Source organism: Manis javanica, chromosome 7 (genome assembly GCF_040802235.1).
Source record: "Manis javanica isolate MJ-LG chromosome 7, MJ_LKY, whole genome shotgun sequence".
NCBI lineage: Eukaryota > Metazoa > Chordata > Mammalia > Pholidota > Manidae > Manis > Manis javanica.
The window spans coordinates 97,063,909-97,135,997 of NC_133162.1; the positions used below are offsets into that span (position 1 = coordinate 97,063,909).

Below are 72,089 nucleotides of genomic sequence, written 5' to 3' on the forward strand. Positions count from 1 at the left end.
ATTACCATTTGTTAAAAGACTTTTCCATGAAAAAAATTTAGCTATGGAAATGAGACCTTCAGTGTCTTAGTTGCAGCCACCCATTACTTTCCCAAAGATCTGTCCCCCTTCTCTTCCTACATGACTCCTCCCAAACCCCAACCCCTGGCATCCTAGGGCAGAGAGGGGCAGGTCTGCCCAAAGGTGAAGCAGCAGCGGTGCCTGTAGAGGGCTGTCTGGAGGGCCAAGGCAGCCAGCAGAGTGTGGAGGTGGATCTCAAGGGAAGTGAGTGCAGACCAGAGAACAGCTAGGTATTCATTCATCATTCATTCATTCATTCAACCGATACATGTAGGAAGCCACTGTGTGCAGGACCAAGTCAGGGCCAGGGAGGGAGAGCTTGGCCAAATCCTTGGGGAGGGGGAAAGGTTGCTCTGTTGAAGGAGAGAAGGAGGAGCCCCATCTCTTAAAGTCCTCTGACTTACTTCAGATGCACATGTATTTGTCAGGCGCCCACCGTCTGCCTGGTCCTGGGCTGGAGCTTTGCCCAGGGAGTGATGAAGTCAGACTGGAATTGTAGAAAACCCCTTGGCTGTAGCAGACACAGAGATCAGAAGAGGCAAGAAGTGAGGCAGGCAGCAAGCTGGAAACCAGCTCAGGGGAAAATGGACAGAGATCTGCGAGGCCAGTGGTTGCTGGGAAGGGGCAAAGGATCTGAGGATGACTTCGAGGCAGAACTGAACACTGGGGCACTGGAGTGAACCCCTTTATTTCCCTTCTGAGACACTGCAAGGCTGAGAGCACCTTGCAGAAAAAGAGGGAATCTGATGGGAAAACAATGGTCCTAGATTGGGACCGTGGAGTTAAGGGCACTTGGAGGGCACCAAGGGGATGGTGAAGCTACAGTGGTGGGCGAGGTCACATCAACAGAAACAGCACAGCCTCTAAAACATCTTCATGCCCACTTTCCTGAGGAATGAGAGGATGCACACTTAGCCTGCTTCTCTCTCCTCTCTCCCTTTTCTTCCTTCTTCATCTGCTTTGGAGGTGAGTTTGAGAGGAAGCAGATGGAGTTAGGGGTAAGCATCCTCAGCTCCCACTTGGGCATCATCCCTGCTAGGGAGCATGAGGGTAGTGAAGAAAGAAGAGTTCTTAAGGGGCAGGCAGAGAGAATGAAGTGGAGAAGGAGGGCTGAGGGAGAGTCAGGCAGACAGGTGGAATAAGGCCCCCAAAAAGGCTGAGAAAATGAGAGAATGTTTCAAAAAGTACATAGAACATTTTGAATTGAAAAAACATTTTCTTTTCAAAGAAGGCAATGGTCAACAATGTCAAATACCTCCTCTATCTATCTGTCTACCTACCTATCTATCAACCCAACCATCCTTCCTTCCATCCATCCATCCATCCATCCATCCATCCATCCATCCATCCATCCATCCATCCATCTACCCAACTATCCAACCAACGAATCAGTAAATACTTAAGTCCTGCCTGCCAAGCATAAGACATCTGCAGGCAATGCTGTTAAAGCACCTTACACTCTAGTGAGGTGAAAACTGAAACTAGCTATAAAATATTTAAATCACTGCTTAACCCTGAAGCCACAAAGGAAAAGATTGATAAATTTGACTACACAAAAAGTTAAAAGCTTTGGTAGAGAGGAAAAAAATCTTCAGGACAAAGTGTAAAGGTATTTGCAATGCAAATGACAGACAAAAGACTCATTTCCTTAATTTACATAGAAAGAATCATTGAGAAAAAGACTCCAAATGAGTAGATGTGAACAGGAAGTTCTTGAAAATGAGAACTAATATGAAAGTATTCTCAACCTGACTCATAATTAAAGGGATATAATTCAAAACAGCAATAAGACTTCAATGATCACATCTCAGATTGGAAAATACTAAAATGCACATTACCATCCAGTACTGTCCAGGTGTAGGGAAATAGGTTCCTCATACTTCTGGTGGCAGTCAACTGGTACAACTTGTTTGTAAGCTAATTTAGGACTATGTCAGCATTTAAAATACCCAGCATTTGACCCAGCATTTCCTCTAGGAGGAATGAGTTCCACTGGTGTCCCTGCTGAGGTGCACCAAGGCATACCAGGAGGGGATGTTCATTCACAGTAGCACTGTGCAAAGATTGCAAACTACCTAATATCCATTAGCTGGGGACTGGACAGATGAGTTATGGTACGTTTGTACTGTGGAAAGTCATGCAGCTCAGTAGAGAGAACAGTGTGTCTAGCCTTACGCCTCTAAGGTGATAAAAAGCATATATGGTGTATACAAATTATACAGAATTTTTTTTTTGGAAGGATACATGTGAAACTAACAACTATTTCTGTCTTAAGACACTATATGAATGGTTGTCCCATCAGGCTAGATAAGAAATGCAGGAGCAGGTCTTTTGGTGGAAATCGTGAGTAGAGGGCTTGGGATGACGAGCTGGGCCTTGGAATCAGACACCTTGGGTTTGGACCCCATTTCTGTTCCTCACCAGCTGTGTGGCCTGGAATAAGCCAGTCATCTTCTCTGAACCTTGTTTTTTTTTAAATATATAGTACCTTCAAGTTACTGGTACAGATTAGAGATGCTTTATTGCAGGGGCCTGGCACATAGTCGGTGCTCAAAAAAAGGGGAAATTCAGAAAGTAATGATAGGGGAGCACAGAGTACTGACTCCCTCACCTCCATCCAGTCTCTCCGATGCCCTTCACCTGGGTGTTCATGCTGCCACCCCTCGCGCATCATGCCCCAGGGGAAGTGCTGCTCTCTGTCTCCAGTACTGCATTGCGACCTCTTGGCAGTCCTGGGTTATGGCTCTCATTTGTGAATACCTGATACCTGGCATGGTGCCTGGCACAGGGAAGCTGCTTGTTAAGCCTTTTCCTGGTGAGTGTATCCACATGGTTTCCTGCCTAGGGAGGCCTGAGGGGTCTGCAGGCTTTTATGCCTCTGGCCTGAGCTGTATGTCTGAGATCCCATTGATCTGACCCAGGAAGGTCTCCATATGGATGTGGATGGGGAGGTGTCTTACCTGAGGGTTTCAGCCCCGGGCAAGCTCACTATGGATTCAGTGAGACCAAGAAACAGCAATGGAACATTCCTGGGGTAAAAGGCTTGGAGCCTTTTACCTGACTTCTTTATTCTCCCAGTGACAGTTTGAGCACTAGTATCATGTTTACATCCAACAGTCTGCAGGTCTGTGATCCTCCATTTCCTCCTCTACCCAGAGCACTGGGAAGGGCTCTTTATATAGTGACTCAGTCAATGATAGCTCATTGCCTATGGGTGTGGAAGCAGTAGCCTAGCAGTAGGCCAATTACATCATCAAGTAGTTTAGGGTCAGATGAGGATCCTGGCCATAGGAACATCCGTTTTCCCCAGAGGAGGGTTCTTTGGGCAAACTGAGGTAAGCTGTGGCCCCCTCAGCCTGCTTGCCTGGTGGGGATTCCACCATCAGCCCTACACTGGGAGAGGCAAGTCTATTCATCCAGGAGATAAAGAGACATCAGGTGCTAAGCTGGAGAACATCTGTAAACCCTGTACCAGAGGAGGAGGCTCATTTTTAATTAATTGCAGCCTCTTTTATCCATGACAGCAGGGGCTACATTCAGCCTCAAGGAATCACTTTAATTGCCGCTGAGAACTCTCCATACTTTGGGTGCCCTAGGAGGGCCGTGTCAGCAGGCACTGGCAGCCCCAATGGCTCCCTCCTGTCTACCCCAGTTGGACAGCTCCTCCAGAGGTCTCACAGGTCCAAGTCAGCCTCCACCCCCTTGCTTGCCCTGCTCTTGAATTCTGTGTTTTGGTGAAAAGCACAATGACCCTCCTAGACATCCAAGCCAGGAATCAACCTGTAGGCCACCCTCTGCTATGAGAACCCTGTGCCCCACTTGTCGCTGCCCTTGTCTTCTCTTAGCTGGGCTGCTGTGTCCATCTCCTCACTGGTCTTGTCTGCTGAATGTCCAGCCCACACCTGCTCACCAAGTGCCCTCTTTTTGGGGTGTCTGCCCTCAACCTTCCCTCCCCCAGCTGGCCTCAGTCATCCGGCTCAGGTGGGACCCTGTGAGAAGCCTACCTGACCTCCATCACCCCAACAGGTTCATCCTCCTCCTCTGGGTCCCTGGACCCCATATTAGGCCATCTAGTGCCTGTTGATGGTTCTGTATCCCCAGCTGGACTAAGAGCTCCTTGAGGTCTGGCTGGTACAGATCATGTCCTCGCCATGCCCAGCACCTGCTGCATGTCTGGGCAGGGTTTGCTGGAATGTGATTAAGTGCAAAGTACTCACAGAGGGAAGAGCCTGAGGAGAGAAACAGCTTCCAGCAATGGAAAGGTGGGCTATCAAATGCTGAGGGCATCTCCTGATGCCAGAGATTGTGAGACATAACCAGCAGCTGTGGCCCACCAGGACCATGGGGAGCACCTACCTGTGATGGCATTTGCTGCCCTGCTCCCTGCCATCTCAGACCACCTGGTCACCCTCAGGCAGGCCTGGGGTGGGGGCACTTCTCAGGAGCTCTGGTCCTCTGGTGCCAAGACCCAGTTCACAGGTAGCACAACCCTGACATAGTTTGAATGAAGGCCTCCTCGTGACTTTTCTGTCTTCCTGGCCAGCCCTTGGATGAAGCCCCTAGTTGTGGAATCTTCCATAAACAAACCACTGGAGATGGTGGGGACTTTGGAATCACCTGGTCCTACCCCTCCTTATCCAGACAGGGAAATAGCTGCTGGAGGAGAAGGATCTGGTTGTAGGCTACAAGCCAGTATTTGAGTGAATAGGGAGTAGAACTCAGGTCCCCTGACTACTTGGTGCTATAGAACTGTCAGTCTCCCTCAGGCTCTTCAGAAGCTCCCCAGTCAAGCTTGCTGGTGTAGTCACTTCCTCTTGCCCCAGTTCTTTGCTCTGGAGTGTGGGCATGGGAGCTGAAGGGCAGGTACAAGGGAAGAACATGGGCTTCTGGGTCAGCCTTGGGTTTGGACCATTAGCTCTGCTGCATACTAGCTTTCTGTGTGGCCCTGGGCAAATAATCTGAGCTCTCTGAGCTTCAGTTGTCTTCTCAGTAAGATAAGAACCACTGTATCTCATGGAATTGGTCTGAGGAAATGATGTATATAAAGAGCCTCAGACAGTGCCAATTCACAATCGCTGCTTAACAAATGGGAGTTTCTCTGCCTCAGAGGGTGAACCGTGCACCTGCCCTGGGGCCGGGCGGCGCTTGGTTGGTAGTCTTCAAGCGACCCGCAGCCTCCTGAGGTGGAGACGCTGGCAAAGCGGCGCAGCTACCACAGCCGGCGCCGGGTGGGCTGAGCACGGCCTGCAGCGCCCCCGCGTGCCCGCAATAAGAAGACGACCTCAGAGCCACAGTGGGGTCTGCAGGTAAATGCGCACGCCGCCTAGTGTCACGAAGGGAAGGCAGGGTCCAGCAGCACGCGCCCAGGGGGAGGCAGTCAGGTTATTTTTGTGGAGGTGGGATGCCTGAAACCCACCGTCCCGCAGACTATTTCTCAATTGCAGCCCTGTCACCCCCTGCAATGGTCAATCAACTGCCCAGTGCTTACCAACTTCTCTCTGTGCATACCAACCCCCATCGCGCACCTGCTCTGTTCTGACTCCTACCAAAATGTGCAGAGGGCCAGGTAGCAGGTTCCATCAGCTTATGAGAGGACTGCGATCAGAAAAATCCAGAAAATAATGCTGTTTTAACAGTCACATTTCTTGTTTAATCTCTTGTATGATTTTGAATGATTTTTGTATGATTTTAGTGGAAAGACACCTTAACACTGTTTGTATGTGTTCATTAAGATGTTACTATATAGATTTGGGGAGCGGCTGTGAGGAAAGGCATCCTAGTCTGGCTCTGGGCCAGGAGGGGTTTCAGAGCAGATACCCTGAAGGCCTCACATCCTGGGCCAGCCTGTGCTGAGACTGTGTTCACTTGGGGTGTCCCCAATGGACCTAACCTCAGGGGACAGGAACTGGGTCTTTAATCTTTGTATCAGCCTCTCCTGTCACGGCCCCTTGATCACAGAGGTGCAGGTCAATGTCTTTATGATTTCCAGGGAAATGCAGGATGGGAACTGGGAAAAGAAAGCAGAAGCTGGCCCAGGTTTAAGTACAGCAACGGGGCTCATTAGAAGCATCCCTAAACTCTCCTGGTAGAACATTGAAGCTTTGATAGCAATCTATGTATTAGAGCCCCCAGATGTGCTGGCCCTCAGGAAATGGGACTTGATGGATGATGAGTGGAGGCATAAGGTGGTGAGCCACTGGGATGAAGACCAGAGAGAGAAATCTTGAAAGTCTTCTTCAACAGAGTGTGGAGGACCACTCACCTCTGTCAGACATAGGTGGGTTCAAATCCAGCATCTGCCTTGGACAAGCTGTGTGCCTCTGTATAGCAGTGCCAGCAATCACTTTCTCGCAGGGTGTTCTGAAGATTAAATGAGAGAATGTGTGCCTGGCTCAGGGTAAGCCCTCCATAGATGGCTGCCTAACTAGTGCTAACAGTTCCAATAAAGTGGCAGAGCAGTCCTCCCCGCCCGAGACGGATCCTTCTCCCTTGTCACCCGCAGACCCTATTCCTTCCGCCACCACTCAGCTGCTGACCTTGGTTTGTGCCCTTTGGAGAAGAGAAGTAATCAAATGAGAACTTCCCTGTTCCTCACCTTCCCACTACCATGTCCACTGGCTTCTGCATCTTTATCCATGGTTTTGCCTTCCTTCCTGCTACCATGAAAGAGCTAGTTCTGCTCCCATCAATTGCTCAGAACCCCTTGCCTTTTAGTCTTTGGAAGGACTCAGCTCCTGAAATTATGTCCTTTCTCTTGAATTATTAGTCTCTCTCTACTGGGTCATTCCCATCATCATACAAACAGGACTTATTATATCTTGTTATAAAATATAAAGTCCTCTCCTTCCTTCCCATCTCCCTTTGGCTGCAGCCCATATCTCTTTGCAGCCTGCACAGCACAGGTGCTCCCCGGGACCCAGACCTCCTGTCCTCCATGGGTCCTGTGTGCCAGGACACCCAGGGACACACAGGAGCACTGAGACTGCAAGTCTGAGCTCAGGAGAGGGAAGATTCTAGGCTCTTTCTTTGATGCTGAGCATTGACTTGTTTACTTCTTTTCTGCTTACAAATATATACTCATGGTAGACAACCTCCATGTCATGGAAAAAATATAAAAAATTAAAAAAATCAACAATGGAATAAATCTAAAGTAAAGTAAAATCAATTGTAATCCTATCACCAAAGACAGATATTTTGGTGTATTTTCTTCCAATTTTCTTATAACATTAAACCTAAGCATATGCATTAAAAATTCATTTATTAAATACGTATTTATTATATATAGTGAATATATAAATATTTTAACTAATATGTAACATGTTTATTTATCTCTTAATAAGATATATTAACAACAATAAATAATAAAAACATTAAATATTTATGTATAACTAATATATATATTATCATTGTTATTACATATTACTATGTTAATATATTATTATATTTAATAATATTACTAATGTATAAATATAGTATGATAGAATAAATATTTTGATATGTTAATATAAATATATTAATTAGTATATAGTGTAAGTATACTGTTTTATTATATAATACTATTAACATATTTATATTAATTATACATAAATAAATATATATATTTAATAAAGTATAGCGAGAGTGTAGCAAGACAGACACAGTTCCTGCCTGCAGAGCAGAGAGGTGATGAACGGCTTTCCCAAACTGTGCTGAATGCTGGCTGACCTCAGGTGTGTAAGTCTGGAAGATATGGGGTGGGAGGAAGGGGACATGGATGACCATGGCTGTTCTGAGGGACTGAATGAAACTCCTCAGGCTTGGAGAGTAAACTGGGACCAGGTGGCAAGTGGCAGTTCAAAAGCTGAGAAGACAGCAGGGGCCGGATGCCAGCAGGCCCCTTATACCAAAGGCAAGGGTTTCTGCTTACCCTTTTGTGCTGTCTTCCCCAGGAGACAAGTTCTGGAGGGAACACTGGTAGGCAGTGCAAGCCTGCCCCACAGCAAGAAGCCAGTTCAGCTGGACCTGCAGCCTGAAACAGCTGCCTGGTTGAGCCCAGTCAAGGTCAGCCAGTCTCCAGTGGACCTGCCCCTACAGCAATGAATGAGCATAAATGAGTGTAACATACCAGATCTTCGTGTGGTCTGTTATGCAGCAATAACTAAGGAATACAGTGGGCATTTCTGATTAGTCTCTTTTTCTATTTCAAAAAGCTCAAGTCACAGCTTGCCAAATTCCACTTGCCCCCTGAACCCCCAAATCCATCTGTTTCTATTCACAGTGAGAGACAGTGTTTCTTTCTGTCCTCTGACCAATACCAACTTCTAAAATTGCCAATTAGACATGGATATAAATTGTGCATTTTTTGCATTTCTTTTCCTATAAGTGAAGATGAACTTTTAGAAAAATATTGTTTGTGGTCTATGGTCGCTCCTGTGATTTGAGGTTTATATTCCTGGGACTTGATCTTATTCACCTCTGATTATCCGGCTCCAAAGAGGAACTGAAGAGTGTTTGAATGATTGAATTCCTTTCTTTCTGATCCCCTCCACAGCTCCACAGAACAACTGCATCAAGTAAGTGTCATGTACTGTTTTAAAAATGCAGATTCCTATGTTGCAACAATAAGCATTTTCTGAGTCTATGGTGCAAGTGAAAAAGTATGCAGAACTAGGAGGCCTGGAGATGAGTCCTGATGACCAAAGGAAAGTCATTTTATATCTTTTAGTCTCAATTTTTCCATCTATAAAATGGAGATAATAATGGACCATTCCACTCACTGTTGCTGTGAAGACTAAATATGATCATGGATAACCAATACAAAAGTATGACACATCTAGTATGGTGCATAGCACACAGTAGCACAGAGCACTCAAAAATCTTAGATTCTGCACTGGTTTTTCCTTCCTTACATGGATGGGCTATAGGGATTGAGAGACAGGGAAGATTTCCCTGTAGTGAGAGCAATCAGGAAAAGCTTCCTAAAGGAAGCACAATTTTAACTGGGCCTTAAAGGATGAAACAGTATCTGGAGTGGTGGATGGAAGAAGTGAAGATATTCTGGGTGTGGAGACATGATTAGAAGGAGGCTTGGAGTCTGAAGCTGTTCTAATAAATGCTGCTGTTATGCAGTCCCCAGTATGTATCAAGGGCATAGCAGTTAATCTACATAAGGTAGTATTTTATTTTTATTATCACCATCATCATGCCCACTTTTCAGATGGACAAGCAGAAACTCAGGTTATGTGACTTCCCCAAAGCCACACAATTGGTCATTGGTGCTATATCAGATTGAAGTGATTTCTGATATCAAATCCCACCCTCTTTTAAGCTAATGATCTCTAGCAGCCATGGACACGCTTCTGCATCTCTGGGCTCTGGAGACACCTTGCCAATCAGTGGTGGGAGCCCTGCAGCCTCCCGCCGCAGGGCTGCACCTTCAGGCTCCTCCTCCACTTCCCGTCCAGGCCCTGCACTTCCGGGACCGCACCGGCCAGGACGTGAGTGGGGCGGCTGGGACCAGAGCCTGGCCATTACTGCCCAGCACGCAACGCCTCCCAGGGGCAGTCTTTGCTCTGCATCTCCCTACAGAGTTGGTGCCTGGTCTGAGGCTCCCCTACCCAGTCCTGCTCCCTGCACCGTTTATCCTTCACCGTTATCCTTATCTCCAGCTCCCAACTCTGTCGCAGTGTTTGCCCCCCAGAGGGCCCACAGCACCACATCCTAGTCCATTCTGCAACTCCGAGCACAGATGCGAGGGCCTGAGAAGGGCCATCTACCTGGTGCAGAGTGCTCAGTGGGGCAACTTGTTGGGGGGGCGCGTGGGGCAAGGCGTGATCGATGAAGGGTTTTAAGGATCCTAATAACTAGCGCTGAGCAAGGCACCACGGTAAATGCTTTCTTTTTACTTATCATTTCAACGAATCCTCACAAGAACGCTGAGAGGAAGGAACTATTACTGTCTCAATTTTTCAGGCAAGGAAACCAGGGTCCAGAGAGTTTCAATGACTTGATTGTCCAGATAAAGGCCTGTTATGCAGCAGCACTAGGATTCTCACCCAGGCTTCTGGCTCTAGGATCTTTGTTCTCAGCTGCATCTTCACAGCTGAATGCTGGGAAACTCTCTGGCCTTGTCCTGCTAGGCAGGACAGTGATAGAGTCTTGTGCACAGAAGGTCCTTTGAGCGTCCTGCTGTCGCTGTCCCACCCAGCCAATCTGCTCAGCTCCGGCATCTGTCCTGCAGGTCACAGCATCTCCAGGAAGGGGAAGCATGAGGGAGCAGGATTGTTTCAAGAGGATGACTATGTCATCCAGAGATCAGGAGATCGTGCCCACCATTCAGGGTCCCAGAGGGGCCCTGGATCTACCATTCTCTGGTTTTGAGAATGCTGCCATGCTAATTTTACCAGTTCCTCTTTCACTCCTCTGATCAGCCACAGAGCCAGCATGCCACACTCTGGCCATGTGCTGTGACCCCTATGGCTCTGAAGGGGAAGTTCCCTCAGTTTAGCTCAGCTTGAGAGCTTATCAGAGGAATCCCCGGCAGAGGTGCAAGCAGAGCTAATTCTCTTTTCTTAATTATTCTGGTATCAGACAGACCTAGGTTCGAATCCCCCTCTGTCTCTTACTACCTGTCTCTTCAGTCAAGTTAATGCTATCAGGTAGTTATTACTGTATAAAAAACCACTCCACTCATGTAGTTGTAGATTAATGATACAAAAAAAAAAATCACCCCAACCCCTAGTTACTTTAAGCCACAACCATCTATGAGGTTCATGAGTTTATGGATTGGTTGTGCAAGTAAGTAGTTCTTTGGATGTGGGTCAGTCCTGCCCAATCTCAGCTGGGCTCACTAATCTGACTGTGGCCAGCTGTAGGTGGGCTGACAGAGGGTGGCCTCCAGTGGGGCACCTGGGCCCTGCTGCATATGCTCACTGATCTTCCAGCAGGCTGGCCTGGACTTGTTTCCATAATATGGCTGGAATTCCAAGAGAGAGAGTGAAAGATCAACAGATCTGGCTTCTGAAGATAAGAGCTGCAGAGTCACATTGCAGAGACCATGAAGATAAGGGTGGTGAACTGGAGCCAGCACACCATATCATTTAACCTGTCTGATCCTCAGTTTGCTCATTTATAAGTTGGGAATAATGTGACTTGTATTATGTGATACTTGGGTGTTCTGTGTCCTTCCAGGGGATGGCCAGTCAGGGGCTGCCATGAGAAGGGGCACAGGAGAGATGCGGGAAAGCAAAGTTCATTATACTCATAGGTCCTGTAGAGACAGAGTCAGTGCAGGCTGAGAGGGGTTTATAAGGAGAGAATACCAAGGGAGCTGGCTGAGTGCAACCCCATGGGCAAAGGCCTTAACTGGGGGTCAGGTTGGGGTACACAAGCAAAAGGTAAAAGAAGATTTAATTGATGTGTCTTTGTGTCACTAGGTCATGGTCATGGAGGGCGTGTAGTAAGGGGAACTTGTGTCAGAGGCTCACCTCATCACACTGGTGTACCTGGTCACCTGGACTGGAGGCTCACAGCCTGTTTGTGGGGATGTTGAGGCAGCAGGAAGATCTGAACTTCTAAAATTTACAATACATATAGTGAAACTTGGTCCCATGATTTTGTTTTGAAAGCTAATCTTAAAAAATCTAACAGGCCTGGGACTAGATTTGCCTTTGGAGAAAACCATTCCCTCGTATCAGGGAGAGTGTTTGAATGGGAGGGCTTCAGTCCCAATAATCAGAGGATGATGCATAATAAGGATGCACCTCCTGTCTGAGCAGAGACTATGAGGCAATGCTGGAACAGAGAAGCGAGCTGCTTTGCTTAGTTTAGCATTCCCACATTCCTTTATTTGTTCATGGATTCATTCATTTATTCAGGGAGTCAATCATAAAACATGTATCAAGAGCCTGTTATGTAAGAGATTTTTTAGAAGAGAAACTTCATGAGCAAAGCCCTGGAGGTAATAGGAAAGGGAACATCAAGGTGGCTGGAGGATTGTGTGAGATGTATCTTCAGGGACTCTTGTAAGCCATGTGATGAGTTTGGCCCATGGCCTAAAGGAATACAGAGCCATTGAAGGCTTTAAGCAGGGAATGGCTTGGTTAGCTTTGTCATTTCTAAAGCTCTCTCAGGCTACTGTGTGGCAAATGAACAGGTGGTTGGTGGCATGTAGTGGAGGAAAGAGACTAACTAGGTGATGTTCCAAGCATCTATGCCATTGGTGCTAATGGCCTGGCCCACCATGACGGCAGAGATAGAACTGGATGGACTGGAGAGACATTTGGGAGCTAGAATTAGTGAGACTTGCTGCATGGTGAGAGAGAGGAAAGGGAAAGGAAGGACTGGTGTTTGACATTTGGTTTCTGTTTTGGACACTGGATGGAAGGACCCACTGGCTGAGATGGAGAACACAGGAGGGACAGAAAATGAATCAAGCTTTAGCTGCCTGACCTTTGAGGAACCCATGCGGAGGCAGCTGGTAAACAGATATAATCAGAGCTCTGGAGAGAGGTGTACTTTCAAAGTACAGGTTGGAGAGTCAAGCTAAGAGATGAGAACCAAAGCCCAGAAAGGGAAGTGTTGGGTGTGGCCAAGCCGCAGTAGCATCTCTGAGCTTCCTTGCTGTCGGGGAGGGATGGTCCATCCTCTCTGCAAAGATTTTGACTATTTTGTTCCTATAAACAGTTGTTTGTTCCTGGGGTAGTGTGTGTGTGAGAGAGAGAGAGACAGAGAGACAGAGAGACAGAGACAGAGAGAAAGACAAAGAGAGAGAAAGAGAAAGCACATGGTTTTGGCCAGCACATCCTTAAGGATGGTGGAAGTGGTGCCTAGACAGGAACTGATCCCACACTGCATCATTCTTGAAGGACTCAATTCCTGAGACAGGAAATGCAGATTGGGGGAGCTGGGCCTGTGACTGCCAGGGAGGACCTCCAGCTCTATTTCTGTCTCCTCATTTCCTTTTCCCCCATCCACCAATGAGGGGCTGTCACCACAAGCGCAGCTCAGACCTCCCTCACTTAAAGCACTATGATCAAGTCAGCCAGGCTTGGCTTTCAATAAGCTACAAGGAAAAAATTAGAAAATTGTTTCTTCTTTCAACTCTATTTTCATGGCTGTCATGTTCTAAAGAGGCTCAGGAAATCAGCTTTGAGCTTCCAATGTGAGAGATGTTTCAGACAGTATCTGTCCTTTCCTTCCCTTGGGCAAAAAACCTTGGAAGATAAGAAACAGACAACAAAATTAGAGAGATAAAGAGGTGCTGATAAGGCACATGAGTTACATATTTGCAAAAATCATATCCGAGAACCCCTGATATGATTTAAAATGTTTTCTTTCCTCCCTGACCCACCACTTCTCCACCCCAGTATGCCAAAAAAGGTAAATGATTATATAGAGTTTTCTGCCAAATTAAAACAGCCAGCTTCCAAGTGCCCTTCCCACACCCCTTCCCCACGAAGGTCCACAGCTCTTCTGTCCCCTGGCATCTCTGACCCTGGTGCAACGACTGTGCAGCTGCAGCTTCAGAAAGTGCATATTGGGTTCTGGGTGCTCGTTGAGGACTTGAGGGAGGAAGTGCTGAGGTCCTGGTGGAAGTTAAGCAGCAGCTGCTGCATCTCCCATCTCCCAGCCCTTCCACTGTTCCTCCTAGGTTCTAACTTTGGCTCTACCATTTACAAGTGATCCTGGGCAATTTTCCTAATGTCCTGAGACTGATCTCCTCACAGGTGGAGTGTGAATGATGATACCTGAAAGTCACATTACACATGCATCTCACCCTCCCAGGTTCAGCATTCATGAAAACTATCTACAAAGCCTGAAGAGAGAGAGGAAGCATGTGATGCATGCAGAGAGTGTATAACCTAGGAAAACCATGAAAAGAAGCCAAGTTGCTCAGAGCAAGGGCTTTAACTTCTTGGTTTAATTCAGTTGGTCAATCAGTAATAGTGATTGCAGCCATAGCCAGTGACCTTGCCACATAGCACTTTGAGCTTTATTAGTGATGGCATGACAGAGGCTGCTCACCCCCTCCCAGGGAACACCTCAGAGAATGCTGGCCTTCCCCCAAGTGGGCTGAGTGTCTTTGCCTGCAGACACCTTGGAAGCAGAGTGTTAAAGAGCTGTGCAAGGTCAGCTGCAGTCCACACCAGCATCCTCATTGTGGTTGCAGTTGTGAGAGCCCCAGTTACTCTTATTGCAGGTGAACAGGGTGTCCTCTGTCCCTTGACATGCGACATCATCCAGCCAGATATTCCCGGTGCCTAGATACAGAGACAGCAAGGAGGGAGAGAAGAGTAGGGGTTCAGGTCAAAACAGAGCAGCCCATCTGTCTGGCTTCCTACTGGGGGCCTTTCCTAGGGGTAACCTGCCACTTCTCTCCTTTCCACTCAGGCCCAAGGTGCTGACACTGGGCTGCTCTCCATGAATGATTCTGCTCTCTACCCTTTGATAACAAAAGTCTTATCCAAGTATTTATGCTTAATCGATTCACTTCTTAAAATCTCCTTCTCTCTTTCCTATTAATTCACTACAGCCATATCCATCTTCTTCAAATACCTTTTTAACTAGGCCAGTCCTAGGCTCTAAAGCATCATACATTCTTCTACCCTACTCCCTCCTGATATAACTGAGAGGAGATCAAGAGCTCAGAGGAAAACAATTGGATTACAGGCGATCCCTGATTTATGACAGTTTGATATGATTTTACTTTATGATGGTGAGAAAGCAATACACATTCAGTAGAAACTGTACTTCGAATTTTGAGTTCTGATCTTTTCCTAGGGTAATGATATGCAGTCCAATCCTTTCTCATGCTGCTGGGCAGCAGCAGTGAGCCACAGCTCCCAGTCAGCTGCATGGTCACAAGGTCAATGACATACACGCTCACAACCGTCTGCACCCCTACAACAGTTCTGTTTTTCACTTACAGTGCAGGATTCAATCAAATACATGAGCTATTCAATACTTTATAATAAAATAGGCTTTGTGTTAGATGATTTTGCCAACTGTAGGCTACTGTAAGTTTTCTGAGCATGTTTAGGGTGGGCTGGGCTAAGCTGTGGTGCTCAGTAGGTATGTGTACTACATGCATTTTCAACTTATGATGGGTTTATACAGATGTAACCCCAGGAGGATCTGTATTTGATTACAGTAATTTACAGTATAGTGTGACAAACTATGTAGGCTTAATCTATACAAGGAAAATGCCTATTTTAAAGGTGTTTTAGAATCCACTGAGCTCAGATTAAGAAGTAGATATGCACTTTGGGGTGGAGTAAGAACAGAGAGCATTAGAGGATGGGAGCAGTAGCAAGGTGCTTATCATCCCTGCCAGCTCAGCTATTACAGCCAAAAGGTTGTCTCAGCCTGGGGATGTAACTTCTTCGTTGAAAGTTGGAACCTTTTGCTGAAAGACACAGGCTGAGTCTTTAGCTGCCCAGGGCATCTTCCAGAATTGATTTCAGAAGCTCCCACTCTGTTTTGTTTTCTCTTCCCTTCATACCTTCTCCTTAAAGATGATCACAGCCCAGTCGTTTGGTTTCCAGATAGCTGGAATGAACGCCTATCTGCCTGTCCTGCCAGGTCTGAGCAGACATTGACCCAAGCCAGGCCATCCAGAACCCCAACCAAGTCTTTGCTGTCACTGTTGGGGAAGAGAGGCCACCTTTCTCCTGGTCATCTTCCCCCACACTGGAAGGATGTCAGCTTGAGGCCCTGAGCTGCAGACACTCTCCAGTTGCTTGAACCCATCATTTTCTTTTCATTCAAATCACGCTGAGTCACTTGCAACCAAAGGGTGCCAATACCCCAAGGGAGAGAAAGCCCATGTCGGGGCACCTCAAGGCGAGAGGCTCCCAGTGCGGACTTACCAGCTCCCACGCCGGTAAGGGCTCTTCCTGCAGAGTAACCCAGCATGCGGCAGAAGACCGTGGCATCCAGACTGTCCCACCCATCATCGCAAATGGTGCCCCAGGCACCATTATAGTAAATTTCAGCCCGGCCTCGGTTCCTGGTGCCAATAATCCTGACAGATGCAAAGCCTGAGCCTGGGTGGAAGCACACACAGGTGAGGTGAGGAAAGCACCCCAGGGCTTGTGTGAATGCAACCACTGCTTCTCCATGTTTGAAAGTTCTATAGTTAGGCAAAAGAAACCCGCCTGCTTGGCTGTCCCCAAAGCCAGGAGGGTCCCACATTCTGGCGCCAACACAACCCAGAGCAGCCTCTGTGCACGTGGGCCTGCAGGCACTGGGCCACGGGGAGGGGACTTGTGGGCTGAGCTTGCAAATCTGGCTGACCACATCTTGCGTTGTGTTATAGAGAGAAAAAACAGAAAAGTTGAGAGAAAAAGGAAGAAAGGGAAGAAGGAGAGGGGGGAGAAGAGGAGAGAAGGAAGGAGGGAGGCAGGCAGGCAGCAGTGTGGCTGTGTTCCTGGCAGGCTCCTTCAAGGGAGGGACCTAAGAGTTCTTCCCCCAGATGAGGAATTTCTGTGAAAACCAAAGCCTCCCCTGACACCATGCACACCCTTTTTATGTATAGCATTGACTCTAAAGAGACTAGAAATAGCAATTACCTTTTTGACCTTTTTCTCCCTTTATTCCTTGTGGCCCAGGAGATCCTGTCATGAGGAGTAAAACCACACAGTTTGAAGGAAGCCAAGCCAGGATCCCCTCACCCTCCTTTGCCAGCAGTGAGGAAGAGGGCAAGGGAGTGGGGAGGAGGCCACATTATCTCCTCCAGCCTTGCTGGTGACCTGGGGGCTAGGTGTGCCATGGGCACCAATGGTCGAGCAGCAGAAATGGGCCTAAGCTATAACAGAATTTAGCTATATTAGCCAGAGACTCTTAACAGGTAGAGACATGGAATCAGAGGCATCTTCTTCATTGGAAAGACACAGTTGGTCATAGAAACTGGAGTGGCAGGGGACATGCTGGGCAGGTGGAGGCACATGTTCTGCATCTGCCCATCTGAATGCCCAACTGTGCCTGTTCATTCTGTATGCTCCATGCCAAGGGCAATCCCAGCTCAGTACTTGTCCATTGAACCAGCATACCTCTACCCTTCTACTTCTGGAAACTCCCAAACCCCTTACAACAGGGCCTCCCCTCAGAACCCATAAATCAGAAGCAAAGCCCTTACCTTTCACTCCTAGTTCTCCCTTTTGGCCGCCTGGTCCAGGGGCACCCTTGGGGCCTGCCAGGCCTGGGCTCCCCTTTTCTCCTTTCATGCCTGCAGGGCCTGGAGAGGAGAGAGACCACCTCCCTCAGATGCTTTGCTCTGCTGTCCTAAGGGGACCAAGCACCTTGGTGTCTAATGAATGAGTTGTCCTTAACTCACACTTCCCCCATGAATGGCTATTTAGTCTGTGTCCTTGGTCCAGCTGTAGATGGAGGGGTGTGAAACTGATCTCCCAACTCCCCTGTGGCTGGCTGAGAACCTGCAGGTGAAAATGGCTGACAGAATCCCAGCATTTGTTGGTCTTCATTGGACAACATAATTGTGTAGAAGCTCTAGCCACACTGGGAGAACATGATAGAACTCGCGAAGAGTTCCTAGAACTTTCTAGGCCTCCATTTCTCCTTTAGGAAGTTAAAATCGGGATAGAATATCCAGCTCGTGAGGAAGAAAGATTGCTGGAGGAATTTGTCTGAGAATTCGCTTTAGCACTCATTAAGGTAGGGCTCTTGAGGAGACTAGAAACACTAAAACTGCCAGGCAGTGTGACCAGCTACAGACAAGGGCTTAGTAAGCCAAGGATGATAATAACAGTCTAGTAAACAGAAAAACATAGAAATAAAAAATAAGAAAACAAAACAAAAAAAGAACTTAAAAAAATAGTCTAGTGAGAAACTGCAGGGAGAAGAGGGGGCGGGGCATGGGGAGCCAGTGTGAGATGGAGGTGGACCAGAGCCGACGCGGTGAAGCAGACAGAGGCCTAGGAGCCGGCCTGGGACTCGGAGGGGAAGGCTGCCCAGCTCCAGGGCCTGAGCCACCACCTGACCTCCAGCTGTCCTGGCATTTTTCACACTCCAGCACCCTCAGCCCCTGTCCCTCGCTCCACACCTCATCAGTCACTGAGTCTTTGTCATCGCCCAGGTTTTCCAGGGGCAGAATTTGAGTCTTATGTGACAGAGCCCTAGAGTATTAGCCTCAAATGGCTTGGACCCAGGCCACCTTGGGGGAAAGGTTACAGCACCACGTTCAAAGTCACCCCAACCAGCCCTCGGAGCACAAGCCTTTCTGCTCAGCATTCTGAGAAATTAAAATGAAGCTGGCCCTTTACCTGGAATTCCTGATTCTCCTTTTGTTCCTTTCTGTCCTTGAAGTCCTAAGATCAAAATACAAGAGAGGGGAGAAGATAATAAAACCTTAGATATTATACGCTTTTAATCTTAGACAACCTCTACCTTTTGTCTGATTAATTCAGATGGAAAGATACATTGGTTCTTCACAATTGTTTAAAGCCTCTTTACCAGAGCATAAAAGGAGACAGCCTGCAGATAAATGGGGACACATTGGGGTGAAATTGGATGAGTATCAGATGAGTCTGGGTTAGATAGGCAGACAGACCCTAGATTCACAGGCTGGCCTTTTTTGTTCAGGAATAATCTTTAGACTTGGTGCCTAAATCCAATTCCATTCCTTCCTGGTACCTTTTACTGCAAAAGAATTGAGAGATGTTTTGAAAATAAAGTTATCTTTATTTCCAAAAGACTGGAGGGGACTCAGTGGCTACCAAGAGCTTCAGGGACCCTCACCCAGAGCAGGTGTTCCATATAGCATTTGTTGGTTTATTTCACTGTGGCCTTAGTGTACCTAAAGATTCATGTGGCTATAGGGTCTCCTGTCCAGAAAATGGAAAAATAATCTGCAATCATTGGTGATGATCCTAATTGTAGTTCTAATGTGAAACAACTTCCCTGCCCCCCTCCCTCCCTTCCTGCCTGCCTGACTCCCTTTCACCCACTCATCCCTTTGCTCACTTTCACAGAAGGCCCACTGTCCCCAGCATCATGCTGGGTCCTTGTGGGATAATAATGTATTAGTTTAGCAACATCATGGTCTCTCGATTTTAAGTGCCAGCACTGATTTTTTTTTGCAGAGAGACAAGATTCTCTAAGACATTTATGCAAACCTGGGGAAATGAAAGGTCATTATTGACAGTGAAGTAATAGTTACTGGAGGTGACAATGAGGATGCAAACAGCTGTTTATCTGCAGCTGTGCTCATTACCATGCCCTTGACTGGGGTCCCTCCCTACCACAGGCTCAGCCCTAACCAAAGGCTCACCCCTCAGTGATCACCAGAACCACAGGGAGCTCAGTCACCCTCACTGCCAGGGGTAAGTTGGCCCCTGAGGAAGTTCCTATCTTCCCCTTCAATTCCTGACTTTCCTCAGCACCTGCTGTGTTCTGGTCAATGGAGAGCAGGTGAGGGGCCTGGTGGGCCTCTTCAGGACCCCTTCTTGGAATAACAAGCAAGGGGAGGCCTGGATCCCCAGCCTTTCAGATGACTTGCCTAAGGGTGGGCACTGTCTGGGAGCAGGGTCAGAGGTCCCAGTGTCTCTTGGTACCAAGAGATGCAGGAAGCACTGTGAGGGTCTAAGGGGGCAGCTAGCTCAGCCTCTCATTTTAGGGATGGGGACAGGACTGAGGCTCAGAGAGTTTCTTGTAAGTGCTGGAGGTGCCTTTAAGATCAGATGTTGGCTGGCAGGCCCAGCCCACCAGGCCATTAGTGCATGCTCTGGTTCCTCTATTTAGAATGCCTTACTCCTTTGGCTTCCCTGGAGAACGTGGATCAAGCCTGTGAAACCTGCTAACATGGCAGGTGTGTCTGATTGTGAAGCCTTCTGTGGCCTCACCCATGGCTGGCACACTTCCTTGCAAGGCAGCGAAGTGGTTACAGTCAGACAGCCTTGCATCCACCTTTGTGACCCGGGACGAGGTGTCCTCCTCCCTGGGCCTCACTCTTCTCCTCTGAGTCTCCTGAGTCAGCCATGAGTCTGCATCTGATACTGAACCTCACACCTGGCATTTGTTCAATACATGGTGCCACAAAGACTCCATGAACCCCGTTTGCATGTGTCTGTCTTTCCCCATCCTGTCTCCACTCCCAGAGTGCCTCAGACACTGGGGCTGAAGCCCTTGCCTGAGCTCCAGGTTTGCTGCCCAGCAAGCCCTGTAAATGTTTTCTGTTGACCTGAGGCTGCCGAAGGTGACAGACATTTTCTCTTTGCTTACCTGTTTCTGAATTGTATGTGTCAAGGTTAGGGAGGAGAAGCCACATTTGGAAACATGTCTTTGGTTCTTATTGGATAGAAAAATGGTCCATATCTGGACTCTTGGTCCTCTCTGTCTGCCTCCTGAAAGGTGTCACATTGCAGAAATTCCTATTCTAATAGCCTATCCCTGCAAGCAAGGCTCAGGGACCCCAGACATTGTGACTTTTCCTTACTTCCCCCTCCCAAGGAAGTGTGTCTTTTCAGCTATCTCCAAAGCAATGAATGACCTACACCCTGTACAGAGAGGAACCACAGGGAAGCCCCTAATCACTAGGTCAATGGTCCCCTGGGCCTTACACTCCCTGTTTCATTTCTCACACCTTCCTTGACAGCCCCTCATACCCTGAGCACTCAACATCTGCTGCTGCCTACACTGTGCCAGGCTCCTGGCCGGGGGCTTTACATTCATCTCCTTGTTCCTTCTCCCAGCTGCCTCACAAGGTAGTGCCATCTCCCTCTTTACATAGGAGGGAGTCTGCACTCGGAGATGCTGGAGGTTTAGCCAAGTCACACAGGGAGCAAGTAGTGAATTTGGGGTTGTGGCCTGTGTTGAGCCTCCCACTGGGCTCTGTAGCTGCCATGTCCCCGGCATGCCAGCTCATGCCCTCTTGGAGTTTACTGGGACCAACCGCCTGGTTCCAAAGACACTTGCAGCCTGTCCTGGGCCAGTCCTTGCCCCTAAAAGAGTAGTCAAACTAGTGTGTACAGCAGCGGCCCTGGCACACAGCTTGTGCAAAAGCAGTTTGCAGGCTCGCCCCAGAAGTTGTTGCTCCACTGGTTCTGGGATAGATCTGAGACTCTACAGCTGAGTGCTGGTTTTGACTTCAAAACTTCCCTCTTCAAGGAGAGGAAATTGGCATTGAGCTTTGTGTGATTTCTCTCCAAGCCTGCCTGGACTCTAAGAGGGTGGTTGCCAAGCGGCTGTGCATTGACTAATTGACTGAGGGACTGGTAATTCACTATAAACCCAGGCAGCATCCTGACTGAATCAGGGAGAGGAAGAAATGGCTGAAAAATAAGATCTAGAAGAACACGTTGTAAAGCTAAATGGGTAAGTGGATGAATGTCGGACCTTTCCGTTTGATCACAAGCAAATGGGGTTTCCTTGGGTATCACAGACTTATCCAGCTGGGAGGGCCCAAAATACTTATTTGGAAGGTGTTTATCTAGAGAAAGGATTTTCTCCCAAGAAAATCATTTAGTTAGAAAGCTTGCCTTCCTATTGCTTATTGTTCAGCTGGTGTTCTGCCTAAAATCTTAGAATGTTCTTGCTCCAGGGTGAAATTCCCTATTTCAAACCCAGAGTGTTGTCAAGCTAGCAGGGACCTAGCTATTACTCTAGACTACTCCTCACATTGCACAGAGCAAGGAAACCAAGGCCCACGGAGGCTAAGTACTGACCCACTGTCATCTAGCTAGTCGGTGGCAAGCCTAAATTGAGACTGGGTCTCCCAACTGATTTAATATAGAAATTTTCAGTATATTAAACAACTTCCTTAAATACCATCCTAATTTATAGGCTAAGTGCAGCTTGGCAAATTTAGGATTGATTTAATGACTGACAAACTGAACCATGTGGCAAGAAGTAAAATAATGGATAGGAGACCAAAAAACTCTATAAGTGATAATTTAGTAATATGATTTGGTAAAATTTAATAAATTTTTGGACTAACTCAGTACTTAGATACGGGGAATAGAATTAACAGAAATTATCTTCATGATATAGGACTTTATTGTTGTTACAGAATATTCTTTGTTGCTTATCTTTAAAATATAATGTCTTAAAATATAGATGAGAAAACAGACTTCAAGTTATTTGCACTTTGGCTTTGCCTCAAGAACAAAATAAAAGGACATACAAAACTCAGATTCTTGTTATATTTTAGACATGAAGGCATTTGAGATGCAGGATTTCTGATTGGGTTGGTGTTCTGGAATTTAAGTGCTTTGGCTGCTTCTAACATTATTTCATGAGGTGGGAATGGAGGAAACAGAAATACCATGGTTCCAAGTTGAAATGAGTCCTTCCTCATTTTCAAACAAACATGACTTTTCAAAATGGCCATGGAATTTAAAGCTGAATTAGTTTTGTTGTGATTTTATTTTTGTTTTTGCAAAATCAAATGATTTTGCAGTCATTTGAAATATCTAAGGTTAGAAAAAACTGAATTTGGGTGATTTGATAAAACCCTGTTTTGTGAATGGTGAAGGAAATTACAACTGAAGAAAGTTCTGAGTGATAATGCCCTTCTTAATAAACTGTGAAGTTTATCTTACCAACAGAAGGAGAAGTTTCCCCTTCACTATCTTTAATCTGAGATGGAATCTCTCCTTCAAGAGGTGTGAACAAGGGGAAACATTCCACTGGAATTGGTGGTTAGTGACTGTTCCCGACAGCAGGAAGGTTTATTCTATCTACTGTGGAGTGGCGGTGGGGGCGCATGAGGGAGGAGAAAGGCAACTCTGATTTCTCTTGAGTCCTACACTCTGTTATTCTATACAACAAAATCTGGAAAAACACAACTTTGGAATCAGGCTTTGGAATTAGCTCTCAGATTACGTGTATATTAACTGTGAGATCCTGATGGAAAGGTCTGCTCTCTGGGAGACCCTGCTGCCGCAGACGTAAGACACAGATGGTGAAACTCAGGTGTGTGGGTAGGTGAACTATGATCCTGGGAGTAAACTCCCAGTCACAGTGACTGACCCAGAGGCATCATTAATAATAAACAGACCTCTTACTTCTTTTCATAACTAATAAATAACAGTGAGATCTAGCTGTTACTCAGGTCAAGCCAGTGCACTGAAATTTCACTGTTTTCATCCAAGGCAGGTAGATAGTGTTTTGAGAGATTAATGATTTTATTTACAAAGTGGAAAATTCATCAATTTGAAAAACTGTCTTGATGTAATCAAAATTAGGCAGATACTATAGTACCTCTAGTTTGGGGAATACCGATGTCCTGGCATTGAAAAGTATGCCTTATCTTCTATGATGAGAAGGTCTGGCTACTGCTCACCATTCACCCCTCCTTCTCCCACTTCAGAAATCTAAGTTCTCCAAAAGTTCATTAACCTAGGACTTAAGAATGATATATAGACCTGGCTATAATAAGCCACATTATATTTCTATGGGAATTCCCTTCTGAGATGTCCATGTGGACCATCAGCTATTTGATCAAGACAAACATTTGGATTTGTGCGGGAAACATGCAATTTTACATCATTTGTAATGATTACAAGCTCCAAACTGAAAATGTAATTCATCATGTTTGCTTGGTCAGCTGGAATTAAGGAATAACCCTTAGAATTTGCTGGTTGGTGTTCATCACTAGGCCTGACGGATGGAGATCCCTGCAGAGGTGCTCAGCAACATCCAAGGGCTGGAGGGTGGAGTTGAAATGATTACTAGACTGTGGGCCAAAGGTCTTGGCGCTAAAATGGGGTCTTGGGTAAATAACGAAGAGCCATAATAGGGCCTGAGAGCTTCGTGTTTCCTTCTAAGAGTGGAAGAAGCTACTGCAGTTTCTGCTGTGATCCTTCTGGGCCTGGGATTGAGGGAGAAGGTATCACTTATCAGAGCGCCCTGATAGGGGTAGGGGGCTCTCTCTGGTTGTCTGGGGAGGAAGACAGCATGATAGAGTATGATGGATTAAGGACTTAAGCTTTGGGTCAGCCAAGCCTGGATTGCAACCTTGGCTATGTCTCTTACTGGTTACTTGGCTTTGGGCAAGTGACTGTGAAATTGCACTAACAAGAATGCTGATGCCATTGGTTATCACAAAAATGTTCATTGTCAGGAGCTGCTCTTATGATACAAACTCTGGCAGGAGGCATGTAGGACCAGATTCCTAACCCCCTGAGAGTGGGAGACAAGCCTGGGGGCTTGGGGAGTGGGCACAGTGCCCCTTGTAGGTAAAATCATGGTTTACTCCCATATCCTTGCTTAGTCAAGAACCATTAGTCTGGCAATGGTGGGGGGCAGATCACTTAGGGGAGATCCCCTGTTTATAACTGAGGGATGAAAGTCAGCATCTCTAAGAAGCCAAGCAGAAAACTCAAGGTCAAGACAGTCTCAGGTCCCAAAGTGAGACTCCCTAAGATCTGGGACCAAGGAAGATGGAAATATAAAATTAGAAGGAGCCAGATAACAAGTCAGGGACATCTGAACACCACACCAAGATGGGGCTTTTCCAGAAGGGAAGAACTTCCTGTTGGCCTTCAGGTAGCATCTACATGGCATCAGGCAGCAGATCTCCTGCCCACCCTGACACATGATCCATGAAAAAGGAACCAGCCCTAAGCTGGGTGGAAGGGGAGGGTAGCAAATGTTAGGGATGATGGTGCCATGGCTCCCAGCCACCTTAAGGAAAGCCCCAAAGGTGCAAGGGCCAGAGTCCAAGGCACACCAGGAGGTGACCCCACTCATCCCTCTGGCCAGAACTCCTCACCTGCCTCCATGTCCCAACCTTAGATCCTGGGGACACCAGCCTATAGAGAAACCCCTCACTCCTCCTTGACTTCACTAGCTCTAGGCTCCTCTTCCCTTCCTCCACATGGCCAAGCTCCACTCATCCTCCAAGATTCAACTCAAGTTCTACATAACCCCTGCCTGCACTGGTCTGCCTTCTGCCACCCCCCGCCAGACTGGGGCTACTGTGAACCTAAAGCATTTAACAGACTTAAGACACATTTGTTTAAGGAATTTATCAATCAATCAATCAGTCAATCTGTTAACCCCTTGACCAATGAGAACTGAGAAGACCTGTCCTGGTATGGATCAGTATATGGCCTGGGGATGAGGGCATCCAGTTTGTCAACACAGCATGATCTTCTGCTCTGGCAGAGGAGGGCACTGTGGCAGGTTGTCCACAGACACCCTAGGCAGATGTCCAGCCCTTCCTCACAACCCTGCACTGCTATAGCCCCTCTGGGCCAGAACCTAGCTTCTGAATGGCATGTGACAGTTCTTTATGCCAAAGCCCACATCAGAGTGTGCTTGACACAGTCTGTCTGCCTGTCTCTTGCACCAACCTGTCTGTCTGAGGGCAGGAACAGGTCTTATGCATCGTGCGGGCCCAACACCCAACACATGGCCCAGATTTTCTAAACTACTGTAGGTGCCCAGATTAATTTAGTGACTGGTTAAAATTAGAATTGTGGCTTATAAAGTATATCACATTGGTTTCATGGTTTAAAACCTTGAATAAGCTGGTACAATGGTTTATAAAGTAAACTAAGTTGACATGACAGTTTGTAACCTAGACTAAGTTGGATGATGGTTTATACACTAGTCTCTATGAATTCAGTTACTGTGGGTCATTCCTCCCAGTGTGAGTCCCACTGAGAGAATGTGTTAGGGGTTTCTCAAAACCTCCTGCCAGAAGACAGAGCCCTAGCCCTTGGGGCTCCACAGCAGGTCTTCAGGAGAGGAGGAAACTATGCACACAGCTGGAAAGCAAGCCAAGAGGTGATGTGGGCGAGGAGTACTACTCTCCTCTGTATGTTGGAGGTTGGATCATAGCACTGGAGGCCTTCCAGGAATCCTAGTAGAGAAGGACAGCCCAGCATCTTAAGTTAAAAAGGTCCTGGCAGAGGAAAATATCCTCCTTAATTAGAATGTCTCAGGGTCCAGAGCATAGGAGATCCTCTGCCTCCTTCTGATGGGCCCACTGAGAGGCAGTGCACCCCATCTATCCCTGACATCCAGCAACCCACCCACATACCCACACCCTCTGTTACCTGTGTCCCCCTTGCTTCCTTTTACACCATTGGCTCCTGGACTCCCGGGGCTCCCTGGTGGTCCTGTGCAACAGATGCCCCATGGGCCATGAGGGTCGGTCTGTGTGGATCTTCAGACATAACTCCCCATGCCCACCATGGGACCGAGGATCTCACCTGTTAGTCCAATAGAACCAGTGCTGCCAGGCTCACCCTTGGCACCTGGGGGTCCTGTCGCACCTGGAGGGCCTGGAAGACCCTTCACTCCAAGTTGTCCTGAAAGTTAAGTCATGACTGCAAGGCTAGAGGAGGTTGGCAGAGGGCCTGGCTGCCCACCCTCTCAACACATCTTTGTTCTCAGCAATGAGACGTGTACCTCTTAACATTTATATGTTCCCTGGGCAGCTATAAACATCTGTCTTTAGAAGCCATGAACTTGTCCTTTTAGTGGCAGGAAAATTACAATTTCTGTAATTTACTAATATTTTCCACTCATGCTGCAGAGTTTGGGGCTTATGGACTTACTAGGAGCTCTGGATGTTCAGCTCCACCATCCCCCTGGGCAACAGAGGGGGGTGATGCTCTAAAGAAGAATATCAACTAATCTTGCTGCTCTGTTCCTCTTAGGAGAAGCCAGGTTTTAGGAAACCCGGATAGTCTAGGTTAATACCACAATGAAATAAAAGACAGGGGAGCCATGTCCTGCCCAGGGACAGTGGTAGCAGGATGTTACCTTGATTTCCACAGTTCTTACCTTGATCACCTTTGATTCCAGGATTTCCAGCCACACCTAAAATGAGGAAAGACTTTTAGGGCTTTTTTCCCCCCTTTAGCTCAGCATACCAGGAAAAAAGGGAACACATAGAGGCGTGGACCTGACTACACAACCTCTTACCTGGGGAGCCTGGATCCCCTGAGTCGCCTTTACTCCCCTGGGCTCCAGGGTGTCCCATGGCCCCTGTGTCTCCTTTGGTGCCCTTCTCCCCCTTGCTTCCTGAAAATCCAAGGGGTCGTGGTTATGTATGGGAGGAGGGCAAACCTGGCCACCAGATCCCACTCTGACACTTCCCATCCCACCCGAATTCCAAACTTAAGACTTCTTGAGCTCCTACTTGGTGCTCATAATATTTGGAAGGTATGATGGTTACCCTCAAGGAGCATGCCACCCTGTCCCTGAGAAAAGACATAAACTCATGAAATGTGGTCAAGGGGACCTGGCCTGGCTGAGAGGCAGCAGAAGGCCTGGAAGCCAGGCTCTGGGGCTCTGGTCAGTGCCCTGGTCCCCGTGGGAGGGACCACAGCTCAGACTCAAGCCATGCTGCCCGGCTCGTAGTGTTATTTGCATTTGGGGAATTTATTTTTTAAGCCTCCTACACTGAAATTTGAATATACCAGAAAACAGATCCCAGATGCTGAGAATAGAACTTTGAGGAACTGATGGAGAGAAAAACATTGCAGCACACTGTGTTCCTGCCAGCAATTCAGCCATGGGCTAGCCTGATGCCCAAGGTTTCAAGTTTTCCACTTGTCATCAGCATTCGAGGTGCATCCCAGCCTATCCTCTCCTAGGTCCTCTGTCGCTCCCTCCTCCTTTCTGCCGCTGCTAGGTGCATATCAATTGAGGGAGGCTCTTCACAAGGCAGGACTCAGCAACCCTTTCTCAAACTGTAAGGAGAGGGCTGCCCAGCCCTTGCCAGCCGCACCGCGCAGGGTCTGCCCATCAGTAACCCACTGGCTTGGCGGGTATTCAGGAAGCTGGGGAAGTCCAAGTCCCATTGGAGCAGCTCTGGAGCTCAGGCCCTGGGACTGGTTTTTTGGGATGGAATCTGGTTAAAAGGCTCCACTTAATTAGCTTCCTAGAGTTCAGAAGGATGCAGGCCTTCTCTTGTGAATTGGGAAGTTGACAAAATGGTCTGAAGCCCAGAGAAAGAAACATGTGTCATTCAAACCTTTCTGGGTCTAAGCTTGGAGTGATGTCAGGGCCAAGGCTTGGGAATTAGATTCTATGAGAATGTTTGGATCCCTGAAGGAGGACTATTCCTTGGCGGGAAACAAAAGACCCCTAAGACCTGGGTCGCAGGTGAGACCTCATGTCGCCTCAGATATAAGCAGCAAAGAAGGTCCTTCTTGGCCATGCAGAGGGTTCACTTTGGCAGAAGGGCCCAATGGCACTTGTTAGAAGGGACCAAGAGTAATTTCCCTGAGGGAGTTTGTTGGTGCCCTCTTGCTCTGAGCCAGCCAGGCCAGACTGTGATGTTATGGCAGTTACTCGGCTGCATAAAGGTTTTTGAGCAGGGTCTGGGATAGAGTGGTCTGAATGGCTGTAACTTCCATGTTTCCATCAGAAGGGACAACTTGGGGAAGTGGGGCTGTGTTAGTAAAAGGGCCAGAATCTGGATCCAACTGACGAATCACTGCTGGTTCTGACTTCAGAACATTCCCATCACAGCTGGAGGTGAAGTGAGGAAAATAGATGTGTCTCCTGAACTTCACTTCCTTGGCATTACCCATCTGCTGAGGCCGAGAACAGAGAATCTCAATACCACTGGGCAGGTCTCCCTTGGTTGGCTAGCCCTGTCTCTGCCAGCAGTAGATTGGGCAAGCAGTGAGTAAGAGACATCTTGTGATCATGGGAAAGGAAATTTGAGGAGAGAAAGGGGAGGTTGGAGTCCTGACTTCTGAAGAATCAAAACCATTGCATTTCTGCTTGCCATTTGCAGCATTTCCAGGTCTGAGTCTGTGTGTGGATTTGCTGCCTCGGTGTATGGCAGTGGGTCAGCGTGGGATGGGACCCAGTATGGCTCAGACTCCACATGGCTGCCTTGACAAAGTCTGGGCCTCCCTTCCTCATTGCAAAGGGACCACAGAGGACCACCTTTGGGATCATCCTCAAAGTCAACTGTCCAGCTGGCTGCTGGTGCAAGGGCCCTGCCTTCAGTCCCACCAAGGAGGGTTCCACACAAATCCTTCCTCCCCGGCAGGGGTTAACCCCTGACACCTGAGTCTGCCCACTCTTACCTTAACTCAGGGAAACTGGTTCCCAAAACCTTTGCCCATGGGTCCTCATTCTTCTTCTGGGCACCACCAGAGTGAGTTTATTTTCTCTTCCACAAGGGCCTTTCTATTTTTTGAGGCTGGCTGACACAGCCCTTTAAGGGCTCTCTTCGTGAGGGCAAGCATCTGTAGTTTCTTATAAATAATTCCTATTTGCTGATACAAATAGGAATTCCTGTTTGTATATTATATTCCTGTTGTAATTATATTCCTGTTGTAATTAATCCTCATTGAAGGCTGCTATTATTATTGTCCCCCTTTTATAGGTGAGTAACCTGAGAGTCAGAGAGGTTGAGTCATTTTCCCAAGGTCACACAGCTAGTGAACCATATTAGAACTGAGGTCTGTCTGATCTTGGAACTGACGTCCTTCCCTTCCACCTTACAAGATTGCTAACACTACTAATAATAATGGTTTCCCTTTATTTAGCACCTACCATGTGGCAGACAGATTAAAATATAATCTCTAACTCTTATTACTGTTCTGCTAGGTATGTATAATTCAATTATTATTATTTTAATTTAATTACCATTCTTCTCTGAATTGAAGAAATTAAATCTCAGTAGTTTTAGTAATATGCTTGGTGACACAGGTGAGCAGGAGCAGAGCGGGGATGGCAGCCAAGACTGCTAGCGCCACCGCCACAGGAGGGACCCTCAAGAGGGCAGGAGACAAGATCACGGCCAGAGCCCTCAGGCAGTGCCTCTCACTGTGCCCCCCAAACTGCCAGGGTCAGAATCATGTGGGGCCTTTGAAACAGAATCTCGGGTCTGACCTGCATTTTGAACAAGTACCCCACATTGTTCTCATCCATGCCCCACAGCTTGAAAGCATTGCTCTAGAGATGGTACCTGCCATCAAGGGGGAATTCTAGATACCTGAAGTCCCCCTTCTTGAGTCCCCATTTTGCCTCACTGCCAGCAGTCTCCCTCCTTCCCCAGGCCCACCTCAGGCCCCTACTTCTGTCCCTCACACTTCTCTCCTCTGAGCTCCTAGCCCTGCCCGTGTCCCCACCTGTCATAAGTTGGCCTGGCATGAAACTGTTCCCCCTCACATTTCTCTTAGCTTTAGCTTTCCTGTCCTTTGCTCACCTCACATCAGGGAGCTGTGTGTTCTCCTGGGATGCCTGCAGGTGGAGCACAGCCATGCCCTCTGTGGGCACTGAAGAGGCACAACTGTGCAGAGTGGGGGCCCGGCCCCTGCTGGTCATAGAGCAGTAGACTCATTTGGATCCCTCCCATAAAATTCCTTCCAAAGATGGGCTCTTCAAGAAAGGTGTTCCCTCCTCACAAGTCCTCTTCTGTAACCAGTGGAGCATTCTTTCTGCCTCTGGGGCCTGGCGGGTAGAGACTGGGTCACTCTAGCTCCTTGTACACCCCATCTGCTCTCTCTAGTAATGTCTAACCGTCTTTGCATCTTCACATCTGGACAGTGTCCACCTGTTCGGGGATTTGAAGTTTGGAGGGTTTGAGCGGAGAGTGCAGTTGAGTGAGCCAGTCCACGGGTTCTGACGCTTGGTGGCAGCCGGGGTCCCTACTTCTGCACCCAGCCAGGCCGGGGACTTTCATAAGGCAGCTGGGCTGAGGCTACAGCCTAAAAGGCACCATCATGGACTTTTATTCATTATTTCTAGTCCTCTAGCGACTCTCTACAGTGCTTTTGTCTCCATTTTACAACAAAGAAACTAAGAAAGGTGAGGGAATGTTCTCAAGGTCACAGAGCTAGTTCATAATGGAGGCGAATGTGCCAAGCCCCTGCTGGACCAGAGAGCTCTCCCACGTGCTGCTTCCAGGCTTGAGATCCCAGCACCAGGAGTAGATGGGAGCACCCAGCTCTGCCTCTCTTCCAGGGATGCAGGGTGCTTCCTAGCACCCTGGCCCAGTCAGGGTCTCGCGTGGCTGGCTGCCTCACACACACCCCGCCGGGTGCTTAGGCTCTGGAGCAGGTCTGTGTGCAGCCCTCCACAGCCTCTGAGGAAGCCTGCTGTGTACACCAGTGCACACACGCAGCCCCTACTCACCTGCTTGTCCCTTGATTCCTGGTGGACCTTGAGGTCCTGGTGGACCTGGACAAGGAGGAGAAAAGGAAAATTGGGCCAGAAGATAGAGGCAGGCAGCGGTGGCTCCATTGTGTTCTTTGGTCCCCTGCTGAGTGGGGGAGGCCAGGCCTCCCCAGGGTTCTTTGACCTGGGAGACATGAGGAAGGGGAGCAGGGACACCAGCGACCTGACCAACAGGGTGGGTGACAGTGCCGCTCGCTCCACGGTATTCATTCAACAAGCTGTTGCTAAGAGCCAGGGCAAACTAAGAAAGGAAAGAAAAGACAGAGCGCCTTCCTTCAAGACGCCCCCAGCCTGGCAGGCCTGGACACTTGTGCAGATGATGTCTTCTGGGGAAGGCTGAGTCGGACGGACCTGGGTTCCAGCAGGAGCACTGTCAGCTGGGTGACCGTGTGACCATCGGCACATTGCTCAGAGCCTCACTCCCTCACCGCTGACATGGGCTGACATGCTGGTCACACAGGACCGTCCTGCGGCAGTGTGGGGACCCACGAAAGCTCCAGGTAAATGGTGCCACTTTGGCCCTGACTCGCAGGTAGCTCTGCACCTTCCCAAGTGTGGCTTTGCAGACTCAGGTCACAACAACCTGCAAAAGGGCAGGGCTCCTCGGTCTGTCCTGTCCATTAGGCTGCTGTAACAAGACACCATGGAGCAGGCACCTTATACACAACAGAAGTCCTCACAGATCTGGGGGCCAGATGCCCAAGGCCAGGGAGCCAGCATGGTCGGACTCCTGCAAAGGCCCTCTTCCGGGGGGCAGACCTCTGACTTCTCACTCTCTCTGCCCAGGGTAGAAGGAGTGAGGCGGCTCTGTGACCCTTACAAGAGCATGAAGCCCATTCATGGGGGCTCCACTCTCATTACCCAATCATCTTTCAAAGGCCCACTTCCTGCTTCTATCACCTTGGGCATTAGATTTTCAACATATGAATTTGGGGGACACCCCATTCAGACTACAGTGCATCCCCCATCACTGTAGAGGAGTGCCTTGCCTCAGGTCATGGTTCGGAGAGAGGTTGGTAGATTCCAGGTCTCCCAAAGGCAAAACCTGCACCTGTGCAGTGGCACCATGCTGACAAAGCCCATGACAGGCCAATTCAGGGATCCAAAGTGCTATGTCCATTTTATATGTACAGACTGGGGTCCAGAGGGTGGAGGCAGAACTGAGGACTAGACGCCCTCACTTCAGTATGAGGTTCCAGGAAGGACACTGCTAAGAATCAGTTCAGGCTTTGCAGCCAGCTCCCACTGCCCCACTGTGTGGCCTCAAGGAGGGCCTTCCTGTGGCCTAGCCTCTTGCTCTCCAAAACATGGGACAGCAGTGGCCTCAGGGGAGCAGCATGAGGTCATGGGACATGGTGAAAATGCAGCAGATGGGGCTACTACTACACTTCTTGGCCAAAGGGAAGAGGTGAGAACCCCAGAGACCCCGTGGGCCCCAGGAATGCCACCAGTGGAGCTCTGGCTCTTCTATTGGATCAAAGCCAGATACTCTGCACTTAGCATTCAGGAGAAGCACTTCACTTCTCACCAGGATGGGTCCAGTCCCTTCAGAGAGCCTTCCCAGGGTGAGCCCTTAGGTTCCCTCTCACCAGGGGCTGTCCTGGTTATGCCTGACCCCTGGGGCAGGTGTGGGGCTGAGGCTCTGGAGTCTAACTCAGCCCCTCCAATCCTGTCTGGGTCAAATCAGCATAGCTTCTGGACCTCAGATTCTTCATGTGTGAAATGGAAATAATAGAACCCAACTGTCCTCTCCTATCCACCTATTGGTTGTCTTCAGGGGCCGTTATGGCCAAATGTATCTTGGGGAGCCCTGACCAGGCAAAGTAGGCCATGGGTTTGGGGAGAGACCAGAGCATCCCCTGGGTGGACCAGGGTGGAGAGGGAACCTGGGAAGGTGGGCAGGGGGCACTCAGGAGGAGCCCAGACCTTTCACAGCCCTAGCCGCTGGAATCACCATTTTCTGTCTCTGGTTTCTGAGCTCCAGAAGAGAATGTGGGAGAAGAAAGAGAAAGACGGAAACAGAAGTAGTCAGAGACAGAGAGAGCATGAAAGAGGCACGGAGAGGTAGAGTTGGAGATTATATATACACATATATATACAGATCTTCCTCGACTTACAACAGAATTATGTCCTGATAAACCATCTTAAGTTGAAAATACAAATCTAAGTGCATTTAAACACCTAATGTACCAAACACTATAGCTTAGCCTAGCCTACCTAAAGGTCCTCAGAACACTTACATCAGCCTATAGTTAGGCAAAGTTATCTAACACAAAATCTGTTTTATAATAAGGAGTTGAATAGCTTATATACTTGATTGAATCCTGTACTGAAAGTGAAAAACAGAATGGTTGTGTGGGGACAGATGGCTATTAGTGTATTGGATGTTGACTGCTGTGACCACATGGCTGACCCGGAGCTGCGGCTGGGGATTGCTGTCCAGCATCACAAGAGAGGATTGGACCACATGTTGCTGGCTCAGGAAAATATCCTTATTCAAAATTCAAACTATGGTTTCTACTGAATGTGTATTGCTTTTGCACCATTGTAAAGTAAAAAAATCTTGAGTCAAACCATTGTAAATCAGAGATCTGTCTGTATATTCATGTAGAGGAAGAGAGACAGAGACGGAGAGATATCAGGGTAAGCCTGTTCCCCACCTGGGATGAGGTGGGCTTTTTGTCTGCTCTGGGAGCATGCTGCTTGCAGCAGGTGATGGAGCAGGTTTTAAAGGTCAGATAAACCCCCTAGGTTGATAAGTGGTTTAAACACTGATTCTCAGCTAAAGTGATAGAAGTTGTTGAAACAGCATCTCCTGAAAGGGGAGGGGCCAATACTCTTCAGACTGGGGGCTACACAGCATTAGCTCATTTAGTCTTTCCAAGAAAAATAACAAGGCAAGTAATAACAACAATAATAAAGCCACCACTCTTGAATACTTACTCAGAGCTGGGCACTGGACTGAGCATTTTTACACTGACTGATCCTCACACCAGACCTCGTAGGTCCTATCTTTACTGCCATTGCATAGGGGAAGACACAGAAATGTTAAGTGACTTGCTCAAGGACACCGAGCTCATTGAGAGGCAGAAACAGGGTTTGTCCCTTGGTCTGCCAGTTGTCCACATCCACACTCCTCCCTCTGTGCCAGGCTGCCTCAAGACCCTCCCTGGCCAGTGGTGTGGTCTGGGCATGAATGAAAAATTATGAGATCCAAAAGTCCTGTCCTGAGGACACTATGTACATTCATTTTCAAGGTAACCTTTCAACCACTCAGCTGACAGAATGGAGTAGGAGTGGGACTGAAGTGTGTGCACATGTGCAACAAAATGTGTGTGTGCTTAGGAGGGAGAAAAAACCACTAAGCCACAGGCTTTTTCCTCAGAGAGCACTTGATATTGTCAGACAGTTTTGCATGTCTCTTCACTTGAATCTTACAGCAGCCCTGTGAGGTAAGTACAATTATCTCCATTATTTTCCATGCAGGTGGGCAACTAAAGTTCCAAAAAAGTTAAGTAACTGGCCCAAAGTCACAAAGCTAGTAAGCAGCAGATCTGGGATTAGAACTGAAGTTAGTCTGAGCCCATAAGCTGCCCCTCGAGTTACATTGTATGTTGTGAAGGTCCTGTGAGAGATGAGCTGCACACCCCTGGAAATGATTGTGGCCAGATGGGGTGGTAAGCTAAGCATCAGGTAACAGGCACCTGGAAGGAGTGCTTATGGGAGAGAGGAGCAGACCTACATTTACAGCTGGGATGCCTGGGGGGATACACGAGGGCTGGTCTTGGAAGATGACTTAGATTTGAGTGGGTGGTGTGGAATGGGGAAGCCATTTCATGTTTCAGGCAAGGCCCAGAAGATGGTGTCCAAGCATGGTCAGGGGAAAGAAAAAAGACCCAAAGGAGGACCAACAAATCTGTGGGAAGGTTCTGGGGACCCTTCCCTAGATATTGAAGGGCCCCTGATATTGAATAAAACAAGCTCCTTCAGATGTTGTAAGATAGTGATGCACTGTGTCAGTGTCTGAGCCTGGGCTAGGCTGGCTGCCACAGCTGTGACCTCCCCTCGCATCCTCACTCAGCCTTCATCTGAGTGCTTGCTGGAGAAGCTGGAGGATTTGCCCACCTGGACTCTGAGTCCAACACGTGCTCTTGTGGGCACAAGACCCTGGCCATGGAATCATACTCCTAAGCCCTAGCTGTTCCCAGACACAGGAGCCAAAGCAAGGAACCCAGAGCTCCATGTTATAGAGTGAGTCCTGCAACTGTCAGGGTACACCTGGGAGCTGGTTTTGCTCAAAGTAGCCTTTCCTGTTCTGGGGCAGCCTGAGAGAGTGGTGGGTACAGTTTCACTTGGCCCAGCCTCAAGACCCAAGGAAACTACAGGAAGGGGTACCCCTGCTATTCCCACCTTTGGCTTTATTTCCTCTTGCCTGCAGCCTTACTCTTCAAGCCACCATGCATCCCTAACACTACAGTTGTCCTCTTCAGGGTCCTCACATGACCTGGATTGGTTTGGAACCTACCACACTCCCCAGCCATGGGCCAATATTAGTTGACTTCTTGGGAGTGGTCCTGGGAATATTCCAGGCTCTGCATCTTACCTACCCTCTAAACATTATGAATCAATCTGAGCACTTTGTGACACAGATCTGGTCTTGGGCGGGTTGCTCCACTTACTGGCTCTTCGCGGTCACACTTTGCCTAGACAGGGTCCTTGGTTCCTAGGTTCCTGACCCCTCTGTCTCACAGAGACCTGTCTGCAACCACCCGTTGGTCCTGTAGCTTATGTCCTCCCCTCCTGTCTTAGCCCCCATGGTCTTACCCCAGGCCAGGGCCCTGGAAGCCCTCCTTGCCAGGGAAGAGAATTCAGACCCAAAGACCCCATTGCCCATGAGCAAGCAGCTTCTTCCCCACCTCCCCTGAGGAGTCCCAGTCCAGAGGGGAGGGGCCAAACCTGGGCTCCGAGTGAAGCTGTCCACCTGCTGCAGCAGTTGCTCCTGCCTGGCATGGACCTGGTTGAGCTGGGCCTGCAGGACTTGCAGCCTTGGTGCATCCTCAGCCAGGTGAGGAGCGCTCATTGACTGGAACAAGGAGAAGGGCGAACGGTCCTCTGCAGCCAGTGACTCATTGATGAAGGGGACCTCCAGGCGCCTGAGCTGCTCCTGCAAATTCAAAACTGGATTCCCCCACCCACCCCCCAAGCACTCTTTTAGGAAATTCTTTAAAACCCAAGGCATTTGAAACCACCCCTGAGACTTATGCCATATGTGCATAACTTTGTAGATTCTAAGTTTGTAAACACTCCTTTCATGTGCTGTGAGCACCTAGTGTGAACACAGAGCTTTTTTCATATCTTGTACATGTGCACCACACACTCGGGCATGACCTTACATGTCCATAGAACATTCTGCATGGCCTAGAGATGTACTCATGGTATCACAATCAACTTTCAACCTTCTGGTTATGAATACTTGACAACTAGTATGCTGGTCTGACCTAATCATGTATGACCTTAATATGCACATGACATGTGTTTATGACAGTTGGGTACATGGCTTTCTTGTATATCTGCACTGTCTGCTGATAGAATTGCTTTGTGATCTTAATATTGTGTTAGGAAGTTTTAGACGTAAAATTATGTTAAAACGAACATTGATTAATAAAGCTCTTTCTCACTCAGAGGTTGGGAATCCTCAGTGTAAGATATACATGGCATACCCATGTGAAATCATTACATCTTTCACTGCTTTAGATACACACAGGGTCACAAGTGTTCTCTCTCTCTCTCTCACTCTCTCTTTCTCTCTCTCTCTCACACACACACACACACACACACACACACACACACACATACACACACACATTCTGCTTTCCATTGCCCTCTTCTGTCCCCATCACTGAGTCTACTAGGGACTGAGAAATCTCCCAGTAGGTGGGCAGCAGTGGCCCCAGGGCTCTCCACTCCGCCTGAGCCCTGTATCAGATGGGGTCAGGTTGAGTCACCCACTGGGCACCAGACAAGACTAAGGCTACTTTACCTTTAATTGCCAGCAGAACGTTTCCCATGGTGAGCAGAATCAGGTAAAGTACCACCACAATCATAAAGCAGTTCACCCTTCTCTTCTTGGGCTTTGGATCTAAAACACAACCCGGGTGGAAGACAGCTGCTGCAGAGAGTAGAGTGCAGGAGGCCCCAACCTATGTCCAAATCCTGAATCTCTTTGTTCAGTTGAAGGGAAAGACACAAAGGCCCCCTACCACCAACTCTTCCCTCGGATCCTCCTCTTGCCACAGGGTAAGAAATGCCATTGTTGGCCACTCAGTTTTGTGTCTGGGCAAACCAACACCCATGCCACGTATCATTGGCTGAAAGAATGTGGTCCTTAAACGGGGTATTACATCAGCCTTGTTCTCTGTTGAAACCCCAGCCCAGAGCCTGGCCATGGAAGTCTCTCAATAGATGTTTGTCAGATGATTTAATGAATTAACATATTTAGTTTCAGAGTTCTGGGAGGAGGAGGGTTGGTCCCATTTTATAAACAGTGAGTAAAGTTTGAAGAAGTTGAAAAATCTATTAGGTTATAAGATATAGATCTGAGATTTATGTCCAGGCCTTTGTGCTCTTTTTCTTTATATTTTTTTAAATTATGAAAGTAAAGCATGCTTAATATAATTTATCAAACAATATAGAGAGCATTACAAGGGTTGATAATGGTGCAATTGACCTTGATCCCCTGGGGTCCTGCCCACTACAGTAAGCTTTGTCAGCATGCTGGGGTGAGGCCTTCCTCCTTTTCTCCTTGTTCTCCAAAATTTACAAACATATATAGTCCTGGAGAGACTTGTTTTTCTTTTAATTTTATACAAATGATATCATGCTACATATAATACAGCACTTTGCTTTCTACAATGAATGATTTTTCATAGATATTCTTCTAGTTTTATTTGTAGAGAGATTTAACTATTCTTTTTAATAGCTGCCTAATATTCTTTTACAAAAGTCACAATTCTTGCAACTATTCCCCCCCTGATAAGCTGATTCTAGTTAGGGGCATTACAAAAGAGGCAGCAATGTTTCCAACTCCAGTTTTTCCCCCATGCCAACTATCTCCCTGTTTAGGGGCACCATAGGCAGGGACCCAGTGTGCAGAAAGCGCTGCATTTCTCACTTCTCCCGTTAACTGAGTGACCTACTCTGGGCCAGGCACTGACGATTATCATCTCCAGTCCTTGCATCAATCCTGCAAGATGGGTGTGATCATCCCTTTCTACAGAGGAGGGACCTGGGGTTCAGGGATGTTAAGGAAACACAGTGGCCCCAAGTTCATCTAACTCCAAGGCCTGAGCCTCCTCATTAGCCTACATTACTTTTTGCTCTGGGAAAATGCAGTTAAAATGAACCCTAAGGGCAGATGAGAAGGAAAACAAGATCTTAAGTGAGCAGCCCAAGGCAGGAGAGTGGGTTGTGAGCACTGCTTTTGCTTTATGACAGGTGAGGGTGGGTTTTTTTTCAGTTGAATACTGTAATAAATGTGTATGAACCTTGGGTCTTTTTTCCATCACCTGTGAGACCTGTGTTACCCTGCTGATATTCCTTCCAGTTACTTGTAGAACAGGAACTCCTGCTCTAGCATTGCCTAATGCATAGAAGTCCAGAAATAGCTTTGGCTGTGCTAAGAGGAGTGGTTTTGGGTTGCATGGTTTATTGGTGGCATTTGGTTATGCTCCATCTAGCATAGTGTCACCCCCATTGTACCCCCTGAACTGAGGCCCACACAGCAGCCTGAGTGAGCTAACACACAACCTGGCCAAGTCATTCTTCTGCCTTCAGCCCTTCAGTGGCTGCTGTCTGCACTTAGGACAAACAATTCTCCAGCTGGCTGGTGAAGCCCTACTGCCAGCCAGCCACCCTGTTGCTGTGCAGGCCAGACCACTTGTGGTTACACCCTTTTGTTTCAGGCAATATATTTAGTCTAAATACAAAGTCCCCCCTCCTCCCTTCCACATGACTAATTACTACTCATTCTTTGGGAGCAATGGAGCTTCTGCTCCAAGATACATTCGCTGGCTCCCCGGGGCTGGGTGTGACCCTGTAGTGCTTCCTCTCATCATTCTGCCATGGCAACAATCACACTGAATTGTGTCTATTTATGCCTCAGTCTCCCCCAAATGGTCTAGAAGCTTCTTGGGCTGTATTCCAACATCAAGATAGTGTCTAGTACACAGTATGTGCAGGAAAGATGATGACTTACTGGATGCAGGAGTGGCTGCAGAGGTTTGGGTGCTGAACATGTGCAGGGTTGAACACTATCAGTTTAGAAGTGTTGGGAAAGTATTAGGAATGCAACTTAGGACCTCAGGTACCTATAAAAACATCATGGTAAGGATGGGTAACATACAAAGGAAGCCTCATATTTAACAGAAGATGGTGGATGGTGAACACAGTCTCATAAAGAGCACTAAACTTGATGAAACATGACATGTGATAGGAATAGAAAGAAAAACTATACTTCAGAGAGGCTGGGTGGCAGTGAGGGACATCATGGAGATGCAGATATTTTCAAACAAGATGGCAGGAGCATGCTAGAAGGCAACTGAGTAAGGATAACGAGGAAAAACAGACATGGTGGTGTGATGCATATTCATGGATGTCTCTACTCAGGCCCAGATGTTTTTGTAAGTCAAAGCTGTCACCTGGCATAGAGGAACGGTGTTTTAGAAACTTGGAATTTTGAATCTGTGGGCATTATCTAACTCACTTTGTTTGTACAAAGCTGAGGATCTAATAAATTCTTTACCTTCTGTACTGTTCATTTCATCTCTTACAGTTGGTAGAAGAAACTGCAAAGGAGCATCTATTCCATTCTGGATTCTAATGAGGAGGAATTGTTTAAGATGAGAAAATGAAAAAAGCTCTAGGTGAATAAGAATGAGATTCGCTGGCATAAATTACAGTGAAGATTTACTCCCTGGAGTAAACTACAGTCTGGGTGAAGATTTTAGGAAAGCAGTTTTGATAGCTTGACTCACAGTGAAAATAGGGCTTCAGAGGGAAATAAGATTTCAAATACATAAAATATCTCAATGAAGAAAAAAGGCTGTAGACAAACCCTAGGGTTCCTAGGCCTGCCATCTCCTAACCCTCACACAGTGGCAGAAAGTGGCTTGGTGTGGTGTATATTTCTCCAGCTGTAACTAGTAGAGGTTGAGAAGATACCTCCAGCAATGGTCCACTGGTGTGCAGGCCCAGGGAAGTGGTTTATACTCTGTGGGCTTGATGTCTTCCACCCCACACCTAACAACACTGGCACCCTGAAGAAGTACCTTCTCCCCAACTCTCCTGCCAATGCAGCACCAGCAGGGAGCATCAGATGAACAAAGCAGATCAGAATAGCATAGCCAGGGCTCAGAAAACTAAATTGTTATGGAAATCACAGTCCACAAAAGTGGGCTAGAATCAGTGTGATAAATTAAAACAGTGTGACTTTCTATTAAAGAAGATTTAAATAGGATCCAGATTCTCCTAACATACTACATAAAATATTCATGATACAATAGAAAATCACTCATCATACCAAGAACAGAGAAAATAAGAACATGAATGAGAATAGACAATCAATAGATGTCAACATGAACATGAGATGACACAGACACTGGAATTATTCAATAAGGATTTTAAAGTAGCCTTAACAAAAATGCTTTAATGAGCAATTACAAATACTCTCGAAACAAATAAAAACTTTGTTTAAATTTTAAATAATGGATATTTGAGATCTATTTATGTTTGAAATCTCAAACAAAAATATATGATATAAAAAGAACCGAACAGAAATTATAGAACTTAAAAACACCAAACTAAGAAAAATCTCACTAGATAGACTCAAAGTGTGGTAAATATGACAAAGGAAAGAATCAATGATCTAAATAATGGAAGAATAGAGATTATCCTATCTGAAAAACAGAGAAAATCAACTAAAAAATGTTCAGAGCCTCAGAAATCTGTGCATCAACAAAAAATGTATAATGTTCACATCATTGAAGTCTCAGAATGTGAGGCTGAAAAAATATTCAAAAAATAATTGTGGTTGAAAATATCTCAAGTGTGGTGAAAGACATAACCTACACATTCAAGAAGTTGAGGCACTTCTAAACATGATAAATGCAAATAAATCAATATTAAGACACATCGCAAGTAAAAATCTGAAAAAAATTCTAGATACAAATACAAATAAAAATCTAAAGAAAAAGAAGAAACCTGGAAAGCAGCCAAGAGAAAAATGGCATATTACCTATAAAGGCATACCAATTTGAATGACAGCAACTTTCTCACATGAAACCATGGAGATCAGATGGAAGTTATATAACATTTTCAAGTGCTGAAGAAATAAATAATAGATGATGAATTCTATGTCCAATGAAAATATCCCTTAAGAATGAATGGGAATAAAGAAATTCTCAGATAAAGTTATTGCTAGTAGATCTATCTTTAAAGAATGGCTAAAAGAAGTTCTTCAAACAGAAAGGAAATTATTGTAGAAGAAGTCTTGGCACATTAAAAAGGAAGAACAGGAAAAAAAAGGAATGGGTAAATATACAGATATGTTTAGACCATCCTTCTCCTTATAATTTTTTAAAATCCTATTTGATGGTTAAATGAAAATTATAATACAGTCTTGTGTGGTACTCAGTGCATGTAGAAGAAATAGCTAAGATAGTTATATTTAAAAAATGGAAAGTGTCAAAGGACATAAATGGAAGTAAGATTTCTACACTTGACTCAAAGTGGTAAAATGCTGACACCAGGAGAATGTGATAAATTACATATGTATACTGTAATGCCTTAGGAACCACTAAGAAAACTATTCAAAGTGATGAACTAAAAAGAAAATCAATAAATAAATCAAAATGGAATAAAAAATATGCATAAGTAGCCCCAGAGAAGGGTAGGAAAAAAGAAACTGGTAATGGAAAACAGAAGGAACATATAGAAAATATAAAATAAAATAGTATATAAAAGAGTTAAGATGTCAATAATTACCTTAATGTAAATGGTGTAAATATAACACTTACAAGGGAGATATTGGCAAAGTGAATTGAAAAGCATGACTCAACTACATTCTATCTATGAGGAGCCAAACAATAGAGTGTTCACATGAAGCAAAATTGATACAACTGAAAGTAGAAATAGATAAACCCACAATTATAATTAGGGCTTTAATATCTCACCTTCAACAATTAATAGAAACTCAGCAGAAGTATAGAAGAACTGAACAATATCATAAACCAACAGGATCAGATCAATGTTTATAGAATATTCCGTGCAATATAGCAGAATACACATTCTTTCCATGCATGCACTGAATATTTACAAGCCTCAACAAAAAAGTCATAAAGAGTATGTTTTCTGGCAATAAATCAAAACAGATAGATAATAGGAAAATCTCTAAGCACTTGGAAATTAAAAAATTTTAAAGCTTCTTAATAATGCATGGGCCATAGAGAAAGTCTCAAAGAAAAAATTTTAAAAATAAGAACTGAATGAAAGTGAGAATACCACATATCAAATCATGGGATTTGGCTAAAGCAGCACTGAGAGGGATACAATAAAGATCAGAGAAGGAAATCAATGAGATTTAAAGTAGAAATAAGAGAGAAAATCAGTAAACCAAAATACTGGTTCTATGAATGATATCAATAAAATTGATAAAGCTCTAGCAACACTGATAAAGATTTTTAAAAATACATGAATCACCATTATCAAGAATGAAACAGATAATATTACAACAGATCCTGCAGCCATTAATAAGAAAATATTATTACTCTTGTTATGCTCATGACATACAAGAAATGGGCCAATTTCTCAAAAACTAAAAACTATCAAAACTCAACCAATATTAAATAGATAATATGAACACCTATAACTATCAAATAAATTAAATTTGTAATTAAAATCTCCTGAGAAAGGAATATACAGACTCAGATTATTTTATTGGAATATCCTAACAAACATTTTAAAAAGAACTAGCACCAATTTTGCACAATCTCTTATAGATAAAAGAAGAACAGAAAACACTCCTTACCTCATTTATGAGGTTAGGATCATCTTGATATGAAAACCAGACAAAGAGTACAAAAAAAAAAAAAACTAAACTAAAGGTCAGTATCTCTCAGAAATTTGACACAAAAATTCTCAACAAAATATTAGAAAAACATATCAAGCAATATATAAAAAGAATTTATATACCATGTCTGAGTGGGATTTCCAGGTATGTACAATATGCAAAAATCAATCAATATGATCTACTATACTAACAAGCTTAAGGAAAATCATGCAATCATATAATTGATACAGAAAAAGCAACTGACAAAATCCAATTAATAATAAAAACTCACATAATAAATAACAAATCCATAATAAAAATTCTCAGCAGACTGGAAATAGAGGCTAATTCCCTCAACTTAAAGAAAAAAGAGCATCTATAAAATATCTAAAGCTAATATTATACTTAAAGGTGAGACAGAATACAAGATTGGGAAGAAGGCAAGGATGTCTTTCTTTGCTCTGTTATTTAATCATATTCCATATACAGAAATAAAAATTAAAACACAGTAGCATTTATAATTGTTCCAAAGAAAATGAAATATTTAGATATAAATTTAACATGTATATAGGATTTGTATGCTGAAAATTACAAACTCGTGATTTAAAAATAAACCAAAGACCTAAAAAAAATGTAGAGACATACCACGTTCATTCATGGATTGTAACACTGACCATAGTAAAAGTGTAAATTCTCCTAAAATTGATCTATAGCTATAACACAATTCCTACAAAATCTCAGAAAGATTATCTGTAGCTATAGATACACCTATAACTAAGATTTATTTGGAGAGGCACAAGCCATAGAATACTAAAAGACTCTTGGAAAAAAAGAATAAAGTGTGAGGAATAATTCTACTTGATGTTAAGGCTTACAATAAATCTACAGTAATCAAAACAGTGTGGTACTGATGTAGGGATAGACATATAGATGAATGGAACAGAATAAAGAAGGCATACTACACAGTATATCCAACTGATTTTTGACAAAGGTACAAAAGTAACTTAATGGAGAAAGGATAGCCTTTTCAGCAAATGGCATCAGAGCAATTGGACATCCATAGGCAAAATAAATAAACAAATCATGACCTAAACTTCAGATCTTATGTGAAAAATCAACTCAAAATGAATCATGGACTTAATGGTAAAATGTGAAGCTATAAATCTTTTAGAATTAAACATACAAAAGAGTCACTGGGAAAAAAGATGGTGGAGTAAGAAGGCAAGGTGAAAACCTCCTCCCCAAAACCCATAAAACACGAAAATACAGCAAATACTATTAAACCTGAAAATGACCTGAAGATTGCAGTACTGGCTACCTACATCTGGGAAAGAGGAAAAGACCTCACAGGAAAGAGTAAAAGGGCAAAGCCAAGACCCAGTGGAACCCAAGCCATTCCCCCAACTCAATCCACATGCATGAGGAAGAGGAAAGGAACAGGGAGGGAGTAGGAGCCCAGGATTACTGAATACCTCACCCTGGAGGTCTGCTCCAGGAGCATGTATCCACATCACATGGTGCTCTAGTGATTACTGGGGCTGGGCAACAAAGACAGGCAGAACAGGAAGTCAGAGATTGCAGCAGCTTGTGGAGAACAGACTGCCCTACTGGCCCACAAGACATAAGCAAAGTGGGCAGTTTGAAAGACTTCCCAGCAGCAGGAGGAATGCTAGAGGGGCAAGGGTTACACAGAGCTCTCTGCTCAAGAGAATGGGCAAGTGGACAATACCTCCCCAGCCCACCACCCCTACCCAAATGGATTGGGAACTCTTGGGAACCCCAGATGCTCCATTACCCTCACAGGCAATGCAGGCCTGAGGCTCGTCCCTGAGGTATGCAGCCTGCAGATAGCCCACTTGACTCAGCAATGGTGTCAGACTTTGCTGCCACATAAGCAGAGGGAGACTCTCCCAGCTTTCTTGGTCCCATCTTGGCCCAGCCAAGAAATTGCCTGTGGGAGTCAGCCCGGCAAGCTCCTTCCTCCTGCCAGGTACTGGTCCTGCCCACCTGCAGCCCCCACCATTGCTGCAGGCCAGGCAGAGGGTGGCTCCACCCACAGCAACTTCAGTGGTGCTGCACCAAGGCTTCTCCCTGCATGCATGACCAGCTGATGGCCCACTTAGCCCAGCATTGGTGTCAGACTTTGCTGTCGGGTAGGCAGAGGGAAACCCTCCCAGCTTTCTCAGCCCTGTTTTGGCCCAGCCAGGGAAACACCTGCAAGAACCATTCCCAGGAGGTTCTTCCTACCTGGGGGAGCCAGATCCTATGCAACAGGCCTGGGCAGACAAACACAATAACCTGCACACTCCATTAACCATGCATCCCTCGCCACTGCTGCAGCCCAGGCAGAGGGTGGCTCTGACCACAGCAACTCCAGCAGAGATATCTGTGCTGATCACAAATGTGTGGCTGAAGCAAACAGCCAACCTGAAACTACAAGACAAAACACCAGAAAAAGGGCTGAATGAAAGTGAAATTACCAAGCATCTTGATAAAGACTTCAAAGTAATAGTCATAAACATGCTCACTGACCTACAGAAAAGTATTCAAGATCTCATGGAGGACCTCAACAGAAAAGCCACTCAGAGCTGAAGAATACAGTATCTGAAATGAGACATACAATGGAGGGATTTAATATTAGACTTTCACAGCTTGAACAAGTTGTAAATGGTTAGGGAACAAGAAAACAATGGATCCAAAAATCAGAGAGATAAAAGGATCTCTAGGAAAGAATGATAAGAGAGTTGTGTGACCAATCCAAATGGAAGAATGTTTGCATAATAAGGGTACCAGAGGAAGACGAGGGAGATGAAGGGATAGAAAGTCTCTTTGAGGAAATAATTGTGGAAAACTCCCCCAATTTGGGGAAGGAAATAGATACTCAGGTCATTGAAGCACAGAGAGCCCCTAATAAAAGGAACCCCAGGAAGACAACACCAAGGAATATAATAAGTAAAATGGCAAAGATCAAGGATAAGGAGAGTATTGAAAGCAGCCAGAGAGAGAAAAAGGATTATTTATAAAGGAAACCCTATCAGGTTTGCAGACTTCTCAGCAAAAACTTTACAGGCCTGAAGGGAGTGGAATGAAATATTTAATGCACTGAAGCAGAAAGACCTTCAACCAAGAATTCTGTAACCAGTAAGATTATCACTCATATTTGAAGCAGGGCTTAAACAATTTTCAAATTAACAAAAGTTGAAGGAATTAGCCACCACTAAGCTAGCCCTACAGGATGTGTTAAAGGGACTGCTGTAAATGCAAGTGTTCCTCAGGCTAAATACCTTTCACCAGAGAAAATAAATCCACAGTAAAGGTAGAAGACAAATTAATTTCCAAGAATATATGAAATGAATCAACTACTCACAAAATCAGTCAAGGGATATACAAAAAGTGCAGAATATGACACATAAAGTGTGGAGGAGGAAGAAGAAGAAAGGGGTGGGAAAGTACCTTTAGATTTGTTTGAAATAGAGTAATCAGCAATTTGAGATAGACTGTTACATAGTAAGGAAGCCTTGAACCTAAGTGATGGAAAAAGATAGTTCATGCAAATAATAGGGAGAAAAAAGCAGGATTAGCAGTATTTACATCAGACAAAATAGATTTCAAAACAAAGAAAGTAATGAGAGACAAAGAAGGACATTATGTAATGATAAGGGGGTCAGTCCAACAAGAGGACATAACCATTATAAATATCTACACACCCAAATAAGAGCCCCTGAATATATAAAATATATACTAACAGAATTAAAGGGAGAAATAGATGGCAACACATTCATTTTAGAAGACTTTAACACACCACTCACATCAAAAACACATCAACCAGACAGAAAATAAGTAAGGAAACAGAGGCACTGAACAATACATTAGATCAGATGGACTTAACAGATATCTACAGAACATTCCACCCAAAAGCAGCAGGATATGCATTTTTCTCAAGTGTACATTGAATGTTCTCCAGAATAGATCACATATTAGGTCACGAAAAAGAGCCTCAGTAAATTCAAAAAGATTGAAATTGCATCAAGCAGCTTCTCAGACTACAGTGGTATGAAACTAGAAATAAATTACACAAAGAAAACAAAAAAGCCTAAAAACACATGGAAGCTAAACATGCTTCTAAATACTCAGTGAACCAATGACCAAATTAAAACAGAAATCAAACAATATATGGGGGCAAATGAAAACAATAATTCAACAGCCCCAAATCTGTGTGATGCTGCAAAGGTAGTTCTAAGAGGAAAAGAAAGTACATAGCAATACAGGCCTACATCAAGAAATAAAAAGAATCCTAAGTAAATAGTAAAAAATCACAATTAAATAAACTGGGAAGAGAAGAACAAATGAATCCCAAAATTAGTAGAAGGAGGGACATAATAAAGATCAGAGCAAAAATAAATAAAATAGAGAAGAATAAAACAATAAAAAGAATCAATGAAACTAGGAGCTGGTTCTTTGAGAAAACAAACAAAATAGATAACCCTCTAGCCAGACTTATCAAGAAAAAAAGAGTGTGCATGCATAAACAAAAGCAGTAATGAAAAAGGAATAATCACAACAGGTAAAACACAAATACAAAGAATTATGAGAGAATACTGTGAAAAGTTATATACCAATAAATTGGAAAACCTAGAAGAAACGGACAACTCTCTAGAAAAATACAACCTTCCAATACTGACTCAAGAAGAAACAGCAAATCTGAACAGACCAATTATGAGCAATGAAATTAAACTGGCAATCCAAAAAACTACATAAAAACAAAACTCTTGTCCAGATGGCTTCATGGTTGAATTTGATCAAACATTTAAAGAAGAGCTAATACCCATTCTTCTTAAAATATTACAGAAACTAGAAAAGGAGGGAATACTTCCAATTTCATTCTACAAGGCCAGCATCACTCTAATACCAAAAGAAGACAAAGACACCACAATAAAGAAAATTACATCATCCCTGATGAACAAATAGTTATAAAATTCATAGGGAACCACAGAAGATCCAAAATAGCCAAAGCAATCCTAAGAAGGAAGAACAAAGCTGGGGGGATTACACTCCCTGATTTCAAGCTCTACTACAAAGCAACAGTAATTAAAACAATATGGTACTGGCACAAAGACAGACCCATAGATCAATGGAACAGAATAGATAGCCCAGATATAAACCCATGCTTATATTGTCAATTAATACTTGATAAAAGAGCCATGAATATGCATTTGGGAAAAGACAGCCTCCTTAACAACTGGTGCTGGGAAAACTGGACCACTACATGTAAGAGAATGAAACTGGATTATTGTAACCCCAAACACAAAAGTAAACTTGAAATGGATCAAAGACCTAATAAACCATGAAACCATAAAACTCTCAGAAGAAAATATAGGCAAAAATTTCCTGAATATAAAAATGAGCAACTTTTTCCTGAACACATTTTCTCGGGCAAGGGAAGCAAAATAAAAAAAGAACAAGTGGGACTATATCAAACTAAAAAGCTTCTGTACAGCAAAGGACACCATCAGCAGAACAAAAAGGAATTCTACAGTATGGGAAAATATATTCAGAAATGACTCATCTGGTAAAGGGTTAACAACCAAAACATAAAGAACTCATATGCCTCAACACCCAAGAAATAAATAACCTGATTAAGAAATGGGCAGAGGACCTGAACAGACACTTCTCCAAAGAAGAAATAAAAATGGACAACAGGCACATGAAAAGATGCTCCACACTGCTGAGAAATGCAAATTAAAACCACAATGAGATATCACCTCTCATCAGTTAGAATGGCCACTGTCTAAAAGACAAGAAACAACATCAAATGCTGGTGAGGATGCAGAGAAAGGGGAACCCTCCTACACTGTTGGTGGGAACATAAATTGGTGCAACCACTGTGGAAGGCAGGATGGAATTTTTGTATTTGATACAAAAAACTAAAAATAGAAGTACCATTTGACCCAGGAATTCCACTCCTAGGAATTTACCCAAAGAAAACACGATCCCTGATTCAAAATATATATGCACCCCTATGTTTATTGCAGCACTATTTATAGTAGCCAAGATATGGAAACAACCTAAGTGTCCATCCACAGAAGAATGGATAAAGAAGTAATACATATACACAGTGGATATTCAGTCATAAGAAGAAAACAAATTCTACCATTTGCAACAACATGGATGGAGCTAGAGGGTATTGTGCTCAGTGGAAAAAGCAAAGCAGAGAAAGATAAATACCAAATGATTTCACTTATTTGTAGAATATTAAAACAAAGCAAAACAGAAGGAACAAAGTAGTAGTAGACTCGGAGTCACCGAGAAGGGACCAGTGGTTACCAAAGGGGAGGAGTTGAGGAGAGTGGTGGGGGGATGGGGAAGGGCATCAACAAGCACAATCATTCACAATCACAACATAGGTTGGTTACAGGGATGGTAGTAGAGCCCAGAGAATACAGTTAATGATTCTGTAATATCTTACTATGTTGATAGACACTAACTGCACTGGAAGGAGTGAGGATTTGATAATATTGGGTAAATGCTGTGTATTTGAAACCAACGTAAGATTGTATATCAATGATGCTGTATTTTAGAAAAAGAATTAAACATGCAAGAAAATCTTCAGAACCTAGGACTCAGTGAAGAGTTTTTAGATTTGACACCAAAAGCACAATCCATAAAAGGAAAAACTGATAAGCTGGACCTCAATAGAATTAAATACTTTTCTTTATAAAAGAGAATGAAAAGACAAGTTATGAGAGAGAATATTTGCAAATCTCATATCCAGCAAAAGACTTGTATTTTGAATATATAAAGAACTCTCAAAACTGAACAGTAAAAAAACCAAATAATACAATTAAACCATTGACAAAAGACATGAAAAGACTTCACTGAAGAAGATATACAAATTGCAAATTAGCACATGGAAAGATACTCAATTTCATTAGCCATTAGGAAAACGCAAAGTAAAATTACAATGAAATATTACAATCATACACCTATCAGAATGGCTAAAGTAAAAATAATAATAATCCTGGTTGTTGGCAAGGATGCAGAGAAACTGTATCAACTGTGCATTATTGGTGGGAATGTAAAATGGGACATCCACACTGGAAAAATAGATCAGTTGCTTCTTGGAAGACCAAGCACTCTCCTAGAACTCAGCAACTGCACTTTTGGACATTTACCCTAGGGAAATGAAAGCATATGCTTACACAAGAACTTCTATATAAATGGTCATAGCAGCTTTATTTGTAGTAGTTAAAATCTGGAAACAACCCAAATGTTTTTCAATGGATGAATGGCTAAATAAACTGTGGCACATTCATATAATGGACTTATACGATTAGTAATAATAATAACCAACTATTGATGCACGAAACAGCTTGGAAGGATCCCAAGGGAATACACTGTGTGAAAATTGTCAGTCTTAAAAAAGTTACATACTGTGTAATTCTATTAATATATTTTTATTTAAATAACAAAATTACAGAAATGGGGAGCAGTACAAGCCACTTCAGAAAACTATCTTAAATACATAGATGATAGATAGATAAACCTGGAGCCATTTAGTGCTGAAGCAAGTAGTTCTCTTCTTTCAGTAAGCCCTGAAGGGGTCACTATGTTACAGAGTCTCATAGTGAGTATTGTCCATAATGAAACTCATCTAGAAAGTTCTACATGTTTCATGACCTTTGTCTGTGATACATTTAAGAAAATGTGCCTTCCATTTAACTGGAGCAATTTTGTTTATTGGTTAGATTTTTTGTTAGTGGCATGCATAACCCAAGTCAGAAATTTAAGATTCACCCCTGATGCTTCAATTTCCCTTGTTTACATTGTCCCTACAGTCCTACTGATGTGATTTTGAATATTTCTCCAGAGCATTCTCACTTCTCTTTTCTGACAGCTACTGCCTTGCATCATCTCTCACTGCCATGCTCCTCTCCATCCTCATCAGTACTCTTTCTAGCTTGTCCCCATCTATGATAGTGAGCGATTTCAAATGTAAACCCAACCTAACCCCTTCAGAGCTCCCCATTGCCCTCAGGATAAAGTCCAAATTGATTGATCATGTTCTCAACCCCTCCTGAGATTCCCCACCCAATTTGGCCCAACCATGTGGAACTATCTGTATTTCTCTGAACAGGCCTTGTGAATATATCATAAACATGTCCCTGCCCCTGCCCCAGCCACCATCTCCTTTCTCCAACTGATCCCTTTATTCTTTAAAATTTAGAAGAGGTCTCAGCTCTAATCTCCAGGGCCCCACACCATGATGTCCTATGCATAGTTTAGTCACAGCTGGTGACAAATTATATAGACATAGTTTAGGGTGGGCTGACCCTGACATCCTCTTGCCAACTCTGACATGACCATGGGCTCCCTGAGGATATCAGTTATTTATTCTTGTCTGTCCCCTCAGTGCTGAGAGCTGTACCCAGTAAGTAGGAGGTGCTGAATGTGTTTGATCAGCTGACTTTGCTTGAACATTTTAGTATCTTAAAAAATCATATATCAAAATGTTATATTCCCCAAAGTCCTGAAGAGTCAACACTTATTAAAGTAATTTGTACTCATGCCTTCTCTGATACCACACTGTAAATTCTTAAAGGCAGAACACCAGACCTTCATATTTATACCCTCATAAATTCTAGCCAGTCACCTGTACAGATGCTGGGTGAGAATGACAGTCAGGCCAGGGGACAGAACTGCAATTTTTCCTGAACCTACATCTTCCAGAAAACACCAGGACTGAGGATGACGGATGGACTTGGAAAATGCTTCTAAAGGACATTGTAGAATGGGAAATCAGAGATCCCTGTGGAAAACACTAACCCATTACTTTAAATGTTAAAAATTCTAAACTACTTTAAAAATGCATCACCTGTGAACTGTGAGGGAGAAAATAAAGGCAACAGAACTGACTGAATTTTTAAAACATGGATTTAATCTAAGACAAACTAATTATGAAAATACAAGCATATCCTAGCTAACAAGAAATGGAGAAAACACTCCCCAATTAGCATGTCAGTTTTAACAGAAGTTATGTTAAAGAATTATACAGCAATTGTCTTCAATAAATATGTGGCACTTGGCTTCAGTTTTGTGGAACCTTTTCATCCCTCTTGTTTTGCATTGCCATCTCATAATACAACCTATGTGTCAGAATAAGATAACAATGAAAAGGAGGGACATATAATAAAATTAATCTAAGGGAAAAATTTAAATACAATTTAAACAAATTTTGAAGCAGAGAAAAAGACCCCAAACCCAACAATATGCTGAAGGTACAGCACCATTACTAGAATTACATACAATCTAGCCCGAAGCATTCCAGAAATGTATTAGTGGGAGTCTATGGTGAAAACAGTCTTTCTGTTGACTTGGCCATTCTCATGTCACCAAGAGAAAGACTACAAAACCAGGCAATGTCATTATTGAGAGGTAATACATTACCATTAATTTCAAAGCTCTCCACTGTAGGCAACATGATTTGGTTGAAAGCTGCTCTTTATCTGGTGCTGACCAAGAACTCTTCCTCCTTGAGAATTACCTTATTTTCCATTGCTAAGCTTTATAGTTGGCCAAAGTACTGGAGCCAGCAGAAATGCTCCCCTTAAGCGGAACCACTCGGGGAAAGATTGTTTCCATTTAACTGGTGTAATCAGTTGTAGAGCACACAGAACTTTCTTGGGCTCTGATTTCTGAAATTGCAAAATGCTTCCTGACATCACTGGGATTAGACATTTCTCAAAAATGGGCTATCCATATGTGGCGCTCCTGCTCAGTGCAGCTGCTTGTTAAGCGGGGATGGAGGTGGCTCTGAGGCACAAGTCACAGGTTCTTGAAACCACTCTTGTTTCCAGGCCCCTGAGAGCATGGAGTTGGATGACCCTGGGGAGGATGGTTTCCTCCCCCCACCTCTGTCTCTCCAAGCCCTGCTAGTGTCCCAGACCCAGCTGTCTGTCCCAGGACCTCCCTAGCCCACACTTAAATCTCCCTCCTCTGACCTCCTTCAACTCTTGGGGTTCATCATTGCCCCTCCAAGTGCAGACCATGGGTCAGCAGCATCAGTGTCACCTGGGAATCAGAGATGCAGTTTCAGGTCCCATCCCATATAGACTGAATCCAAATCCATACTTTAACAAGATCCCCAGGTGATGCATGTACCCATCAAAGCTGGAGGAGTGCCGCTGTATACCACACTCAAAGCATGTAATTATACTTCCCCCTGTACTTTTCCCATGCTGTCTGTGTGTGTGCACACATGTGTGCATGCTTCTTGAAGAAGAAAGGGAGAAGCCTTTCCCCATCTCCGTCTCTGGCATTCTTTATCAGGGAGGTTGTATAGCATGCCAGTTAAGGCACAGACACTAGGAGCTCAATCCGCCTCCCCCATGTGGCAGTGGTGTGACTGTGGGCAAGTCATGTAAGCTTTGAGTGCCTTACTTTCCTTATTTGGAAAATCAGGAAGATGGTAATGTTTGTTGTGCAGATTAAATACATTAAATCATGTGAGGTGGTGTCTTGCCAATTGGTTTTAGCCCCAGATAAGTTCACTATGGATTCAGTTAGATTGAAAAAACATGACAGCGAACGTTCTTGGGGTGAAAGGGTTTCTATCTAACTTTATTCCCATGGTGGCAGGTCAATCACTAGAATCCCATGCACTCAGAGCAAGTCTGCATGCAGCAGGCCAGTCTCTGCCTCCGGGTACTCCCACCCCAGCAGCCATCTCAGTCTCTGTCCTCAGCGCAGCCACCACTCCAGTCTCTGCTCTCCTGTAGCTGTGCAGACCTGCAGCTGTACAGCTGCCCAGAGCAATGGCGGAGCTCTTTATATAGCGTCAATAACAACATATTGCTCACACGTGTGTAGTGAGCAAGGCAACCAGGGCCAGGTGAGAATCCTGGCTATAGGAATCTCCTCTTTTTCCACAGGTGGCTAGGATGGTGCCTGGTGGACAAAGAGCACTAACGTCATGTCACTATTATCACCAGAGACACTGCGCCTGCTGGTTCCAGGGCGATGCAGGAAATGGTGTTTGCCCTCAAGAAGTGCACAGTACAGGGTGCAGAAATGGATGTGGATACCACTGAATGCTAGGAACTCACTGCTAAGTGTGGCCTTAGAGGGCAGAAGTGCCCTGGCTGCAGGCAGGCAGGGGTGGGAGCAACACAAAAAGCTTTGTGATCAGATCTGGTTGAATGGATGACTGAGGGTTACCTGGTGAGCAAGATAAGGAGAGGGCCTTGCAGGTAAGGAAGCTGGCAAATTCAGACTCACAGAGGCAGGAACAGTTTAGGAACCAGGAGACTTTGCGGCTATATGAAAAGCAAGAGGTGAAGAGGAGCTGTGGCAGGAGATGTGGCTGGGCCTAGCTAAGTCACTTTCTCTGGCTTGTGGTGTGGCAGAAAGCAAAAGGGAAAAGAAACTCAGAAAAGTGAGTTACTGCAGCACCCTGCAGGGCAGAGGTCCCTAGTGGAGCCCACAATTTCACCATTCAGGAAGTTGCTGGTTTGGGTTGAGAGCTAGGAACGGAATCCAGGACAGAAAAGGTTAAGAGGAGAGAATCAGAAGTGAGGAAATGAAGGCAGCTGGCAGCAACTGTTAGAAGTGTGTGGGTGGACCACTCAGGATGAGAGAGGCTACAGGGGCTTCTCCCATGGGAGGAAATCCCCCAGCCATGGACTTGCCCACTCACACTGCACTACCTCCTTTCTCTGCCTGCTCAGCTAAGCTCTGACCAAGGGCAGTCTAGAAGGGGCCATTTGGAAAATGCTGTGTGCTTATTACCAAGTGCTGCCATCCTTGGAGGGAGTATTTAGTGGATATCAAGTGTAGTCATTTTGGCTCTGCCTGTGGGGCCAGACAGACCTGGAACCCAAACCCAACCCTTTCATTAACTTGCTGTGTAATGTTGGGTGATTCACTTAACTTCTTGGAACCTCAACACAAAGTAATAGCTCATAGAACTATTAACTGTTATCCAGGATTTATCAGGTGTCAAGCACTAGATACTCACATACATTATTCAATACTCACAAGAACTTGTAACTTGCCTCAGATCTTGTGGCTAGAAAGTGATGACATCAGAATTTGAATCCAGGACCCTGCTGCCTCTACTCCCTGGTTTAAATCCAGTTTGATTTAGAGGTTGTCATTCAAAGGTCACCAGAGGAGCTTTTTGAAAGCACACATGCCCTTCCCCCACCCTCAGACTGAGATTCTCATTTTAACAAAAGCCCTGTGGCTTGTTCTGATGTACAGCCAAGCTGAGGACATCTGTGGAATAATGAGCGGTCACATGAAGCATGGAGATCTGTGGAAGCCCATGGGACTCTGTCCCTGGAGGATCCATTAGGTTGACTCATACAAAATTACTGACATTTATCTCTTTTCACATGCAATAAATGAATACTGCACAGGATTCAAGCTAATCCATCCAGCCTGCACAACTGGAATTCAAGTGAAGCAATTGAGGTGCTAGCTTGGGGAGCAAAATACTCCATAATCAGGGTAAGTCATATTTTAACACAATATTTAAAAAATCAAAGTCAGTGCAAAAAGCTCATGATGAACAAAATATCAATATTTTAAATAAAGACAGTATCTCACACTGTACTTGCAATGACTCTCATCGCTTGCTCACCCTTTTCCCAGCCCTGCTCATTACTGTGTTTTGATGTCTCCATTGCAAAATGGGATACCAATAGTTGCCCTGTTTGCCCATGGGGTGAGAGTAAAGATCAAACAAAATAATAAAATTGTAAGCATGTATGTAAGAGGAAAGGTTCTTAATAGAATAGCATCTTATATCAAGCCATCATGTAAGTGAAACTCCTACATTGTCAATGTTACCCTTAGAAATCCCTTAAATCTCCCATAAAGTACAAAACACATGATTTGCAAAAACTGTACAATCTCCTTTTAAATCCCAGACACTTTTATCTCTGAGAACAGGATCTGCAGATACTTTTCTGGAGTAGCAGATGAAGCGGTCGCCTTGCATTTGGGAATAAAAGTTGCTCTGTCTTTATTTTTCTAACAGAGTACATATAATTGAATGGGAGAATTTAAATGTGTGTTCAGAGTGGCTATAATGCAGTTTTATCAAGTTCTGATGTTCTCCAAAGTGCCTGTTGAGTGGGTCATGGTGCAGGGTCAATAGGGTTGGAGTCCCAAGCAAGTGCAACCTCACTCCTGAGGCCTCTGTGGAGCTTGACTTCCTATGCAGTAGTGCATCCCAAACTAGTTTACTGAATGGGCTGCCTGGTGGATCACCAAGAACTCCTGAGTGACCCTATTCCAGATTAATATGTGCAACCATATTAATGCACAATTGTAAAAATAACCAACACAAACCCAAGTGTTCAAACAAACAAATAAACTGCACAGCAAGCAGGCAAACCAAGTCTCTGTGGCAATCTTAGAGTTGCCATCACACCTTACTGGCTGGCTGCTTGGCCATTTGTTCTGTCATCTGCCTGAACTTCCAGCAGAGACTACAGAAAGAGGAACCTGAGTGAAAGACAACGTGTAAGAGACAAATGTTAAAAATTCCATTTACTGACTTCACTTTTCTTGTCAGATGTGCAGGATAGTGGTGGTCAGTGTCCCCAGGCTGAGCTCAATGCCTTAATGAAACTTAATAACTGCTGATTAATTTAAAAAACACAAATGACCACCAACAGGTCAATAGATAAATAAATTATGGTATAGCTATTCAATGGGATAGAAATCATCCATAGAAAGCAATAAGCCACAATATGGATGAATCTCAAAGGCTATCTCAAAAAATATATACACATTGCTTTGTGTACATAGCTTGTAAATTACGCCTCAATGAAGTTAATTGAGTATAGCATATAAATTATACCTCCATAAAGTTAGTTAAGTTAGAAATTAAAGGAAAGAGATAGCATAATCATTATTGTTGGAACTTGGCCCAACTCAGAACTTTGTCCTTTGAGAGCCACTGGAGGGTGATGGTGCCAGCTTCTCCTCAACAGGTCAGATGTGTGTGTGGGTTCCCCAGGTGTAACACATGAGTCCTCAACAAGCTCCCTCACACCCTCTTTTCCCTGTGTTTGGATCCTTACTCACACTTTAGAGTTGCCTCATCAGGACTTCAGCCTATGCTCTCAGAACAAAGGGCAGAACAATGAAGCAAACTGGTGCATGGTGAGACTTTCCCACTGATGCAGCACTCCCACCCAGGACCCACCCAGGGCTAAGGCCAGCAAAACAGCTGTGCCTTCCAGGTCTGGTTTCAGGAACATAAGTTCTTCCGGCCCCCAGACACCACACTGTACCTTCCTGATGCCTGCAGTGTTTTCATGGGGGCCAAGCTTCTTATTTCTGCAATTAAAATGTATCCTCTTCTAGGAGAGGAAACAGTGATTTTTGTGACCATAGGACGTGATAGAACGTGACCATACTGATGGACTCATTTCAATCCCGTAACATCAACTGCAAATGAACTTTAATTGCATTTGCAATTGTAGTAGAATTCTTTATCCAGCTCACTCTCCTGCTATTCCAGACAACTCTCTCATAATTGTTTTCATTCACGTCTCACTTCCTTCATCTGTCTTCACTCTCAGCTGATGCTCTCCTCTTCACTGAGAAAAATTCAAGCAATGGGAAGTGAAATTCCTTAGTCTCCCCTCACCGCTGGCATCTGCACTGAGGATTTTGCCCTTCCTATGAAGCAAATGAAATTTCTACACTCCTATGAAAAGTCCATCCCTCATGCTATTAAATGTCATCACCTCTCACCTATTTAAGGGCATCTTTCCAACAGCAGTTCTTCTTCTTTCTCCTCTATAGCATCAATTTTACAGTCTCTACTGGATTATTTCCAATTACTGAACATACATACATTATTTCTCCCATCCTAAAACACCTACACTTGACCCACTTCCCTACAACCTGCCCAGTTTTTTGCTCTTTGTAGAAAATTTCCTCAAAATTGTTTTCTACACCCACTGTCTGTAATTCCTTTCCCCCTTTTAAATCCTTTCTAGTGGGGCCTTCATCCCATCATTAAACCAGAGCTACTCTTGTTAACATCACCAGTGAACTTTACATGGTGCCATCCTAAGGTCAAGTTTCAGTCCTCAGAAATACTCCATGGGCTTTGCTTACTCTCTCCTCTGTGAAGTAATTTCTTCAATTTTCTTTTAAGACATAACACTCCATTGATAGTTTTCCTACCTCACTGGTCATTCTGGTTTATTTTGCTAATTCCTTCTCTTTTTCCTCACTTCTTAATGTTAGAGTGTTCCGAAGTTCTAGTTTTTGTCATCTTTTCCATCTATCCTCACTTCCTTGGTAATGTTATCTAGCCTCATGGTTTTAAATTCCATCTATGTGTCATTATGCACAAATTTATATTTCCAGATAAGACCTCTCTCAAATTTCAGATGCATATTTCTACATATATGTCATATAGACATATCAAACTCTATGCTAGAACTTAACTTTTGTTATTTCTGCTATCTCAGTTGATGGCGACTTCATTCCTCAGTCAAAAATCTTTGAAGTCAATAAAAAATCTAAATAAAAAATCTTGAAGTTAATCTTGACTCCTGTATCTCTCTCACTCTTTCTTTCCTCACATTCAATCTACTAGGAAATTCTTTGGCTTTACCTTCAAAATATATCCAGAATTTGAACCTCCTCATCACATCCTTGTTACACCACTCTGATATGAGTCACCATGGTCTATCATCTGAATTACTTCAATAACTTTCTTTTTTGTGTCCATTCTTCTGCTCACATAGTGTACATTCAATATAACCAGAGTTATCCTTTTAAAATATAACATAGGAATGGTGTCAGGGAATATTGTAGGGTAGGAAGTAGCAGGAATCTCTCTAGTAGGACAAAAATCTGGCAGAAGCAGTTTGAAATGAATGACTACTTTGTAACTCTGGAGTTTATTTTCAGCTTCTAGAGAACAACTTGGCTGATAAAGTGCAGTTAATTTCTATTGATTTCAGCCATTAGGATGGTGGCAGCTACCTATTTCCACCCACCTCCAACCCTAAGGTAGGCATTTTTTGGGGACAGCAGCCCACATTTCTTGTATCGCTTGGTAGAGCCAAGTGGGTAATAGAGACTTTGTCCTCCAAATAATGGGATTCTCTGTTCTGAATATGGATTAATTGCTGTTTCAGGTAACTAATGGGAAGGAATGGAGGCTGTATGCCATTCTTCCAATTCCCACCAACTGAGTCAACCTCCAGAAGATTTCAAGGAGCAATACCAATTGTATTGGACATTCAAATACAGCCCTATAGATGGAGCTCTCTCCTCAGAAGAAAGAGCAGGTAGATGATACCTTCCCAGCCTTCCCTCAGCCCAACAGTTCAGGAATTCTTGGGAGCCCCAGATGCTCCATCCCCCACACTGGCAGCATAGCTCAAGGCTCCTCCATGCATGCACTGCCAGGAGCCAACCCACATAGCCCAGTAACAGTGTCAGACTTTGCTGCCTGGCAGGTAGAGGGAGACTCTACCAGCTTTCATGCCCTATTTCAGCCCAACTGGGGAAGAGTCTGCAGAGCCAGCCCTGAGAGTTCCTTCCCCCTTCTGGGTGTCCATGCTCAGTGCTGCATATCCCAGCCCACCCACCCCATTAACCCTGAAGATCCACCATGACTGCAGGGCAGGCAAAGGGTGGCCCCACCCACAGTGATCCCAGTGGAGGCTTCTGCTTAGATCACAAAGGCAGCTGAGGCAAACTGTTGGCACTGCAGATGACAGAAAGGTGGTCCCATCTCCAGTACACCAACAGCTGTAGTTTCCACAAAGCAGAACCAGACACTAGAGAATAAAGAGTCTTGAGCTTCTGGGCACCATAGGATGTCTCCTTAATGAAGCTATTATTCTACAGGCCAGGAAGCATGACAGATCCATCTAATAAAAGGAAGAAACACAGAAACCCTGACAAAATAAGATGGCAGAAGACCATATTCCAAACAAAACTACAGGACAAGACACCAGAAAGAGCTAAATGAAATGGAGATCACCAATCTTCTTGATAAGTATTTCAAAGTGAAAGTCACAAACATGCTCACTGTTGTATAGGAAAATATTCAAGCTCTCAGGGAGAACATCAACAAAGAGGTAGAAGAGATGAGAAAGAGCCACTTAGAGCTAAAAAATACAGTAATTAAAATGAAACATACAATGTAAGGATTCAAGAGTAGGTTACTGAAAGAGGAACCATACAATGAGATGGAAATTAGAGAACAGGAACACAATGAAGATGAGAACAGAGAGAAAAAGGGATCACTAAGATTGAAAGAATGATAAGAGAGCTGTATGACCAATCCAAATGAATCAACATTCGCACAATAGGGGTACCAGAAAGAGAAGAGAAAGAAGAAGGGATAGAAAGTCTCTTTGAGGAAATAATTGTTGAAAGCTTCTGCAATATGGGAAGGGAAATACACTCAGGTCATGGAAGTACAGAAGCCCCTAACAAAAGGAACCCTGGAAGACAACCAAGACATATAATCATTAAAATGGCAAAGATCAAGGAAAAAGAGAAAGTATTGAAAGCAGCCAGAGGGAGAAAAAATGTTATTTATAAAAGAAACCCCATCAGGCTATCAGCAGACTTCTTGGCAAAAATTTTATGGGCCCGAAGGGAGTAGAATGAAATATTTAAAGTACTGAAGCAGAAAGAACTTCAACCAAGAATCCTCTACCCAGCAAGATTATTGCTTAAATTTGAAGGAGGAATTAAACAATTTCCAGATAAACAAAAGGAGTTCACCACCACTAAGCCAGCCATAAATGCTCCTAAGACCAAAAAGCTTTGACCAGTAAAAATCAACACACAGTAAAGGAAGTAGGCCACTTAATTACCAAGAAACTAATGAAGTTAAAACAAAACAAAAAAAGCAAAATCAACTATACACAAAATCAGTTAAGGGATGCACAAAAAGTGCAGATTACAATATTTAATATGTAAAGTGTAGAGGGAGAAGAAGAAGAAGAAAAAAGTATCTTTAGATTGTGTTTGAAATACAACAATCAGCAACTTAATATAGACCTATATAGTGAGGAAGTTATCCATGCATCTTTGGTAACTGCAAAATTAAAACCTACAATAGATACACAAAAAAATTTTAAAAAGAAACAACACAGCACTAAAGAAAATCATCAAATAACAAGAGTATATGAGAGAAAGAAAGGAATAGAGATATAAAAGCAACCAGAAAGCAATTAATAAAATGGCAATAAATACATACCTATCAATAATTACCTTAAACACAAATGGATTGAATGCACCAATCAAAAGACACAGAGTGAAAGAATGGATTTTAAAATATGACCCATCTATATGTGGTGTACAAGAGACTCATTTCACATGCAAAGACATGCACAGATTAAAAGTGAAGGGATGGAAAAAGATAGTTCATGCAAATAATAGAAGAAAAAAGCAGGATTAGCAGTACTTATATCAGACAAAATAGATTGCAAAACAAAGAAAGAAATGAGAGGCAAAGACAGACATTACATAATGGTAAAGGGGTCAGTCCAACAAGAGGCCATAACCATTATAAATATCTATAAACCCAACATAAGAGCACCTGAATATGTAAAACATATATTAACAGAATTAAAGGGAGAAATAGATGGCAACACATTCATTTTAGAAGACTTTAACACACCACTCACATCAAAAGCACATCAACCAGACAGAAAATAAGTAAGGAAACAGAGGCACTGAACAATACATTAGATCTGATGGACTTAACAGATATCTACAGAACATTCCACCCAAAAGCAGCAGGATATGCATTTTTCTCAGGTGTACATTGAATGTTCTCCAGAATAGATCACATATTAGGTCACAAAAAAGAGCCTCAGTAAATTCAAAAAGATTGAATGCATCAAGCAGCTTCTCAGACTACAGTGGTATGAAACTAGAAATAAATTACACAAAGAAAACAAAAAAACCTACAAACACATGGAAGCTAAACATGCTTCTAAATAATCAATGAATCAATGACCAGAGTAAAACAGAAATCAAGCAATATGTGAAGGCAAATGAAAACAATAATTCAATAGCCCCAAATCTGTGGGATGCTACAAAAGTAGTTCTAAGAGGAAAGTATATTGCAATACAGGCCTACATCAAGAAATAAAAAGCATCCCAAATAAACAGCCTAAGTTCACAATAACACACTAGAAAAAGAAGAACAAATGAATCCCAAATTAGTAGAAGGAGGGATTATAATAAGTATCATAGCAGAAATAAATAAAATAGAGAAGGATAAAACAATAAAAAGAATCAGTGAAACCAGGAGCTGGCTTTTTGAGAAAACAAACAAAATAGATAATCCCCTATCCAGACTTATGAAGGAAAAAAGAGAGTCACCCATAAATAAAACCAGAAATGAAGGAATAGTAATCACAAAATTCACAAAAGATACCACAGAAATACAAAGACTTATTAGAGAATACTATGAAAAATTATATGCCAATAAATTGGACAATCTAGAAGAAATGAACAACTTTCTAGAAATACACAACTTTTGAAGACTGACCCAGGAAGAAACAGAAAATTTGAACAGACCAATTACCAGCAATGAAATCAAATTGGTAATCAAAAAACTACCTAAGAATAAATCCCTGTTGAAGATGGCTTCATAGCTGAATTCTACCAAACATTTAAAGAGCTAATACTCATCTTTCTTAAAGTACTCCAAAAAGTAGAAAAAGAGGGAATACTTCCAAACTTAATATATGAGGCCAGTATCACTCTGATACCAAAACCAGACAAAGACACCACAAAAAAGAAAATTATAGACCAATATTGCTGATGAATATAGGTGAAAAATCCTCAACAAAATATTAGCAAACCAAATTAAAAAATAAAAAAAACATCACAAGGATCATCCATCATGACTAAGTGGAATTTTTTCTAGGGATGCAAGGATGGTACACTATTCATGTCCATCAATATCATACACCACATGAACATAAAGAAGGATAAAAACCACATGATGATCTCAATAGATGCTGAAAAAGCATTTGACAAAATTCAACATCCATTCATGATAAACACTCAAGAAAAATGGTTTAGAGGATACATACCTCAACATAATAAAGGCCATATATGACATATCCATAGCCAACATCATACTTAATAGTGAAAAGCTGAAAGCTTTTCCTCTAAGTTTAGGAGCATGATAAGGAAGTTCACTCCCTCCACTTTTACTCAACATAGTACTGAAGGTCCTAGCCATGGCAATCAGACAAAACAGAGATAAAAGGCATCCGAGTTGGTAAACAGGAAGTTAAACTGTCATTATTTGCAGATGACATCTTATTATACATAGAAAACCCTAAAGACTCCATCAGAAAACTATTAGAACTAATAACTGAATTCTACAAAGTTCCAGGATACAAAATTAAAACACACAAATCTGTTGCACTCCTATACACTAACAAAGAACAAGCAGAAAGAGAAATCAAGGGAAAAAAACTCCATTTACAATAGCATTAAAAAAATACTGAGGAATAAAACTAACCAAGGAGGTGAAAGACCTTTACTCTGAAAACTGTAAGACACTCATGAGAGAAATTAAAGAAGGCACTAAGAAATAGAAATCTATCCTGAGCTTATGGATGGGGAGAATTAATATTGTCAAAATGGCCATCCTGCCCAAAGCAATTTACATTTTCAGTGCAATCTCTATGAAAATACCAACAGCATTCTTAAATGAACTAGAAAAATAGTTCTAAAATTCATATGGAATCAGAAAATAGATCAAATAGCTAAAGCAATCCTGAGGAAGTAGAACAAAGCTGGAGGAATTATGCTCTCTGAGTTCAAGCTGTACTACAAGGCTACAGTAATCAAAAAAGTTCGGTACTGGCATAAAAACAGACCCATAGATCAATAGAACAAAATAGAGAGCCCAGATATAAACCCACACATATATGGTCAGTTAATATATGAAAAAGGAGCTATGAATGTACAGTGGGGAAAAGACAGCCTCCTCAACAACTGGTGCTGGGAAAACTGGACAGCTCCATGTAAGAGAATGAAACTGGATTATTATCTAACCCCATACACAAAAGTAACCTTGAAATGGATCAAAGACCTGAATATACATCATGAAACCATAAAACCCTTAGAAGACAATGTAGGCAAAAGTCTCCTGAATATAAAGATGAGCAACTATTTCCTGAACACATATTCTTGGGCAAGGGAAACATAATAAAAAATGAACAAGTGGGACTACATCAAATTAAAACTTCTATACAGCAAAGGACACCATAAGCATAACAAAAAGGTATTGTACAGTATGGGAAAATATATTTGTAAACGACTCATCTGGTAAGGGTTGACATCCAAAATATATAAAGAATTCCTACAGCTCAATACCCAGTAAACAAATAACTTGATTAAAAAATGAGTGGAGGATCCGAAGAGACATTTCTCCAAAGAAGAAATACAAATGGCCAACAGGCACATGAAAAGATGCTCCAAATCGCTAATCATCAGGGAAATGCAAATTAAAACTACAATGAGATATCACCTCACACCAGTTAGGATGGTCACTATCCCAAAGACAAAAAATAATAAGTGTTGGTGAGGATACAGAGAAATGGGAACTCTCCTACACTATTGGTGGGAATGTAAATTGGTGCAACTACTGTGGAAAGCAGGATGGAGGTTCCTCAAAAAACTAAAAATAGAAATATCATTTAATCCAGTAATTCCACTTCTAGGAATTTACCTGAAGAAAACAAAATCTCTGATTCAAAAAGATATATGCACACCTATGTTAATCACTGCACTATTTGCAATAACCAAGATATGGAAGCAATCTAAATGTCCATCAATAGATGAGTGGATAAAGAAGATGTGGTACATATCACAATGGAATATTAATCAGCCATAAAAAGAAAATAAATCCTGCCATTTGCAGCAACATGGATGTATCTAGAGGGTATTAAACTTAATGAAATAAGCCAGGTGGAGAGAGACAAATACCATATGATTTCAGTTATTTGTGGAATACAAAAACAAAGCAAAACAGAAGGAACAAAACAGCAGTAGATTCATAGACACTGAGAAGTGACTAGTGCTTACCATGGGGGAGGAGTTGGGGCAGTGGGAGGTGAAAGGGATGAAAGAGCACAATAATTTGCAATCACGGTACAAGTTGGTCATGGGGATGTTAGTACAGCATAGAGAATATAGGCAATGATTCTGTAACGTCTTTCTACATCCATAGTAACTGCACTAGAGGGGTTTAGGATTTAATAATATGGGTAAGTGTTGAACCACTGTGTTATACATTTGAAACCAATATAATATTGTATAACAACAATACTCTGATTAGAAAAGACAACCCTGTACACAGTGACATTTTGAAAGCATGCCCAAATATAAAGGGAAAATTTAAGTTTTCTACCTCCTGAGTAGGGGAAAACCCCATTCTTCCTTACTGTGTCTTTCTTCCCAGTAAGTCTTCTTTACTACTCACATAAAACACTTAATTTCTGACACTCATGGTCACCAAATATATGGAGGTTTTTCTCCACACCAAGCAATTATCTGTGACACCAGGTCTGTGTCCTACAATTCAACTCAATTCTGAAACTATCTACTAAGAGATAATGTCAGATCCTACAGTTAAGGGCTTAGTCCCACAGTACTGCACCCTGCACAGGCACAAGCACTTCAAATGCTAGTTGCAAGCCTAGGTTATCACCTGTACTTCTGACCAAATAGTTATAGGTCAGAGGACTCAATGACTCCCAATCTGGGTTTGATTAATATGCTAGTGTGGCTCACAGAACTCAGGGCAACACTTAGTTAATTTTACCAATTTATTAAAGGAAATGATAAAGGATACAGATGAAAAGAGATGAAATGATACATAGGGCAAGGTATAGAGGGTCCTGAGCACAGGAGCTGCTGTCCCTGTGGAGCTGGGGTGCATCACCCTCCTGGTATGGATGTGTTCACCAACCTGTAAGCTCTCTGATCATGTACTATTTGGATTTTATGGAAGCTTCCTCATGAAGATATGATAAACTATTAACTCCATTTCTAGTCTTTTTCCTCTCTGAAGGATGGGGGGTGAGGCTAAATATTCCAATATTTTAATCATGGCTTGGTCTTTCTGGTGACCAGCTCACATTCAGGAGCCAACTAGGAACCCACTCACAGTAGCCTCAAAAGAACAAAAGATGCTCCCAGTGCTCTCATCATTTAGGAATTTACAAGGGTTTTAGGAGCCCTATGTCAGGGGCAGGTCAAAGACAAATATTAGAACAATAGATAATCCTAGTGTTTTTATCACTTAGGAAATTACATGGATGAGGGGAACTCTGTGCCAGGAGCCAGGGGTAGATATAGTCTATTATCTCACATCAGGGAAAAGGCAGTTTCAGAAAAGACTTGAAGAATTTTCAGCCTACCCCTCATCCTTTCACCTTAGGCTGATCCCCAGCACAGATATACCCTGCAATAATAATAAATAAACAAATCTCCATTAAACTTTGTGGAAGAGGGAAAATAAAATTCACAGGTTTACCACATTATAAGATTCAAGTGTCTGCCTTTCAACAACAACAAAAAGCACAAGGCACACCAAGAAATAGGAAAATATGGCCATTCAAAGGAACAAAAGTAATGGTCAGAAAACATACTTGAAGAAGTCCAGATGTCAGACTTTCTATACAAAGACTAAAACAATTGTCTTAAAGATGCTCAAAGAGCTAAAAAGACATGGACAGACACAGGAAAACAGTGTATGGACAGAATGATAATATCAATAAAGAGAGAGAAAATATAAAAACAGACCAAAAATAAATTCTGGAGCCGAAGAGTACAATAACTGAAATAAAATACACTAGAGGGGTTCAAAAGCAGGTTTGAGCAAGCCAAAGAAATTATTAGTAAACTTGAAGATCTGATCATTTAGATTACTGAGTCTAAACAGAAAAAAGAAACAATGAAGAACAGTAAACAGAATTTAAGGGACCTGAGGGGGCATCATCAAACAGTCAACATACACATTAAGGGCATCCCCAAAGAAAGAGCAGAAAGAATATCTGAAGAAAAAATGGCTGAAAATTTCCCAAACTTGATGAAATATGTAGACAAATCCATAAAGCTCAATAAACAGGTAGGATACACTCAAAGAGATCTATAGTAATATATATTATAATCAAGTTGTCAACAAAGACAAAGAATCTTGAAAGCAGTGAAAGATACATGATTTGTCACATACAAGTGATCCTTAATAAAATTTCACCTGATTTCTCATCTGAAACCTTGGAGACCAGGCTGATATTCAAAGGGGTTGGTATATTCACAGTGCTTCAAGAGAAATACTGTCAACTGAAAAGTCAACATCCAGCAAAACTGTCCTTCAGGAATGAGGGGCTACATTACAACATTCCAGGGTAAAGAAAAGCTGCGAGAGTTTGTTGGCACTAGACCTTCCCAGCAAGAAACAAATACTAGGGAGAGGTTTTCAGGTTGAAATGAAGCTGGAGAGTAACTTGAAGCCAGATTAAGAAATTAAATCTCCAGTAAAGGTAAATACAGGGACTATTATAATAGTATTATTGTAATTTTGGTTTGTAACTCTACTTACAGAATGACATATGCATAAAAAACAAATTAACCTATGTTGCTGGGCACACATGTGTGAAGATGTTATCTGTGACATCAATAACAGGGAGTACAGAACACTGCAAGAGCATAAGGAAATAAAAGAGAATCGAAAGCTCAACTAAACACAGAGAATGCAGTAAAAGAGGAGATGACAGGCAAAAAGCTGTAACTAACGTAGAAAACAATAACAGAATGGCAGAAATAACTTTCTCCTTATCAGTAATTACTGTAAGTGCAAATAGATTAAACTCCAATCAAAAGACACAGTTTGGTGGAATGGATTAAAACATGATTCAACTATATACTGTCTGTAAGAGACTCATTTTAGATCAGAAAACACAAACAGATTGAAATTGAAAAGATGGAAAAAGATATTGTGTAACTAGTAACCAAAAGAGAAGTTAAGTGGGTATACTAATATCAGGCCAAATAAACTTTAAATCCAAAGATTACAAGAGACAGACAAGGACATTATATATTAATAAAAGATTCAATGCAGCAAGAAGATATAACAATTATAAACATTCACAGACCTAATAACAGACCCTCAATATATGTGAAGCAAAACACACAGAACTGAAGGGAGAAATAAGCAGTAATCTACGGTAATGGTTGGAGTCTTAGGTATAACAACCAGATGGAAAGAGGAAAGTAAGGAAATAGAGGATTTGAACAACACAGTTAACTAATTGATAGCAGACATATATAAACACTCCAACAAACAACAGCAGAATAGACATTCTTCTTAAGTGCACACAGGACCTTATCCAGGAAGCACTGTATGTTAGGCCACAAAATAAGTCTCATTAGATTTTACAAGTTAGGTATTATGCAAAGAATCCTCTTTAACCACAGTGAGATGAACTTAGAAATCTGTAACAGAAGAAATACTGGTAAATTAACAAATATGTGTAAATTGAACAACATTCTCTTAAGAAGAAATCAGCTGAGATATTATAAGATACTTAGAAGTGAATGAAAACAAAATAAAATATATCAAAGCCAATGTACACTTACAAATGGCTAAAATAAATGTTATATATATATTTTACATAATATAATTTATACAATAAAAAAAATGTGAGTCAGATTGGCCCAAATGGCCTGATACCACCCCTTGCTGGGTAACAGGCGCTTACATACAGTAAACCTGGAGGACAGTGCCAATCTTCCCCTTTTCTTAACTCTCAAGCCTTGTTCCTCTCCCCAAAAGGTCTCGGTTCAATGGGACACTGTCTCTGGGGAAAGTCAGGGTTCATTCATTAGTGATTAAGTCATATGGTCATATAACTCCCTGGGAGACCCAAGGATGAATAAACCTAAAAAACAGAAGTGGGTACTTTTGAAAGAAGCCCCAGGGCTGGAATGATTGCTTAGGTTTTTCTTTTACTTCTAACTCTCATTTCTAGACAACATCAGCAGCAAGCCTCTGCTGCTGACAGAGTGGGCCCAAGGGTTGGGTGGACAGGAAGCCCAAGGTGAAGAAGTGATCTTTGCCATCTCATGGCATTGCAGATAGCCCCTGGAGGGCTTGGGAAAGGCAAGGAGTAGTGAGCTACTGTCTGGGGAGACTGATGGATGAGTAGACTGTTGATGCATGATTGCCACATCATAGTGGGCAGCTGGCCTCATAGATTCAAACAGAATTCCGTGTCACATCTGTCTCCATGTTGGCTGAAACAGGGGTGCCAGGTGGCCCCTAGGAGACAGGATAATGTAGTCTGGCTGTAGTCAGGAGGGGTGAAATCAGTGCTGATTTGCCTATTTGATCTGAGCTGAGCTCAGATACAAGTGGAGAGGAGGGAGCTTAGCTTCTAAGGCCACTCCAGCCATTCAGAACTATTGGAGCTGTGCTGCACACTTGCTCAGGATTGCTAGAGTGGATGTTTATGGGTTTGGGGGCCGTTTATGCATTTTGCCTCCGCAGAGAACCCCAGCTTCCTTCATCAATGGTACTTCTTCCTGATTGTCATTCAGTCCACTGCTGTTATCATCAGGGGACCTGCAGTAACTGAGCCAAGGGGAAGGTGAGCAGACAAAGCCAGGCTAACGTCATGATCCCTTCATGGTGCTTAAGCCATAAGACAGAGCGACAATAGTGTAAAGGTAGTTGGGGTTTTGCTCCTTCCACCAGTGCTGTCCTGAGCATGCCATTCCTGCTACCTGAACTTGGCCCTACTCTGCTTCCTACCCCCTTAAACTTCCTTAGTCTCTCTCTTTTCTAAGCCTAGTTCTTTCTGTCAAATCTGACAGTCCCCAGCATTCTTCCAATAAATTTCCTCTTGCTAAATTGGTTAGATTTGGTTTCCATTGCATGCAGCTAAAGAACCTAGACTGCCCTAGCTCTGCACAAAGGGCTTCCAGGGCCTTCTCCACCTTCCCTGTGCTCCCCTCTCAGGTCTCTAGGCTCCAAGATCATGGATATCCATCACTTTGGGTGAGTTACTGTTTTCATCAGATTTGACTTCTTGCCAGCCCAAACTGAAGCCAGGGGGAGGCGAAGCTCACGTTTCAGAAATAATATGGTTGATTGACTATGCAATTTAACTCCAGTAAGTATCGATTCTTTTGGTGTGTGGGGGGTGGTTAGTTCTTCACTTTTACATATTTCTGAAAGAAGCAAGTTTTTCAACAGTAAAATGTTAACATGAACATCAACAACCATCAGCTGGACGTGAGTACAGTGTCCCTGTCAGAGTCCCTAAGAAAGGACTCAGAGGCAGCCAGTCCCCTTTCCTCTTGTAGCTTGTGATTCAGTATCGAGTCAAGAGCATGTCAAAGGTCCTGCATCAAGCATTTTTCTTTTTGTTTAGTCATGAATGATCTGCATTTGAGCCCCCATTCTGTGTTTGGGTCTTTTCCACTTTCAGAGACTAAATGGAAGGCAGAAACTATGTCTACTAAAGAGGAAGAAGAGCCGAGTTGCTTGAGTTCCCAGTCTTGCTTGCAGCTCAACATGAGCATGTGGCCAACCAGACACACAGTCCGCCTTCTTTCAAAGGAGAAACAGGGATTAGTGCACATTAGGGAAGGGGCAGCAGCTGTGGCAACATCAAGGGCTCCCCCACCAGCCCTCCCAGAGTGCAGGCAGCAGGGCTCACTCTCTGCAGCAGACAGGTCCTCACGGGATAGGATCTGTGGCAGATTTTGGATGTGGCCTGGTATCCCTGTCCCTGATATTTCCCCAGGTCTGGTTCTGCTGTCTTATCAGCAATTCTGTGAGCTCCCAATAGTTTTCCAGTAATTTCCTTTGCAGTTAAATCTGCCAGGTTTCCATATCTGTTGCTTGCAATGAATATTACAGACTAGTACGGAGGCGAGAGATGTAGCCAGCAATCCAGACCCTCAGGAGGCCCAAGCATTAAGATTTTTGGAATAATAAGGTCCAAGTGCCTTATCTACTTGGCAAATAAGGACCCCTGTGATTGTGCCAGTTCCTCCCTGCTAGGCTCTTGCTGCCCTCTCCTCCACCTGCCCATATTCCCCTGGTTGTCTTAATTACTACAGTTTTCCAAGACTGTTCCTTCAGTTTAAAAAGATTTTTCCACTCCTAAATCTCATCTGGTGAATGGCCATCGCTGAAACTAAAAGCACCTTCTCTGCGAAGCCTACAGCCAAGAAGAACTGGCTCCCAAACTCCCTACCCACATGCTCAATGTATATTCTGCACAGAGATTCATAGATAGCACAATAACTACACAGTGGTTGTGTTTATTGGTCTCCTCCCTAAACCGTGAGAACCCCAAGAGCAGAAACCACACTGCTTTAACCCCAGTTCAAGTAGGAATGAAGAAATGAAGGACTGATTGGGAAATATCTAGATACTAAGAAGCAACTCCCACACAGTGTGCCAACAGCACCAAGAATTATGTCCCCCATGATACGTGGAAGGAGACAGGAGGAAAGGGTGGCCAGGAGCCTTTTTCTTCTTTTATGGACTCTGTTAGATTGAATCATAAAGGCTTTGTGGGAACCTGCAGTTTGTTTTTATCCAGCACAAAATGTTACCTTGCGAAGACTGTGAGGAATTTTGTGGCCAGTTTCATCTGCAATTCATTCTTCACAGTCCTTGCTTCAGTCTGTGGTTGTTAGCAGCTGCTGCCGACCTGGGTGTGCATCTTCCCAGGAACTGAACACCTCAGCAGAGAACCTAGACTGCCAACTGGCTGCGTTT

At 43.7% G+C, this 72,089-nt stretch overlaps 1 protein-coding gene across 2 annotated transcripts; it reads right to left on the reverse strand.

Annotated features, from left to right (window-relative positions):
- Window positions 1–13,124: 13,124 nt before the first annotated feature.
- On the reverse strand, window positions 13,125–52,848 carry MARCO (macrophage receptor with collagenous structure). Of its 2 annotated transcripts, XM_017643163.3 has the most exons (14): window positions 52,703–52,848; window positions 37,196–37,294; window positions 36,112–36,333; window positions 31,114–31,158; window positions 26,935–27,033; window positions 26,794–26,829; window positions 26,217–26,315; window positions 26,061–26,123; window positions 18,321–18,365; window positions 17,177–17,275; window positions 16,611–16,655; window positions 15,909–16,085; window positions 14,137–14,300; window positions 13,125–13,253 (listed from the first exon to the last, which is right to left on the reverse strand). In XM_017643163.3, exons 1-13 carry the CDS (start codon window positions 52,734–52,736, stop codon window positions 14,170–14,172), a joined length of 1,194 nt encoding a protein of 397 aa, XP_017498652.1. In that variant the 5' UTR covers window positions 52,737–52,848; the 3' UTR covers window positions 13,125–13,253; window positions 14,137–14,169. The 2 variants fall into 2 exon arrangements, with proteins under 2 accessions (XP_017498652.1, XP_036857004.1); XM_037001109.2 differs by lacking the exon at window positions 13,125–13,253 and having other exon boundaries at window positions 13,940–14,300.
- Between the last annotated feature and the right edge of the window lie 19,241 nt (window positions 52,849–72,089).

What these genes read in the sequence shown, in the direction of transcription:
- MARCO (XM_017643163.3), bottom strand. Translation starts at nt 52,736, where the DNA reads ATGTTGCCTACAGTGGAGAGCTTTGAAATTAATG. An exon ending in AGGAATCAAGGGACAAGCAG is followed by an intron (nt 27,034 to 31,113) that starts GTGAGTAGGGGC and finishes TTGGATTTTCAG; the next exon opens with GAAGCAAGGGGGAGAAGGGC. An exon ending in GGGAGAAAAAGGTCAAAAAG is followed by an intron (nt 16,086 to 16,610) that starts GTAATTGCTATT and finishes GCTTCCACCCAG; the next exon opens with GCTCAGGCTTTGCATCTGTC.